Source organism: Rhinoraja longicauda, chromosome 17, assembly GCF_053455715.1.
Source record: "Rhinoraja longicauda isolate Sanriku21f chromosome 17, sRhiLon1.1, whole genome shotgun sequence".
Taxonomy (NCBI): Eukaryota; Metazoa; Chordata; class Chondrichthyes; order Rajiformes; family Arhynchobatidae; genus Rhinoraja; species Rhinoraja longicauda.
In genome coordinates this window covers 20,363,671-20,434,823 of record NC_135969.1, presented here as the reverse complement: position 1 = coordinate 20,434,823, position 71,153 = coordinate 20,363,671, and the positions used below count along the sequence as shown (strand labels likewise).

The window sequence follows — 71,153 nt, the reverse complement described above, 5'->3', positions numbered from 1 at the left end:
TGCCTGGAACATGTTGCACGGGGTGGTGGGTGCCTGGAACATGTTGCACGGGGTGGTGGGTGCCTGGAACATGTTGCACGGGGTGGTGGGTGCCTGGAACATGTTGCACGGGGTGGTGGGTGCCTGGAACATGTTGCACGGGGTGGTGGGTGCCTGGAACATGTGGCACGGGGTGGTGGGTGCCTGGAACATGTCGCACGGGGTGGTGGGTGCCTGGAACATGTCGCACGGGGTGGTGGGTGCCTGGAACATGTCGCACGGGGTGGTGGGTGCCTGGAACATGTCGCACGGGGTGGTGGGTGCCTGGAACATGTCGCACGGGGTGGTGGGTGCCTGGAACATGTCGCACGGGGTGGTGGGTGCCTGGAACATGTCGCACGGGGTGGTGGGTGCCTGGAACATGTTGCACGGGGTGGTGGGTGCCTGGAACATGTTGCACGGGGTGGTGGGTGCCTGGAACATGTTGCACGGGGTGGTGGGTGCCTGGAACATGTTGCACGGGGTGGTGGGTGCCTGGAACATGTTGCACGGGGTGGTGGGTGCCTGGAACATGTTGCACGGGGTGGTGGGTGCCTGGAACATGTTGCACGGGGTGGTGGGTGCCTGGAACATGTTGCACGGGGTGGTGGGGGCCTGGAACATGTTGCACGGGGTGGTGGGTGCCTGGAACATGTTGCACGGGGTGGTGGGTGCCTGGAACATGTTGCACGGGGTGGTGGGTGCCTGGAACATGTTGCACGGGGTGGTGGGTGCCTGGAACATGTTGCACGGGGTGGTGGGGGAGGCAGATAAAATGGTGCCGTTTAAAAGGCCTTTAAATACACACATGGATATGCTAGGAATGGATGGAGATTATGTGCAGCCAGATAAGAGTTGGTCTTGGTATCATGTTGAGCACAGACTATGTGCCGCAGTGCCTGTTCCTGTGCTGTAGTTTAGTATAGTTTGGTTTATTGTCGCGTGTACTAAGGTACAGTGAAAAGCTTTTGTTGCGTGCTAACCAATCAGCAGAAAGACAATATATGATTACAATGGAGCCATCCACAGTGTACAGATACATGATGAACAGAATAACGTTTAGTGCAAGATAAAGTCCAGTAAAGTCCGATTAAAGGTAGTCCAAGGGTATCCAATGAGGTAGATGGTAGCTTAGGACTGCTCTCTGGTTGGTGAGAGGATGGTTCAGTTGCCTGATAAGGGCTGGGAAGAGACTGCCCCTGAATCTGGAGGTGTGCGTTTTATGTTCTATGGCTCTACCAGCTGCGCCACTGTGCCACCCTTTCACTGAGCTCCAGAGTGGATGGGATTGGTGCCAAAGGAATGCAAGTCTTTCCGTCTTTGGCTCTTGCAAAGAATATAGTGGAGGTAGCTGGCAGAGCAGGGAGCGGGGCTGAGCTGCTGGACTAGGCCCGCTGGGGGTCAGCAGCGGGCGCCATGTTTCAACTGGAGCCAAGGCCAGCTACAAGCAGATTAATGAGCTTTGACTTGTTACAAGTCGACTAATTGCTTCCAACAGGTCAGAGTGTATTAAGAAAACCTTCAGCGATTTCCCCCCAGGCGGAAACCAAAACACATTAACAGACTTCCCGCTCCGTGTCGGTCAGTGCTGGATGCTTGCAATGCTCACCACTCCTGCAAACTCTTCTAGAGTTGCACAGGCCCTTCGGCCCAACTGGTCCAGGCCCACAGTGATGCCTGTCTATGCTAAGCCCATCTGCCTGCATCTTGCCCCTATCGCTCCAAACCTTTCCCTTCCAATACCCATCGAAATTCCTTTTAAACATTGGAATCGTACCTGTCTACAACACCTCCCCTTCTGGGAGAGTTTTCCACTAGATGTGGGCATTTGTTCCCCATCCCTAGTTGCTCTCGAGGAGAAAGAATGAAGTTGTCTTAATGAACCACAGCAGTAGGAACACAATAATAAGGGCAGAGTAGTCAGCCCGATCTCTCAAGCCCTTACCATTTATTTAATCTATTCATCTAATCTATTCAGCGCCAGCTTCCTGAGCTCCAAGGAATAAAGTCCTAGCCTTCCCAACCTCTCCTTATAGCTCAGGCCCTCAAGTCCTGGCAACATCTTCATAAATCTTTTCTGCAGTCTTTCCAGCCTAACGATATCCTTCCAACAGCAGGATGACCAAAACTGAACACAGTCCTCCAAGTGTGGCTTCATCAACGTCTTGTACAACTGTAACATAATGTCCCAACTTCTATACTCAATTCCTTGACTGAAGAAGGCCAGCTTGCCAAAAGCCTTCTTCACCACCCTCTCTACTTGTGATGTCACTTTCAGTAAAGTCTAGAGGGATACGGAACTAATGCAGGCAAGTTGGATTAGTATAGGTAGGCATGATGAATGGCATAGATGTGGTGGGCCAAAGGGCCTGTTTTTAAGGAGAAGAGAAGGCACATCAGATGAACTTTGGAACAAGCTGCCAGAAGAAACTGGATACAATTGTGACTTTTAAAAGACATTTGGACAGATACATGGATAGGAAGGGTTGAGAGGGATATGGGCCAAATGCAGGCAAGAGGGACCGGCCCGGAAGATCAACTTGGGCGGCATGGACGAGGTGGGCCGTACGACCTGTTCTTATGCCCTTGTACTTTATGACAGTTCAACCACGATTCAAGGCGTGATGCCACTGTGGTAGGCTGATAGAAGTAGATAGGGTAGAAAGTCAGAACAGTATTTCCAGATGATCAAATACTGACAATAGTCAAGTCAAGTCAAGTCAAATTTATTTGTCACATACACATACACGATGTGCAGTGAAATGAAAGTGGCAATGCCTGCGGATTGTGCACAAAAAAGAATTACAGTTACAGCATATAAATAAAGTTAATAAGTTACTATAGTGTAGACAAAAGTTTAGTCTCTGGGGTTATAAAAGTTGACAGTCCTGATGGCCTGTGGGAAGAAACTCCGTCTCATCCTCTCCGTTTTCACAGCGTGACAGCGGAGGCGTTTGCCTGACCGTAGCATCTGGAACAGTCCGTTACTGGGGTGGCAGGGGTCCCTCATAATCTTACTTGCTCTGGATCTGCACCTCCTGATGTATAGGTCCTGCAGGGGGACGAGTGTAGTTCCCATGGTGCGTTCTGCCGAACGCACTACTCTCTGCAGGGCCATCCTGTCCTGGGCAGAGCTGTTCCCAAACCAGACTGTAATGTTGCCGGACAGGATGCTCTCTACAGTCCCAGAGTAGAAGCAATGAAGGATCCTCAGAGACACTCTGAATTTCCTCAGTTGCCTAAGGTGGTAAAGGCTCTGCTTTGCCTTACCCACCAGTGCAGCGATGTGCGTTGCCCACGTCAGATCCTCTGTGATGCGGACTCCCGAGTATTTAAAACTGCTCACCCTATCCACAGTAGACCCATTTATCTCCAGTGGCGTGTACGTCCTTGGATGTTTAGCCCTTCTGAAGTCCACAATCAGCTCCTTCGTTTTAGTGACATTCAAGAGGAGGCTATTGTCCTGACACCAGAGTGCCAGATCAGCCACCTCCTCCCGGTAGGCCTTCTCATCGTTGTTGGAGATCCGGCCCACCACCACAGTGTCATCAGCAAACTTGATGATGGAGTTTGAGCTGAACCTGGCCCCACAGTCATGTGTGTACAGGGAGTACAGTAGGGGGCTAAGGACGCAACCCTGGGGGGATCCTATGTTCAGGGTGAGGGAGCTAGATGTGTGTTCCCCCATCCTGACCACTTGGGGCCTGGCGGTGAGAAAGTCCAGGACCCAGGCACACAGAGGGGTGCTAAGCCCCAGTTCCAGCAGCTTCTCAACCAGTCTGCTGGGGACTATTGTGTTGAATGCTGAACTAAAGTCAATGAACAGCATCCTCACATAGCCCCCCTGGTTGTCCAGATGAGAGAGAGCGGTGTGTAGAACCTGGGAGACCGCATCATCCGTGGATCTGTTCGGACGGTATGCGAACTGTAGTGGGTTCATGTTGCGAGGAAGGAGGGCGCAGATGTGCTTCTTGATTAGTCTCTCGAAGCATTTCATGATAACCGAGGTGAGGGCCACCGGTCGGTAGTCATTCAAACAAGCTGGAGAGGCATTCCTTGGCACTGGTATGATGATGGATCTTTTGAAGCATGCAGGGACCACGGACTTGGCCAAGGAGAGGTTGAATATTGTGGTGAGCACTGGAGCAAGCTGAGTAGCACAAGACTTTAGTACTCGCCCAGATATACCATCTGGGCCTCCAGCTTTCTTCGTGTTCACACGCGTCAGAGCCCACCTCACCTCATGCTCGGACACCGAGAATCTGTGCACATCCCCGGCGGTGGATCCCCCTCCAGCCTCGCTAGCCAGCGCCCCTTCGGTGCTGTTTTTAGACGGCGAGCTGGTGGTGTTACCCGTCTCAAACCGTGCATAAAAAGAGTTCAGGTCATCAGCTAAGGAGGAGCCGGCACTTCCGGTTGAGGGGGTGCTGGACCTGTAGCTAGTTATAGCCCGTAGCCCCTGCCAAAGGCGCCTGGTGTCCTGCTGCTCCATCTGTGACTCCATCTTGTCCCGGTACCTCCTTTTTGCATCCTTCACTGCCTTCCGCAGTCGGTAGGACTCTCCCTTGTAGTCGTCCATGTTGCCGGATGCCAGACCGGAGTTGTAAGCAGCGGTGCGAGCATTCAAGGCCACGCGAATAGACCTGTCCACCCAGGGTTTTTGGTTAGGGAAGATACTGACCCTTACCGTGGGGATGATGGTATCGGCTATTGTGGCAATGAAGTCCGTAACCGCTTCCGCAAACTCATTTACGTCTCTGGAACTTGCTTGGAACATGTTCCAGTCGACTTCGCTCAGTGCATCCTGCAGCATGGCCTCTGAATGGTCAGACCACCGCTTTACGTCCCTCGTCACTGTCGCTTTCCGTACTATCCGTTGTTTATACTCCGGCAGTAGGAAAATGGCAGCGTGGTCAGATTTTCCAAAAGGAGGGAGAGAAACAGCCTTGTAGCCTTTCCTGAACGGCGTGTAGCAGTGGTCCAAAGTTCTTTCCCCCCTGGTGACACACGTGATGTGTTGGTAGAAGTTGGGCATGACCTTTTTGAGATTTCCCCTATTGAAATCTCCAGCCACCAGCACAGCCGCATCAGGGTTCTTGTTTTAGTGTTGACACAACACATCGTGTAGGGCCGACAGTGCCACGTCGGTGTCCGCATGCGGTGGGATATAGACGGCTGTGATGATCACCGAGCTGAACTCCCGGGGTAGGTAGAATGGTCGGCATAAGATAGTTAGATGTTCCAGGTCCGGCGAGCAGGAACGAGAAAGCGTCTTAATATTTCCAGGATTGCACCAGTTATTATTGGTCAAGAAGCAGACTCCTCTGCCCTTGGATTTCCCGGATTCTTCCGTTCTGTCCGCCCGGAAAACAGTGAAGGACTCGGATGGGCAGATCACCTGGTCAGGCACCAGCGGGGTCAGCCATGTCTCAGTCAGACAAAGGATGTTGCAGATCCTTATGTTCCTTATGACAATAGACAATAGACAATAGGTGCAGGAGGAGGCCATTCGGCCCTTCGAGCCAGCACCGCCATTCAATGTGATCATGGCTGATCATTCTCAATCAGGACCCCGTTCCGGCCTTCTCCCCATACCCCCTGACTCCGCTATCCTTAAGAGCTCTATCCAGCTCTCTCTTGAATGCATTCAGAGAATTGGCCTCCACTGCCTTCTGAGGCAGAGAATTCCACAGATTCACAACTCTGACTGAAAAAGTTTTTCCTCATCTCAGTTCTAAATGGCCTACCCCTTATTCTTAAACTGTGGCCCCTTGTTCTGGACTCCCCCAACATTGGGAACATGTTTCCTGCCGCTGTGAGGCAGTGGACAGGTGAGGGTGAGATGACAAAGGGGTGGTGGGGTCTGGAATGCACTGCCAGGGCTGGTGGTGGAGACAGATATAATAGTGGCATTTTAGATTGGGCAGCACAGTGGTTCAGCGTTAGAGTTGCTGCCTCACAGCGCCAGAGACCCGGGTTCAATCCTGAACCCGGATATAGGTGCTGTCCGTACGGAGTTTGTACATTCTCCCTATGACTGCGTGGGTTTTCTCCGGTGCTCCGGTTTCCTCCAAAGACGCATAGGTTAATTGTAGGTTAATTGGCCCTCTGTAAACTGTCCCTAGTGCGTAGGATAGAACCAGTTTAGGGGTGGTTGTTGGTCGGTGCCGACTCGATGGGCCGAAAAGCTTGTTTCCACGCTGTATCTCTAAACTATACTAAACTAAACTAACTTAGACAGGCACATGGATAAACAAGGAATGGAGGGATATGGGTCACGTGCAGGTAGCGGAGATTAGTTTAGCTTGGCATCATGTTCAGCATGGACAATGTGGGCCGAAGGGCCTGTTGTTGTGTCATTGAGCTCTGTGCAACCACCATTGGAGGTGTGATTCCACTGTGGAATCCACCCTCGCCTCTACTCCTGGTCCGAGCTGCTGGACCCCATCCCCACCTCTCCGGAACAGGGATCCTGATGGGTTGGACGACGCTCCAATGGGTTGCCAATCAAGGGCAGGGACTGGAGCCTGCCTTGGTTGCGTCATCGGAGGCCTGCTTGAAAACGTGATCATTATTCCCACGAGTGGCCCGGACAATGTCATGCTTGCATCGAGCCACTGTCTCCAGCGGGATCACCGGGCGTGGTGCGAGCTGGTGAATCTCAGCGGGTCACTGATCATAGGGCGTGGTGTGAGGTGGTGAATCTCGGCGGGTCACTGATCACAGGGCGTGGTGTGAGGTGGTGAATCTCAGCGGGTCACTGATCACAGGGCGTGGTGTGAGGTGGTGAATGTCAGCAGGTGATGTGAGTGGTGAATCTTGGCGGGTCACTGATCACAGGGCGTGGTGTGAGCTGGTGAATGTCGGCGGGTGGTGTGAGCTGGTGAATGTCAGCGATCAGCGGCCACTTTGGCCACAGCTTCGTCACCCACTCTCAGTCAAAATGTCTCCATTGTGATGTCACAGAAGTGCAGCAATGAGGGGCTTGGGCTGCTGACGGGCTGTGACCAGCTCAGATCACCACATCCCGTCCCCTCCACCTGCCTCACCCCGCTGCCTTCTGCCCGACACCCACACTCTTCTCCGTGACCCCGTGGACCATGGCCCGCCCAGACCACTCGACGAGGGAAGGACGGAAGGAATTTGGGACAGGTGCAGAGGATGCAGCCAAGGGCGATCCCAGCCATGAGGGCCTTCCAGTCTGCCGAGTGAATGAAGTCAGGGTGGGTGTCTTTAGCATTGGAAAGTTAAGAGGAGATTGAATGATAAACACAAAGTGCTGGAGAGCTATGAGAAGTGTAGACTGGATAGACAATCAGAACCATTGTCACCAGGGTGGAGATGCCAAAGACGAGAGGCAGAGCTTTAAGGTGAGAGGTGCAAAATTTAAAGGAGATGTGCGGGACAAGTTTTTTTACATAAAGGGTGGTGGGTGCCTGGAACACACTGCCAGGGGATGTGGTGGAGGCAGATACATTAGGGGCATTTCAAAGACTTTTGGATAGGCACATGGATATGCAGGGATTGGAAGGATATTAGGTATATGCAGGCAGATAAGTGATGGTCTTGGCATCATGTTTGGCACAGACATTGTGGGCCGAAGGGCCTGATCTTGTGCTGTAGTTTTCTATTTCTATGTTCTAAAATCAGTGTCATAGGGTCTGATAAAGAGTTCTGACCCAAAAAGTCACCTATCCATAGCCCCTGACACCCTTACCAATCAAGGGAGGAGAGTTACTGGAATTTTTAGGAACAGCCAGCATGGTTTTGAGTGTGGCTAATCATGTCTACCGAATTTGATTGAGTTTTTCAAAGAGGTGACGAAGAAGATGGACAAGGGCAAGATATAGTCTATATTGTGGATTTTAGCAAAGCCTTTGCCAAGATTCCACATGGTAGGCTAGTTAGGCTAGTTAGCAAAGCCTTTGCCAAGATTCCACATGGTAGGCTAGTTAGGCTAGTTAGCAAAGCCTTTGCCAAGATTCCACATGGTAGGCTAGTTAGGCTAGTTAGCAAAGCCTTTGCCAAGATTCCACATGGTAGGCTAGTTAGGCTAGTTAGCAAAGCCTTTGCCAAGATTCCACATGGTAGGCTAGTTAGGCTAGTTAGCAAAGCCTTTGCCAAGATTCCACATGGTAGGCTAGTTAGGCTAGTTAGCAAAGCCTTTGCCAAGATTCCACATGGTAGGCTAGTTAGGCTAGTTAGCAAAGCCTTTGCCAAGATTCCACATGGTAGGCTAGTTAGGCTAGTTAGCAAAGCCTTTGCCAAGATTCCACATGGTAGGCTAGTTTGAAAGACTAGATCAAAAGTCAAGAATGCTTAATTGTCACAGAAAGAAGCAAAGTGCTGGCGTAACTCTACGGGTCAGGCAGCATCTCTGGAGAACATGGATAGGTGATGTTTCAGCTCAGGACCCTTCTTCAAAAGTCAAAACTCCAGCACTTTGTGTCTTTTTTATGTAAACCAGCATCTGTGTCTACTTCTGTGTTTAATTGTCATTTTTACCAACAATGTACAGTAGTTGTCTACACAGTTTAGAGCTTAGGATACAAAACTGGATGGGTGGATGGTGTGGTGGTGGAGCGCTGTGATTCAGGCTGGAGGGCCGGGACTGGTGGTTTACCTCAGGGATCGGTGCTCAGGCCACTGCTGGTTGTCTTTTGTATTAACAATTTGGATGAAAATGTAAGGGCCTGATTACCTGGAGGGGATATGGGAAGGAGAGGGCTGAGAATGGGTTCCAGTGGAAAATGAAAGGCGAGCATAGATAATGGCACATGAGTAGGCTGTTCTTTACACAGAGGGTGGTGGGGGCCTGGAGCACATTGCCAGGGGTGGTGGTGAAGGCAGGTACGATAGCGTTTAAGAGGCTTTTAGTTAGGCATGGATATGCATGGAATGGAGGGACGATGAATCACACGCAAGCGCAGAGGAGATTAATTTAGCTTGGCATCATGGTCAGCATGGACATTGTGGGGTGAAGGGCCTATCCCTGGGCTGTACTGTTCTATGTTCCATATACAATGTCTTATTTGAATTTGAGTTTAGTTTACTGTTACGTGTACAGTTTAAAAAAAATTGTTGCATGCTAACTGGTCAGCGGAAAGACAATGAATGATTACAATTGAGCCACATAGCACAGATACATGATAAAGGGAACAATGTGAATAGCATTTAGTGCAAGATAAAGCCAGCAAAGTCCAGGTTTAGAGGGATATGTACCTAATATGGGCAGGTAGGACTAGCGTAGAGGGGCGTCTTGGTCGGCACGGACAAGTTGGACCAATGGCTTTGGTTCCAACTGTGGGTGTACCCCTTAGAGGGAGTACAGAGAAGGTTCACCAGATTGATCCCTGGAATGGCAGGACTTTCATATGAAGAAAGACTGGATAGACTAGGCTTATACTCGCTGGAATTTAGATGACTGAGGGGGGATCTTATTGAAACATATAAAATTCTTAAGGGGTTGGAGAGGCTAGATGCGGGAAGATTGTTCCCCATGTTGGGGAAGTCCAGAACCAGGGGCCACAGCTTAAGGATAAGGGGGAAGTCTTTTAGGACCGAGATGAGAAAACATTTCTTCACACAGAGAGTGTTGAGTCTGTGGAATTCTCTGCCACAGAAGGTAGTTGAGGCCATTTCATTGGCTATATTTAAGAGGGAGATAGATGTGGCCCTTGTGGCTAAAGGGATCAGGGGGTATGGAGAGAAGGCAGGTACAGGATACTGAGTTGGATGATCAGCCATGATCATATTGAATGGCGGTGCAGGCTCGAAGGGCCGAATGGCCTACTCCTGCACCTATTTTCTATGTTTCTATGTTCCATGTTCTATGGTCCATGTCCTATTCAGCTCCGCACGCAGCTAAGACAGAGAGCCAGGTCATGGCTGATCTTTGACTCGGGCACCTCTTCCCTGCACTGGTCTGGACCCAGTAGAGGTGTACACAATACTCTAGGTGTGGTCTAATCCGGGCTCCATAAACATCTTTAACATCTCTCCCCTTGTATTCAAATTCTGCCACATTTAAGTCTAAGGTTTTGTTTGCCTTCCTCAAGATCTGTTCCAACTGGATGCAAATGTTCAGTAGTTTGTGTAGAAATGCACCCAAGTCCTTCTGAACATCTTTCAGTCTCTCAGCATTTTGGAAATAATCTGTATTCTTAAATTTTCCTGCAAAGTGCATGCCCTGGCAACTGCCCACACTATATTTTATCTGCTGTGTGTTCTCCCAAGGGCTCTCTGCATTCCACACTTGGATATATTGCACTTGATACCTTTGCCCGACTCACTAACAGGTAGCGTAAGAAAATAACTGCAGATGCTGGTACAAATCGAAGGTATTTATTCACAAAATGCTGGAGTAACTCAGCAGGTCAGGCAGCATCTCAGGAGAGAAGGAATGGGTGACGTTTCGGGTTGAGACCCTTCTTCAGACTGATATCAGGGGGGCGGGACAAAGGAAGGATATAGGTGGAGACAGGAAGACAGTGGGAGATCTGGGTAGGGGGAGGGAGAGAGAGGGACAGAGGAACTATCTAAAGTTGGAGGTCAATGTTCAAACCGCTGGGCTGCAAGCTGCCCAAGGCAAAATATGAGGTGCTGTTCCTCCAATTTCCGGTGGGCCTCAATATTTCCACCACTCCCTCCCAGCCCAATGTGACCACATTCTTCTCTCTGCTGAGGAATCCTCAGTTTGCACCAGTACATCTCCCCACCCCACACCGTCCCACCTACTGACGCTGGCCTTGGTTTATTATTGTCATGTGTTTCAAGGTGCAGTGAAAATGTTTGTTTTGCATGCTATCTAATCAAATCATACCATACATGCACAAAGGGAAAACAGAGCGCAGAATATAGTGTGAGTCTCCAAGAAATAGGAATACAGGTTAAAAAAAAGTGCAAGGTTTGCAATGAGGTGGGTTGGAAAATCAAGACTACATCCCAGCCTATGATAGTAGTTCAGTAGTCTGATAACAGCAGGGAAGCAGCTGTTCCTGAGACTGGTGGTACGCGCTTTCAAGCTGTTTGTACCTTCTGCCCGATGAGGGAGGGGAGGAGAGGGATTGACCGGGGTGTGAGTGGTCCTTGATTATGTTGGCTGCTTTCCCGAGGCAGCGTGAAGTGTAGATGGAGTCGATGGTGGGGAGTCTGGTCCGTGTGATGGACTGGGCTAGATCCACAACTCTCTGCAAATTCTTGCGGTCTTGGGCAGAGCTGTTCCCAAACCAAGCTGTGATGCATCTCGATAAGATGCTTTCAACAGTGCATGTGCAGACGTTGGTAAGACTTGTTGGAGACGTGGCGAACCTCCTTTGTCCTCTGAGGAAGAGTCCTCTATGGAAGACTCCAATTTTATTTCATCATTCCTTGTGTGACAATTTATCTGCTGGAAATCCTAATACCTTGCATCGCTCATCAATTCTCTTATTTACAACCCCACAAATTCCAATAGATCTCTAAATATATCCCTTCCAGTAATCAGTAATTCCACGTAGTATAAGAAAATAACTGCAGAAGCTGGTACAAATCGATTTATTCACAAAATGCTGGAGTAACTCAGCAGGTCAGGCAGCATCTCGGGAGAGAAGGAATGGGTGACGTTTCGGGTCGAGACCCTTCTTCAGACTGAAACGTCACCCATTCCTTCTCTCCCGAGATGCTGCCTGACCTGCTGAGTTACTCCAGCATTTTGTGAATAAATCAGTAATTCCACAAACCCTTGTACCACTCCAGTAATAATCAGCTCCCCCGATTTCTCTAACCTTTCCCGCACATCTCCTTTAAACTTTACCCCTCTCACCTTAAAGTTATATAACCTCTAGTCTTTGATTTTACAATCCTGGGAAAGCAGTTCTGACTGTCTGCCCTATCTCTGCCTCTCATCATTTTACATACTTCTATCAGATCTCCCTGCAGCCTCCGGCGTTCCAGAGAAAACAAACCAAGTCTGTCCAATCTCTTTCTGTAGCTGAAACGCTCTCATGCAGGCATGATTCTGGAATCCCCCCCACTCCCCTGCACCCTCTCCAAGGTTTCCACATCCTTCCTGTAATGGGCCAAGCAGAACTGCACGCAATACTCCGATTACCGTCTCATATCCCCTCCTCACTTTCCCTGCCATCCCCCATCCACCCTCCCCCCCCCATCCACCCTCCCCCCCCCAACCCCCTCCCCTCTCAGTCACCCTGCCCCTTTACTTTGAGGTATGACCCCCTTGGGTAGCTTACAACCCAACTGTACGTACATTGAATTCTCCAATTTCAGATAGCTAACCTACAAGGGACCCCCTCCCTTTCCACCCTTCCCTGCTCCCCACCTGGATGCACACCTATTTCTTCCTTCCCCCTCCCCCTCCATCTCCACTTTCACTTACATTCCACGCTCAGGCTTCACAATTTGCAAATCTTCAATCCTTATCTCACATCTTTTGTCTTTATATCTCTAGCCTTTGTCCAACCATCTGCCTCTCAGCACCTCCCCTCACCTGTATCCACCTATCACTCGCCAGGCTTAGTCCCGCCCCCACCTCTCTTCCAGCTTTCTCCTCCCCTCCTACAATCAGTCTGAAGAAGGCTCCAGACCCGAAACATTGTCAGTCCATTACGTCGACAGATGCTGCTTGTCATGGAGAGTTGCTCCAGGACTTGGTGCCTTTTTATACCTTTATTCAGAAACTTGGTGTTGAACTTCCCATCCGTGAGAAACGTCACCCTCTCTGCTATTCTGATAAGAATCTTGGCATCAGCTATCTACAGTGTGTGTTTGTATGTGTGATTGTGCACTGATGCGGAGGATAAACAGGACTGGTTTGACACCCGGGTTTCAAGCTCACCAATGCCAGACAACCAAGCCACCCCCCCCCCTCCCTCCTTCCCCACCCACCTGTATGTTCTGGCACGCACAGGGTAGACATCTCAACTGCTCCCACCGTATACCCGGTCCTGTCAGCAGCAACACTGGAGCGATCCTTCTGTAAGCTATGACTGTGATGTGAGGCAGCGGTTTGTGAAACTCATGCCATCTGCAGTCTCACAGCCAACCACATGGATGTGCTGGGAGCCAGGGAGAGGGCAACTCGGCAACAGCGGATAGCAAATGTCCCGGCCAAGGCAGAAGAACCAACAAGGTAGAAGCAAAGAACTGAGGTCCTGACCCAAAACGTCACCTATCCACGTTCTCCACCGATGCTGCCTGACCCGCTGAGTTACTCCAGCATTTTGTGTGTGGATTGGTCAGGATTGAACCTGGGTCTCTGGCGCTGTGGGGCAGCAGTTCTACCCGCTGCACCATTGTGCCGCCTAATGAAGGAGATTCGGAAGTCAATTCGAAGAGAGTAGGAATCAGATAAGGGGGGCATATAAAATGATAAATTACCAGATGGTCTGGATTTATTGGGAGGCCTCCAACATTTGAGTGAGATGTTGAGTGGGAGGAAAAGATGGGGTATCTTGGATGGCAGGGGCAAGTTGGGCTGAAGGGCCTGTTTCTGTGCTGTGTGACTCTAATGTCTGGACCACTGGACACATCAGGAGCACGAATCCCAGCAGCTGAACGATCGACTCCCACCTCAACCCATGCACAGACCACACCTCTGGCACACAGAGCCTACCACAGGTGTGGAGAAAGGGTGGGAGATGTCAGCTTGAGGAGCTAGCACCAAATCGATGGCCCGGAACCATTCCCGATGTAACCATTCTCTGCACCACAGCCCCCATATTACCCCTCCCACCTCCCTCTCAATCTAAACCAGTTTGCCCAGACTTATTCTGAACCCCTTACACCTCACATCCACCTGGTATTGGTTTATTATTGTCACGTGTGTCAGGATACAGTGATACATGTTATTTGCATGCTATCCAGTCAAATTATACCGTGCGTGGGAACAATAGGTAGTGCAAAAGAGAAAAGAGAGTGCAGAATATGGTGCTACAATGACAAAGAAAGTGCAAATAGAAAAGTGCAAAGTTCGCAATGAAGATCGGGACTACACCCTAGTTTATGGGAGGACCATTCAGTCGTCTGATAATAATAATAATAATAATATTCATTTATTGTCATTGCAACGAGTACAACGAAATTAAAAAACAGCCAATCCTGACGGTGCGTACAAACATATATGCAATAAATGCAAAAACAAATAAATACATAAATACAATTAAATTAAGTACAAGATTTTTTAACGGTGTTGCCTAGTGCACAGGTAGTGTTCAGTTCTCGTATGGCCCTGGGGTAAAAACTGTTCTTAAGTCTGTTTGTTCGGGATTTGATTGACCTGAAACGTCGACCAGAGGGCAGATGAACAAACAGACGGTGGCCGGGGTGGGATGGATCTTTTATTATTTTGCCTGCTCTACTGAGGCAGCGCAGGCTGAACAGGTGCTCCAGGGAGGGCAGTGAGCAGCCGATGATTTTCTGGGCCGTCGTGATGACCCTCTGAAGGGCCTTCCTGTCCTTTTCTGAGCGGCGGGGAAGAAGCTGTTCCTGAGTCTGGTGGTGCGCGCTTTCAAGCTTCTGTATCTTCTACCAAATGGAAGAGGGGAGTAGAGGGAATGCCCGGGGTATGAGTGGTCCTTGATGTTGGCTGCTTTCCCGAGGCAGCGTGAAGTGTAGATGGAGTGGATGGTGGGGAGTCTGGTCTGTGTGACGGACTGGGCTACATCCACAACTCTCTGTGCTGTCTTGTGGTCTTGGGCAGAGCTGTTCCCAAACCAGACTGTGATGGATCCCGATAGGATGCCTTCCACTGTGCGTCTGTAGACCTTGCTAAGAGGCGCTGGAGATGTGCCGAACCTCCTTGGTCTCCTGAGGAAATAGAGGCGTTGATGTGCTTTCATGGCCTTAACCTCAATGTGGTTGGTCCAGGACAGATTGTTGGTGATGTTTACACCTGGGAACCTGAAGCTCGCGACCATCTGCACTTCACCACCATTGATCAAAATCAGAATCAGAATCAGAATTACCTTTATTATCATCCAAAAAAAACCAAGTCTTTTGGACGAGATTTCGTCACCCAGTCCAACAATAAGAGCAATAAAATAAACAATTTCACACACAACCACAAACCAACACAAAACAAAAAAAGAAACATCCATCACAGTGAGTCTCCTCCAGTCACCTCCTCACTGTGATGGAAGGCCAGAATGTCTTTTCTCTTCCCCTGCCGTCTTCTCCCGCGGTCAGGCTGTTGAAGTTGCCACGTTCCAGGCCGCGCCGGACGGTGAAAGGTCCGCAGTGGGCCGACCCAAGCCCCACTGACTGGGACAAGTTCTCCACCATGCTTCCTGGTCAATAACTATCTCCACCCCTCGCTGACATTGAGCGAGAGGTTGTTGTCCTGACACCATGTTCATCTCCATCAACGTGTAGATGGAATTAGAGCCAAATTTGGCCGCAGCCATGGATGTATAGGGAATATACATTTACCTCCGAGGGAATTTACTGCCTTTGACTCTCCGAGGGAATTTACCTCTTTTATTCTCGCTGGAGTTTACATCTCCCCCAAGCCTGCGTACGTGAAGCGCAAACGCAACTCGCCGACCAGGTATTGAGGGTAGGGAGTGACTTCCTGGACTCCATGGTCGTTGTTTGGGGGACTTTAACAAGGCCAACCTCAGTCGTGAGCTCCCAAAGTACAGACTTCATGTTACCTGCCCCACCAGAGGGGAGAGGACACTTGATCACTGCTACTCTTCAATCAAGAACGCATATCGCTCTGTTCCTCGGGCGGCCCTGGGTCTCTCCGATCATTGTTTAGTTCACCTTATTCCGACCTACAGGCAGAAACTAAAATCTGCTAAACCTGTGGTCAGAACAATGAAAAGGTGGACAAGCAAGGGTCATTGAAAAACTACAGTCCTGCTTTGACTGCACTGATTGGAATGTGTTCAGGGAAGCAACCACCAGCCTCGATGAGTACACAGACACTGACATCCTGTCAGCTTTTGTAGGACAGTTGCATTCCCACAAAAACCCGGATCTGGTTCAACAACAACTGTACGTTTGTGTTGTCATTTGTGAGCGGAGCACCAAGCCACATTCCTTGTATATGCATACTTGGCCAATAAACTTATTCATTCATTCATTCATTCATTCATTCATTCATTCATTCATATGGCAGGGGATTGAGAACGCATCCTTACAGGTACCTGTATTGAGTTATTGTGGCGGAGGTGTTGACACCTATCCTCATTGATTGTGGTCTGTTGGTCACCACCCAGTTGTTGCCTCATGACTGCCTCTGGAACCCCCCCCCCTCCCCCACCCACCCTACCCCCCTCCCTCGACTCCCCCCCCCTCTCCAGTGCCCCAGAGGTCAACCCCACCATCAGTCTTGCCCTACTCCTCCTTCCCACCCTCACACCCCTCTCTCCCCCACCCAACTCCCACTCCCTTGCCCTTGGACCCGCTCCCCCCAAATGCCCCAGACTATCCCCACCATCAGCCTTGCCCCTACCCCTCACCCCACCCTGGGCCCACCCCCTACCCCCTACCCCTCACCCTGGGCCCACCCCCTCACCCCACCCTGGGTCCACCCCCTACCCCCCACCCCCCGGACAATCTGCGGTGCTGGCCGGGGTGGCGGTCGGGGAGGGGAGGGTCGGGGTTAGGCAGGTGTCGGCCGCTGCAGAGGGAACAAGGCATAAAATGGGAGGCAGCTCTTCACAAAATGGGTGAAGGCAGAGGCTGTGAACCCAGAGGGCCCACGCTCCCAGTAATACCGGCTTTGCAGAAACCTGTTAGCGGTCGCATTGGACGCGGCGCCGACCAGCGCGTTTATTTAACCCCGTCAACGCCGACGGGCAACAGAGGATTCAGTGGAAGACACAACCTCCCCCGGCAACTCCCACCCCTCACTCACTCACTCCCACTACCCCTCACCCTACCCCCCTTCCTCACTCCCACTACCCCTCTCCCTACCCCCCCTTCCTCACCCCCACTACCCCCACTACCCCTCTCCCTACCCCCCTTCCTCACCCCCACTACCCCTCTCCCTACCCCCCCCTTCCTCACCCCCACTACCCCTCTCCCTACCCCCCCTTCCTCACCCCCACTACCCCTCTCCTCCACCCCACTACCCCCTCACCCTCACTACCCATCCTCCCCCCCCACTACCCCTTCCCACCCAGGGTAGAGCAGTGTGTTGACCCCAGGGTGGGGAGCTGTGTAGACCCCAGGGTAGGGCAGTGTGTTGACCCCATGGTGGGGAGCTGTGTAGACCCCAGGGTAGAGCAGTGTGTTGACCCCAGGGTAGAGCAGTGTGTTGACCCCAGGGTAGGGCAGTATGTTGACCCCATGGTGGGGAGCTGTGTAGACCCCAGGGTAGGGCAGTATGTTGACCCCATGGTGGGGAGCTGTGTAGACCCCAGGGTAGAGCAGTGTGTTGACCCCATGGTGGGGAGCCGTGTACGAGCAGCAAGCGCTGGCAAAGTCAAATGGAAATGGAAAAAAGAGAAAGCGAGGACACTATGTAGGGGGGGGGGGGGAGAGAGGGAGGGGGGATGGAAGGGGGAGAGATGTACAGTGAGTGTGTGAGAGAGACACACAGAGAGGTGTCCGCCTCCCTCTTCTGTCTGCACTCCAGTGTCTCGCTTTCTCTTCTCTTTTTCTCTCTCTCTCTCTCCCCTCCCCCTCCCTCCCTCCCCTCCCCCTCCCCCCCTCCCTCCCCTCTCCCTCCCTCTCTCTCTCTCTCCCTCCTCTCTCCTCCCCCCCCTCCCCACTGTCTCTCTCTCTCACACACCCCCACCCCTCTCTCTCGATTTGCCAATCTGCGTCCTTACGCAGAGAGGAAGCTGTCTTTGGGTTTTTTCCACTCATAAGCATGAGGTTGGTGAGCGAGCGAGCGACGAGGAGGGACAGTTAGCGAGCCTTATAAATGAAAATTACGCTCCAAAGCGGGATTCATTTTGTGAGCGGAGTAACGGAGGGACCTGTGCACGACTGAACGAGGAGGCTCAAACACCACCCCACCCCCCCCCAAGCTACAGGTAATCCACGATATCTCTCTCACACACACAACCTTTGGGCAAGGGCTCTTTTCCAATTTTCAACCCCCCCAAAAAAAAAAGGAAACGACTTTTAATTATCTGAAATAAAGGGGATTGCGGCGGGCGGGAGGGAGAAACTGTACAGGGGGGGGGGTTTAAGTGAATGTTAAAAAGCACGCAAATCCTCTCTGTTCCAACGCCAGGATGGTTTTACACTAAAAAAATGTAATCTATATATTCAAATGTTAGCCAATTGAGCAGAGGATCCGCGCCGAGCCTGTGAACAAAGACGCAGGAGTCAAGGCAGGCAGGCAGACCAGGCGGGCTGGCTGGCTGGTGGCTCTGTACATGAGCTCAACGCTCTCTCTCTCGCAGTCTTTATTGTTTTTTAAAGGGGTTTTAATTCTCCCCCTTCCGTCTCCAAAAACATACAATTTTTTTAAAAAAAGGATCGTTCTATTTTTGGGAGATTATTTGCGGGTGCCTGCTCGCTCTCTCTTTCTTTCTCTCCCCCCCCCCCCCCCCTCTCTCTCTCTCTCCCTCTCCTTCTTTCTCTCTCTCTCTCTTTTTTTTGTTCCTTGTCTATTTTTGTTGTTCTCCCAAACAGAAGCTGCACAAGTGTATTGGAGCGTGTAAAAGGGGCGTTTTTCCCGGAGTCCTGAACCCCACTCTGTATGTATCATTGTCCCCGGAGCGAATATTGTGGCTGTTAAATTTTAATTTATTTATTTTTGTAAATTAAAACAAATTAAATTTAAAGAACAAAGGGCGAGAAAAATCAATAAACTGTGTTTTAAAGGTTGGATTGAATGGATGGCTTCAGGGGGAGGGATGGGGAGAGGGTGGGGAAGGGTTTGCCGGAGGGAGGGAGGGAGGGAGGGAGGGAACACAGAGAGACGGGGCGGGGGGGGGGGTGGTTGGGGTGTCGAGACGTTGCACAGAAGGGGGTGGGAGGGTGTGTGGGGGGGGGGGGGGGTCGTAGCCCGGTACCCGGCGAGGAAACATACCCACCCCCAGGGGTGTGGTCCCCGGGCAGGGGGTGGGGAGAATGCAGGGGAGGTGAGATGGTTGAAGAGAGAGAGGGAGAGGAGGGGGGAGGGGGAGGGAGGGGGGGAAGGGGGAGGGAGAGGGAGGGGGGGAGGGGGGAGGGAGGGGGGGAGGGGGAAGGGAGAGAGAGTATTGATCCGGTGCTCGTGTGTGATCAGCGTTTGGCGGGGCAGCGATCACTACGGGAGCTGTGTGTATGGCCGATGCCATTAACAAGACTGATTGAGACCTTTATTTTTATTCTCCTCTGTCTGTGTGTGTGATTCTGTGTGTGTGTCATTGTGATTCTGCGTGCCTGTGTACGATTCTGTGTGTGATTCCGTGTGTGTGATTGTGATTCCGTGTGTGTGATTGTGATTCCGTGTGTGTGATTGTGATTCCGTGTGTGTGATTGTGATTCCGTGTGTGTGATTGTGATTCCGTGTGTGTGATTGTGATTCTGTGTGTGTGATTGTGATTCTGTGTGTGTGATTGTGATTCCGTGTGTGTGATTGTGATTCTGTGTGCCTGTGTGTGATTCTGTGCGTGTGATTGTGATTCTGTGTGTGTGATTGTGATTCTGTGTGCCTGTGTGTGATTCTGTGTGTGTGATTGTGATTCTGTGTGATTGTGTGTGTGTGTGTGTGATTGTGATGGTGCGTGTGATTGTGTCTGTGTGCCTCTGTGTCTGGGCTGCATCATGTGTGTCCGTGCTCAGGAATGGCCCGGGGTGAAAAGATGCATTGCTTAAAAGATTTTCACAAAGACACCCTGAAGCCCTCCCCTGGGAAGAGCCCTGGGACCAGACCCGAGGATGAAGCTGACGGCAAGATGCAGCGTGAGAAGTGGGCCAACAAGCTTGATTTTATTCTATCAGTAGCTGGAGGCTTCATCGGACTGGGCAATGTGTGGAGATTCCCCTATCTCTGCTACAAGAATGGTGGAGGTAAGTAAGTATTGTCCTCATCGAGGAGATCCCAGGCCTTGGTCAGGGAAGAGTCTGGCCACCAGGGAGCGGGAGAGAGTACGGGAGAGAGTGGACGGCCTTTGTTCTACCTTTATATGGATGTGGTGATTATATCACAAGCAGCCTCCAATTCTTGTTGACATTTAATTTGTTCAGTTAAATTTCCTTGGATATCTACCAAGAATGACGAGACTCTAGTTTAATAAGTGGACACAAGGAACAGCAGCCGCTGGTTTACAGAAAGAGGCACATAGTGCTGGAGTCAGGCAGCATCTCTAGAGAACAGGGATAGACAACATTTTGGGTTGAGACCCTCTTCAAAAGAAGGGTCCAGGTTAGAGGAATCAAAGCCCAGAGGACATGGGTTTAAGGTGAGAGGAAAAAGATTTAATAGGAACCTGAGAGGCAACCTTTTCACACAGATGGCGATGGTTATATGGAACGAGCTGCCAGAGGAGGTGTACAACATTTAAGATACATTTGGGCAATGCATGGATGGAAAAGGTTTAGAGGTTTGTAGGCCAAACGCAGGCAAATGAGAATGTAATAAAAGGGAACTGCAGGTGCTAGTTCACACCAAAGGTAGGCACAAAGTGCTGGAGTAACTCCAGGTCAGGCAGCATCACTGGAAAACATGGATAGGTGACGTTTTGGGTCGGGAGGGACCCTTCTTCAGACTTTTTCTGCAGTAAATGAGACTAGCTTCGATGGGGCAACTTGGTTGGCGTGGATGAGTTGGGCCAAAGGGCCTGTTGCTCTGCTGAATGACTCTACCAGTGTCCTCCAGAGATGCTGCCTGGCCTGTTGCGTTACTCCAGCATTCTGTGTCTTTCTCTGGGTTAATCGCCCAGTTCCGGGCCCCGTTTGATCTCTTGCTGGTAAAGTGAGGCAGAACCCAACCCTCTCTGTCTGCAGCTCTTCGCTCCAACACCCAGCCTGACACAGTTGGGGAGCTGTTGCCTTATTACTAAAGCGGATTAGTAACTGTCTTTGGCTTGTCGCTGTGACCTTGTGGCCGTGGTTATATAACTGTGGAGTGTGTCCCATCGCTGATCCTTACGACAGCAGTTTTGAGTACGGCAGTTTTGACGGGAGTCGAAGGCGATTACACAACACGACGACTTACATTGGCCATGTTGGGAAACAGGGCATTACAGATGTGCATGTCTCACTCTCACTCACCTGGCAGCGGGACAGAAGCTTCCTGGATCTCTGTTACCTGATAAAAGCAGCCTCTTGCACATCTCCCACTTTGCAATGGGTCTGTTCTCACCTGGTTAGTGTGGGAACCTAGACATAGAACAGTACAGCGCTGGGACCGGCCCTTCGACCCACAATGTCTGTCCAAAGGGCCTATTTCCATGCTATATCACGAAACTGTTCCACTTAGTTTAGTTTAGAGATGCAGCACAGAAACAGGCCCTTCAGCCCACCGGGTCCACGCCGACTGATGATCTCCGCACGTAATACGATCCTGCACATTAGGGACCATTTACAATTTTTACCGAAGCCAATTAACCTGCGGACCTATAGGTATTTGGAGTGTGGGAGGAAATGAGAGCAACCACTTGGTCACACGGAGAACGTACAAGCTGCGCCCGTAGTCACCACACTGGTGTCTGGTGCTGAGGGAGTAACTCTACTGCTGCACCACTGTGCTTCCCCACCTGTGGCTGACAACCTAACAGTATGAGCAGTAAATTCTCCACTTTCAAGTAATAGAACAGAGAACCGTGCAGCACAGGAACAGGCCCTTCGGCCCACATTGTGCCAAACATGATGGCAAGACCATCTCCCATCTGCCTGTACATGATCCATATCCCTCCATTCCCTGCATATCCATGTGCCTATCCAAAAGTCTCTAAAAGGCCACTATCGTATCTACCTCCACCACCACCCCTAGCAGCTCATTCCAAGCATTCTCCACCCTCTTGTGTGTAAAAATAAAATTGCCATGCACATCTCCTTTAAACCTTTCCCCTCTCACCTTAAAGCTATGCCCACCGGTATTTGATTTTTCCACCCAGGGGGAAAAAGATTCTGACTGTCTACCCTATTTCTACCCCTCATAATTTTAGATTCTTCTATCAGGTCTCCCCACAACTTCCGGCATTCCAGAGAAAACAATCCAAGTCTGTCTGATCTCTCCCTGTAGCTAATACTCCCTAATCCAGTCATTGTTCTGGTAAACACAAAATGCTCGAGTAACTCAGCAGAACAGGCAGCATCTCTGGAGAGAAGGAATGGGTCTCGACCCGAAACGTCACCCATTCCTTCTCTCTAGAGATGCTGCCTGCCCCGCTGAGTTATAGACAATGGGTGCAGGAGTAGGCCATTTGGCCCTTCAAGCCACCACCACCATTCAATGTGATCATGGCTGATCATCCACAATCAGTACCCCATTCCTGCCCCCTCCCCATACCCCCTGATTCTGCTATCATTAAGAGCTCTATCTAACTCTCTTGAAAGCATCCAGAGAATTGGCCTCCACTGCCTTCTGAGGCACAGAATTCCACAGATTCACAACTGAGTGAAAAGGTTTTTCCTCATCTCCGTTCTAAATGGCCTACCCCTTATTCTTAAACTGTGGCCCCTGGTTCTGGACTCCCCCAACATTGGGAACATGTTTCCTGCCTCTAGCGTGTCCAATCCCTTAATAATCTTATGTTTTTAATAAGATCCCTTCTCATCCTAAATTCCAGCGTATTCAGTCGCTCCAGTCTTTCAACATACGACAGTCCCGCCATTCCGAGATTAACCTAGTGAACCTACGCTGCACTCCCTCAAGAGCAAGAATGTCCTGCCTCAAGTTACTCCAGCATTGTGCATTACCACTGATTTAAACCAGCAACTGCAGTTCTTTCCTACACATTTTGCCCGCTCCACTGTGAAATCTCCTCATTGTGCTGGGAAACCTCTGCACCTTTTCCAAAAGGTCCTTCCTGTAATGGGAGCGAACAGAACTACACAAAATACTCCAAATGTAGCCATGAAGCAGCAGCTCTACCAGCTGCACCACTGTACCGCCCCAATATGTCCCACCCGCCAATCACCCTGCTCCTTTCGCCTCTGCACACTCATCTCCCATCCCCGAGTCTGCCATTTCCCTTGTATCCCCTCTTTCCCCCCCCATTCTCTTCCACCCAGACCCCTCCCTCCTGCTTTACATGTCACTCCTCCTCTCCTTATCTGACGCCCTTTTGTGTCCTTCTCACCTCCAGCCTTTGCCACTTCCTCGTCCCATCTACCAATCACCCCCTCACCTGTATCCACCTATCACTCGCCAGGCTTTTTCCTGCCTCCACCTCTCTTTCCCTGGGGTGGCATCCATCTGGGTCCTTCCATGTCCATCTAGTCATGGTCAGGGAGCCATAGAGCTGTACAGCATGGAAACAGGCCCTTCAACCCACTTGACCATTCTGACCAAGAGGCATTCTGGGCTAGTCCCATTTGCCTGCATTTATAGTGCAAATAGACACAAAAATCTGGAGTATCTCAGCGGGACAGGCGGCATCTCTGGAGAGACGGAATGGGTGACGTTTCAGGGTGAGACCCTTCATAATGCAAATGCTGCCTGACCCACCGAGTTCCTCCAGCACTCTATCCTTTGCTGACTGCATCCACACTATCAGTCTGCTGCACATTAACCTTCCTGGAGGAAAAGATGTGGGAAATCCATCCAAATCCTGTTTGCACTTTCTCCTCTTGTTTGATATCATTGAGCGATACACGGGGCATTGTGTGGTCTAATCACCGACCCACAGAAATGTAAACAGTGCCTACCAAGAGTCCAGTGTTTGATTGTCATATGTACTGGCAACACATCAATGAAACTCTTACTAGTTACAGCTTAACAGGCCTGTAATCACAGTAACAGACAGATAAATATATAATAATCAATAATACAATGAATTAATAACCAGTAGGTTTATTATTGTCACTGGTATCGAGGTACATTGAAAAGCTTTGCATGCTATCCAATCTGATCAGATTATACTATACATAAATACAATCAAGCCAAACTCAAGTACAATATGTGGAGCAAAGGGGAAGAGGATGGAGAGTGCAGAAAATAGTTCTCGGCACTTTAGCGCGCCAGTCCCAGACAGTCCAATGTCCGCAATGGGGTAGGTTGGAGTATTGGACAGCACCCGAGTAAAACGAGGTGTTCATAATAGTCCAAGACCAAAGTCCGTAGTGGCAACCAAAAGACACAAAAAACTGGAGTACCTCAGTGGGTCAGGCAGCATCAAAGGAATCGGTGATGTATCAGGTCGAGACCCTTCAGACTGAGACACACTCCGTAGAAAATCGTCTGAAGAAGGGACCCGACCAGAAACATCGCTGTGTTCTCCAGAGATACTGCCTGGCCTGCTGAGTTCCTCCAGCACTTTGTATCTTTTTTGTTTTGTAAAAGCTGCATCTGCAGTTCCTGGTGCCTCCATTGAAGATGGTATTGGCTGAGGTTAGTGTTGTGTAGTGTTCAAGAGACTGCTGGTTGCTCCGTGCTGTGTCCCCACCACTCCCGTTTGCTTGGACTTTGTTATTCACAGAGTGGGTGCTCTGCGAAACGTCCCACCACTCCCTACGTCACTCTCAAGCTGAGCTTGCTGCTCTCTTCCTTCCTCTGGTAACGCACGCGGTCGACGCCATCTCCCCACCTCTTCCCCCAACCCCCACGCCACCACTGTTCACAACACCACAGGCTCTCCCACTTCTGCCTCATGAAGGCACAGAGCCATACAGCACAGAAGCAGGCCCTTCAGCCCACCTTGCCCATGCCGACCAGGTTGGCATTCTGAGCTGGTCCCATGTACCTGTATTAACAGGCTAAACCTTTTTTATCCATATATCTGTCCAAATGTCCTTTAAAAGCCACAACTGTATCCGCTTCTGAAGCTTCCTCTGGCAGCTCGTTCCAGATACGGACTACCCTCTGAGTGAAAAAGCTGCCCCTGAGGTCCCTCTTGAACCTCCCCTCTCACCCCTTAATCCTGTGCCCTCTAATTTTAGAATCCTCTACCCTGGGGAAAAGACTGTGATCGTGCCCCTCATGATCTTGTGCACTTCAATAAGGTCACCCCTCAGTCTCCTACGCTCCAGAGAACAAAGTCCCAGCCCATCCAAGTTAGTCCCATTTGGCCCATACCCCTCTAAACCTTTCCTCTCCATGTATTTGTTCGTGTCTTTTAATTGTTATAGTACCTGCCTCAACTACCTCCTCCGGCAGCTCATATCCGTATAGCCACCACTTCCTTTGACAGCTTGTTCCAGATACAGACTGCACTCGGAGAAAATTGCCACTCAGGTTCCTATTAAATCTCTCCCCTCCTACCTTAAGCCTGTACTTGTCTAGTTGCAGAATCCTCTATCCTGTGAGCATTCACTTTAGCCCTGCCCCTCAAGTTCTTAGACTCTGAATCACCACGCTCTACACCTCTGGCACAGTCAGAGTTTCCTCTAAGCACGCGCCTCTGGTTTTGGTGCAAAGCTGAACTTTAAGCTTGTTTTTTCCTACTCTGTTGGCTGCTTTCAAGTTTCAGAGCCTGTGCCTTCAGATACAGTGCGAGTTGTGTGTCAGATGTGCTGCATTTCAACCTGCTAACAGCTGAAACATCAGTGGTTACTTATCAGGGCAGGGCCATCTTGTGTCGAGCAGAGATACTGAGAAATTCTCCCCTGGCCCCTGACACTTGACTCACCCGAGCCAGGGGCTGGGGCAGGGGCAGGAACGAGGCAGATTGGAAACTAGTCCCATAGTAACAGGGGCACAGCGGGTAGAGCCGCTGCCTCACAGCACCAGAGACCTGGATTCGATCCTGACCTCGGGTGCTGTCTGTACGGAGTTTGTACGTTCTCCCTGTGACCGAGTGGGTTTTCTCCAGGTGCTCCAGTTTCTTCCCTCACGTGTAAGACGTGCAGGTTTGTAGGTTGATTGGCTTCTGTAAATTGTCCCCAGTGTGTAGGATGGTGCTAGTGTGCGGGTGATTGTTGGTCGGTGCGGACTTTGTGCGGACTTGGTTGGCTAAAGGGCCCATTTCCGTGCTGTATCTCTGAACTAAACTGAACTAAATGGCAAAGTAATTAGCAGAGTATGGGGCAGCCGAGCTGAGGGTTCCCACTTGCTGGATCTGATCTCCGCCCTGCTGTCCACATGGGGCCTCCTCTCCTCCCCTCTCACCATCACATATACCAGCCACCACAACTTCCTCAATCCCTTTGTTCAGCCTCGTGGTGACAACTTCAACATTTACACGACCAAATTTCTTTTAAGTCGGACCCAAAGGTCTTAAGTTGAAGTGTGACTTGGGGGACAGTCTCCAGGGTGACATCCCAGGGCACTGCTGACACAGGGGTTGTCTATTACCCCCAACACCCCTGGGAGAGCCGGCAGCTCTGTTATGAGGCAGGACATGTGGGGTGGTGGGCAGAGAGAGAGAGAGAAAGGGAGGGAGACCGAGAGACAGATCTCCCAGTGCCGGTGTCTGGTTCAGTTTCACTGACTAATCGTGTAGATCTCACTGTGTACAGAAACCCCTATCTGTCTGTTCCCAAATTCAGACATGTAGTTATACCTGCCTCTCTGGCAGCTTGTTCCACACACCCACCACCCTCTGTGGGGAAAACGTTGCCCCTCAGGTTCCTATTAAATCTCTTTCCTCTCACTTTAAGCCTGTGCCCTCTAGTTGTAGAATCCTGTACTGTGGGTAAAAGACCGTTCACTTTATCCATGCCCCCTCATTATCCTGTGCACCTCAATAAGGTCACCCCTCAGCCTACACTCCAAAGATAAAAGGTCCCAACCTATCCAACCTCTCCCTGCAACTCAAGCCTGCAGGTCCAATCTGAAGAAGGGTTCCGACCCAAAACGTCGCCTATCCATGTCCTGAGATGCTGCCTGGCCCGCTGAGTTACTCCAGCACTTTTTGTCCTTTTGTGTAAAATAGCATCTGCAGTTCCTTGTTTCAAGCCCAGGTAACATCCTGGTGAATCTCTTCTGCACCCTTTCCAACTTAAGGACATCCTTCCTCTAGCTGGGTGACCAGAACTTCACACAGTGCTCTAAGTGTGGCCTCACCAACTTGTGCAGCCATATCACAATGTCCCAACTTTTACACTCAACACAGGATACTTTAGTTCAGTTTAGAGATACAGTGTGGAAGCAGACCCTTTGGCCACCGATCACCCATTCACACACATCCTGTTATCCCACTTTCTCATCCACTCCACACACTTTAGGGGCTATTTACAGTGCTAATTAACCTACAAGCTCGCACGCCTTTCGGATGTGAGAGTAAACCGGAGCACCCGGAGGAAACCCACGCGGTCACAGGGAGAACGTGCAATATCCGCACGGGCTGCAACCGAGGTCAGGATCGAACTCTGGTCTCTGGCGCAGTGAGGCAGCGGCTCTACCCGCTGCACCACTTAGCCATCTCTGGTCGTAGCACAGTCATACAAGAGAGAAACAGCTTCGTCCCCACCTTTATCAGACTTCTGAACGGTCCTCCCATAAGCTAGGGTGTAGTCCCGATCTCCCAACCTACCGCATTGTGGACTTGCACTTTTTACCCTGTCACTATAACACTATGTTCCACACTGGTATTTTTTTCTTTGCACTGCCTGTTGTACTTGTGTACGGTTTGATTGTACTCGTGTACGGGATGATTTGACTGTTTGGCACAAAGACAAAGTTTGTCGCTGTATCTTAGTACACGTGACAATGATATACCAATAGGCCCTTCGGCCCATCGTGTCAATGCTGACTTTTGAGCATTCCCTTACACTAATCCTATTTCCTAGCACTTGGTCCACAGACTGAAATGTTTTGAAGAATCCAATATTCATCGAGACTTTAAAACGATGCCCTCGAGATCTTGATTCCCCTACCCTGTCCTGTGTATTCCCACTTTCTATTCCTCTCATGATTCTATGCATATCTAAAAATCCGGCACTCCAAGGTGTAACATCCTACCCTGCCCAACCTCTCCCTATAGCTTCGGCCCGTGAGTCCTGGCAACATCCTCATATTTTTTTTCTGCACTCTATCCAGCTTAATGGCAGCTATCCCATAGCTGGGAGATCAAACTGAACACAATATTACAGCGACAGACCCGTCCCCACCAGTACTGTACCCCAGTGTTATACAGACCCGTCCCCACCAGTACTGTACCCCAGTGTTATACAGACCCATCCCCACCGGTACTGTACACCAGTGTTATACAGACAGACCCATCCCCACCGGTACTGTACCCCAGTGTTATACAGACAGACCCATCCCCACCGGTACTGTACCCCAGTGTTACACAGTGATGGACCCGTCCCCACCGGTACTGTACCCCAGTGTTATACAGACCCGTCCCCACCAGTACTGTACCCCAGTGTTACACAGACAGACCCGTCCCCACCAGTACTGTACCCCAGTGTTACACAGTGACAGACCCATCCCCACCAGTACTGTACCCCAGTGTTATACAGACCCATCCCCACCAATACTGTACCCCAGTGTTGTACAGACCCGTCCCCACCAATACTGTACCCCAGTGTTATACAGACAGACCCATCCCCACCAGTACTGTACCCCAGTGTTACACAGTGACAGACCCTTCCCCACCGCTAGCCCATCCCTTGAGCTCGGTCTGACTGGACTGGATTCCGGGTTTATTGATCAGCAGTTTCCATCAGTTCATGTGGATGATTAGGGATTGATTTCTAAGTCTGAGCTGGTGACCAGTGGCACCTGTGGCTGCGGCAGTGGATGAGACCCCCTCCGGCCACACGGTTCCCCACCGGCCACCCCCACCCCCTCCGGCCAAACAGACCCTCTCCGGCTGCCCCAACCCCCTCCATGTCCACTCATGATTTTTTCCACCTCTATAAGGTCACCTTGTCCTCTGGTTCTCGGTTCCCCTACACAGGACAATTATTCCTCTCATACTTTTGCACATAAATTTCTACAAGATCACCCTTCATCCTCCTGCGCTCCAAGGAATAAGAATCCAAGCCCACCCAACCTCTCCCTGCGGCTAAGACACTCCAGTCCTAACAACAACCTCTGTACTATTTCCAGCTTGACAACATTCCTCCAACAGGTGGAATATGAAGCGAGACCAGTCTCTCGTGCTTCCATTTTACTGTGGCTTGGAGCTCTTAATCACGTCATCCTGATTCTGTACACCAGGACTTGGATCCTGCCGTCTATTAATCTCCTCTGGGCAGCAACCACTTCATGCCTGCTCCTTCCCAGCACAGCCTGTCACTAAACAAAGGAGTGGTCATCTGTGATACACCTCCCCCACTCTGGCCCAGACCAGGGAACTGGACGCATAACACAGCACAGCAACATGCCCTTCGGTCCATTATGTCTGCCAAACATAATGCCAAGTTAAATAATCTCTGCCTGCACGTGATCCATTCCCTGCATAACCCTGTGCCTATCTAAAAGCTACATCTGCCTCCACCACCACCCCTGGCAGCGCGTTCCAGGCACAACTTGCCCCGCACATCCCCGTTAAACTGTGCCCCTCTCACCTCCATGCTATGCCCTTTAGTCTTTGACAATTCCACCCTGGTAAGTTGGGCTTTTCTTTAAAGGTTAAAGATACAGCGTGGAAACAGGCCCTTTGACCCACCGAGTCCACACCGCCCAGCGATCGCCCCTCACACTAGCACTATCCTACACACTAGAGACAGTTTACAATTCTATCGAAGCCAACGGAGGACCTATAAACCTGCACGTCTTTGGGACGTGGGTGAAAACCGGACGGAGCACCTGGCGAAAACCCACGTGGTCACAGGGAGAACGTACAAACTCCATACAGGCAGCACCCGTAGTCGGGGTTGAACCTGGGTCTCGGCGCTGTAAGGCAGCAACTCTGCTGCTGCTCCACCGTGCCACTGGACCACTGTCCATTCCTTCCATGTTGTATCGCCAAGCTGAATCTTCCTTGCACTTGCGCCTCCATGAGATCAGCCCTCGGCCTCCTGCGCTATGAGGAGTGAGGAGTGTTGATTAAAGTGGAGTAAACTCCATGCACCTGCCTTGAAGCCTGACACGGTGCTGGCACATTGTGCTGCCCTGGGCTCGGGTTACAGCCCAGAGGCACAATAGGGGCCTGCGCACGCACACACACACACACACACACACACAGTCTTCCTGCACCACTACCTGTCACTGCCTACAGAAGTATCAACCTGTGGACAAGTTTCCTCTTCGCCCTCTCCCCTCCCCACCCCCTCCACTCTCTGCCCTCCCCCACTCGCCTCTCCCCTCCCCCACTCGCCTCTCCCCCACCCCCCTCCTCTCTCCCCTCCCCCTCCTCTCTCCCCTCCCCCACCCCCTCCTCTCTCCGCCCCCCCCCCCCCCCACTGCCCTCCCCTTTCATTCTGCGGTGATTTATCACACTGAGGGTGGTTGGCCACATTCCCACGTTTCTGACAGCGCCACCACTCGCAGTCACCACCGCGGTATCCATGCTGCCATGAGGGCCTGATGTGGGAGCCAGTCTGTGCCCGCGCGGGGAGACACACACTGATTTGTCTGCAGGACGCAGACTTCCCTCAGACTCCTACTACCTACTTCACTTCTGCGCATTGGTGTAGTTTAGATTACTATTGCCACCTGTACCTCAGTACACATGAAATTATTTTTGTTGCGTGCTAGCCAGTCAGCGGAAAGACTGTACATGATTAAAATCATGCCCTCCATAGTGCAGAGGTACAGGATGAAGGGTATAATGTTTAATGCAAGATAAAGTCTGATTAAAGATAGTCCAAGGGTCTCCAATGAGGTACATTACTGGGGTTTTTTTGCATTATTGATTATTATATTCAGCAGGCTGAAGGGCAAATAAAGAGGTTTAGATTACCTATTGTCACGTGTGCCAAGGTACAGTGAAAGGCTTTGTTTTGCATGCTGTCCAAACAGATCAGATAAACCATACATAAATACAATCGTCAAACTCAAGGGGGGAAGATATAGAGTGAGGAATATAGTTCTCAGCATTAGTTCCAGAGACAAAATCCAATGTCCTCAGTGGGGTAGAGGTGAATCGGACAGTACCCTAGCTAATGGAAGGACAGTTCAGAAGGCTGATAACAGCGGGGAAGAAGTTTTTCCTGAGTCTGGTGGTGCGCGCTTTCAAGCTTCTGTACCTTCTGCCGGACGGGAGCGGGGAGAAGGAATGACCAGGGTGGGATGTCTTTGATTATGTTCACAGCGTGAAGTGTAGATAGTGTCAATGGTGGGGAGTCTGGTCTGTGTGCAGATAAAGTGAATGCACAGAATCTTTTACCCAGGGTAGGGGAATCAAGATCCAGAGGGCATAAATTTAAGGTGAGAGGGCGAATGATTTAATAGAAATCTGAGGGGCAACTTTTTTACACAGAGGGTGGTGGGTTTAGGAAAGGAGCTGCCAGAGGAGGTAGTTGAGGCAGAGACTATCACAATATTTAAACGTCATTTGGACAGATACATGGATAGGAAAGGTTGAGAGAGGTATGGACCAAACACAAGCAGGTGTAGATGGAGTTCCTTGGTAGGCATGGGCAAGTTGGGCCAAAGGGCCTGTTTCCATGCTGTGTGACTCTCTTAATATCCAGCCTGTTCATTGTATTTGAGCTTGGGTCTTGGTTAGACCAATCATATAGCAGTCTGACTGCTGTCCCCATCTCAGCGCAGCGGGTAGAGCTGCTGCCTCACAGCGCCAGAGACCCGAGTTCCATCCTGACTACGAACGCTGTCTGTACGGAGTTTGCACGTTCTACCGGTTTTCTTTGGGTGCTCCGGTTTTCACCCACACTCCAAAGACGAGCAGGTTTGTCAGCTAATGCTAGTGGGATAGTGCTAGTGTACAGGGTGATTGCTGGTGAGTGTGGTCTCGGTGGGCTGAAGGGCCTGTTTCCACACAGTATCTCTAAATTGAATTATGGCAGAATGAGCCGTCCTGGGGCAGGGATGAGTCATTTAGGTTGTTGACTGCGACCCAGATTGCATGACTGTACAGTCCGTCTCCACATCCTCCGCATTTTTACGAGGCTGGCCCACACTCTGTTCCCTTTCCCAGCAGCCCTTGCATGGGGGCATGTGATGGGGGGGAGTTTGCAGTGTGGCGTGCATGTGAGCTGCCGGCTCTCGTCACAGTGACGACGCAGCTGGCATTGTGTCCTTGACAGCGCTGCAGCAAGGGAGCCGGCTAAATATAGGAGCACGGCCTCCCCCCCCGCCTGGCTGCAGGGGGCTGCTGCTGCTGCTGTCACCGTCCCTCAGGCCCCGCGCATCGGCCTCCTGCCCCAGGTGCAGAGATAGCCCCAGGGTGGGGAAAACTGGTCCCCCAGGAAGGGGTTTACAGTATAGTGACAGAGAGAGACACAGAGAGACACACACACACACACACACACACATACACACACACACACACACACGTGCACACATACAGCCACAACACAGACGTGCACACAGGCACACGCATTCAGAGACGCGCACGCACAGGCATGCATGTACACACGCGCACACACGGAAATACAGACACGCGCGCACACACGCAAAGACACGCATGCACAGAAATAGAGACACGGAGATACACACAGAAACAAACACACGCAGAGACAGGTACACACTTGCGCAGACACACACACACACACATACAGTCTGTGTCAGGCCCCACTCCTGCATGCCCCACTGCCAGGGGGAGCTCCCTCGGCTGCATGTGAAGCTTTGGAAAAGCAATGTAGGCGCTATATAAATACAGGTTGTTTTAATTGAATTTACATTAAAGTGGGTGACATTTAAGAATATAGGACCTAATTAGGATTAGTTTATAGATACGGCATGGAAACAGGCTCTTCAGAGATTGTTACCAACTTGTACCTTTAAATACACAAACCCTCCAACACACAGGCTTATATTCTCATCTCTCCCTCTCCTCCACTCCCTCCCTCTCCTCCACTCCCTCCCTCTCCTCCACTCCCTCCCTCTCCTCCACTCCCTCTCTCTCCTTCTCTCTCTCTCTCTCTCTCTCTCTCTCTCTCTCTCTCTCTCTCTCTCTCTCTCTCTCTCTCTCTCTCTCTCTCTCTCTCACACACACACGCACACATGGCCAAACTTGGTGTTAGATTCCATCAACAAAACATTTCCTTTCGCTCTGAAATTCTTGTTTTCAGGAATGGGAGAGAAAGTCTTTTTTTTGTTGTTGTAATTTAAAACAAAAAAAGTGATAGAGTTCGCAGAAAGACTGCGCGGTACGGAATCAGTGAAAAGTTATAAAAAGAAGTTAATAATTGTGGGCCGAGCGAGGCTCCTCCTCGGACTACAGTGACCCTGAGTTTGTTTGCCGTTAAGATTATGCGCTCCGCGGATGAAAGTGAGTCACTTGGATTTCTGTAAAGCATTTCCTGAGCCCCGATTTGAATGAACTCAAGGTTAAGTTTATGGGGAAACAAATTAAATATATATTTTTTGTATACCTTGGGAGAGCTGTTAATGTTTTGTGTATGTGTCTAGCCTGCGTGTCACATCGTGCTGTTTAACGGTGCAGAGGCTGCAGACAAAACAGAGAAGTTTAACTCTCGGTCGGTCAGGGTCAGGCGGTGGTGTGTGTGTGTGCGTGTGTGTGCACGCGTGGCCTTCCTGCGGCTCTGCCTGGCTTGCGCCGTGATAACGCCGATGTGGCTGGCGGCCACTCAGTGGCGCCGCTGAGGCGAGGCCTCCGCCAGCCCCAGGCGTCCCTGCGCTGATTCTGTTCCCAAACAAAGCCAGATAAAGCCGTTATCTCGGGCAGGATGAGGTGAACGGTCGGCGGTTGCAGAAGCCACCCGCTCTCGGGGACATGGAGCATAGCAGCGAGCAGCAACAGGCCCTTTGGCCCACAGTGTCCGGGGCCCATCATGATGCCAGGTTAAACTGATCTCTGCCTGCTGAGTCACAGAGTCACACAGAACAGAAACAGCCCAACCTGCCCATTCCGATGAAAAATGATCGAAAACAAGGTGAAGACAATACACTTCTCTGTAGACCCAAACCTGGCCCCACCTGTCCATATTTGGCCCATGTCCCTCTAAACCTTTTTACGAAAGACTTCATAAGCCGGAAAGAATGCAGAGGAGATTCATGACGATGTTGCCAGGACTCGAGGGCCGAGCTACAGGGAGAGATTGCGCTGGCTAGGACTTTATTCTCAGGAAGCTGCAGGTGATCTCGTTAGAGGTGTTTAAAATCATGGGGGGAATAGATAGGGTGAATGCACACTTTTACCCAGAGTAGGAGAATCAAAAACCAGAGGGCATTGGTTTAAGGTGAGAGGGAAACGATTTAATAGGAATCTGAGGACATTTTTTTGCCAGAGGAGGTAGTTAATGTAGGTACTATAACATCATTTAAAAGACTTTTGGGCAGGTACATGGATCGGAAAGGTTTAGAGGGATATGGGCCAAACATGGGCAGATGCAACCATCTTAGATGGAGCATGTTGGTCAGTATGGACGTTGGACAGTAGGCAGAGCAAAGGGGAAGATAGAGAGTGCAGAATATGGTTCTCAACATTGTAGCGCATCAGTTCCAGAGACAATGTCCGTCCGCAATGGGGTGAATCAGACAGTAAGCGGACTCCTGGAAGGAACGTTCAGAAACCTGATTACAGCAGGGAAGAAACTGTTCCTGAGTCTGGCGGTGCGTGCTTTCAAGTTTCTGTACCTTCTGCCGGACGGGAGCGGGGAGAAGAAGGAAAGGGACAGGGACAGGTCTTTGATTTTGTTCACAGTTGATGGAGTGGATGGTGGGGTGTGGTCTGTGTGCAGAGTACAGATAGAGTGAATGTACACTTCTACCCAGGGTAGGGGAATCAATACCAATGGACATAGGTTTAAGGTGAGAGGGGGAAGGTTTAATAGGAACCTGCGGGACAACTTTTTCACACAGAGGGTGGTGGGTGAATGGAAGGAGGTGCTGGAGCACTATGCCCTGTGTCCTGTTTCCATGCTTCATTTCGCTGTGACCCTGGCCCCCACACTCACTCCAGTGTTCGGACATTAATTCGGGGTTTGTGTATAAAGCCCCGAGGCCAGTGTTAGGGCAGCACTAGGGTGGCCGCTGCCTCACAGCACTACGGATGCTGTCTGAACGGAGTTTATATGTTCAACCCCGTGACTGGGTTTTCTCCGGGTGCTCCGGTTTCCTCCCACACTCCAAAGACGTGCAGGTTTGTAGGTTAATTTGGCTTTGGTAAAAAAATTGTAAATTGTCCCTGGTGTGTAGGATTGTGGTAGTGTACAGGGTGACCACTGTAGTGTACAGGGTGACTGACCACTGGTGAACCATCTGTTCCCATACTCTACCTACAAACTCACTAACTCTAAATCCCTGTAATTAAACATGTTTCATTGATGAACCAACCGTCTCTCTTCCCTCTCCAGGTGCTTTCCTTATCCCATATTTTATCTTTTTGATCGGTGGAGGGCTGCCGGTGTTTTTCCTGGAGGTTGCTGTGGGTCAGTACACTTCGCAGGGGGGCATCACCTGCTGGGAGAAGCTCTGCCCCATCTTCTCTGGTGAGTGGGAGGGCCCGTCACAGGCCACAGCTTCAGCGGGAGGGGGGGGGGGGTTACTCGGAGATGGGGGGGTACAAAGCATTGCTGGGGTTCAGGTTAACGGGCAGCGTTGGCGTTATGGGGCAGTATTGGGGTTCAGGAGCCAGTGTTGGGGTTCAGGGCCGTGGCTGAGATTCAGGAGCCAGTGTTGGGGTTCGGGGCTGGTGTTGGGGTTCGGGGCGGGTGCTGGGGTTCGGGGCGGGTGCTGGGGTTTCGGGGCGGGTGCTGGGGTTCGGGGCGGTTGTTGGGGTTCGGGGTGGGTGCTGGGGTTCAGAGTTGGGGTTCGGGGATGGTGCTGGGGTTCGGGGTGGGTGCTGGGGTTCGGTGCTGGGGTTCGGGGCGGTTGTTGGGGTTTGGGGCGGGTGCTGGGGTTCGGGGTGGGTGCTGGGGTTCAGTGTTGGGGTTTGGGGCTGGTGTTGGGGTTCGGGGCGGGTGCTGGGGTTCGGGGCCAATGCTGGGGTTTGGGACGGGTGCTGGGGTTCAGTGTTGGGGCTGGGGTTCGGGGCGGTTGTTGGGGTTCGGGGCTGGTGTTGGGGTTCGGGGCTGGTGCTGGGGTTCAGTGTTGGGGCTGGGGTTCGGGGCTGGTGCTGGGGTTTGGGGCCGATGCTGGGGCAGCACGTTGTGGTTTGTGGGCTGTCCCCCGTTGATGATGGGTTTGCTGTGTGTGCCGCAGGGATCGGCTGTGCCTCGGTGGTGATCGTATCACTGTTGAACGTCTACTACATTGTGATCCTCGCCTGGGGGATCTACTACCTCTTCCAGACCTTCCAGAGCGACCTGCCCTGGGCTCGCTGCGGCCACTCCTGGAACACTGAATACTGCATCGAGGACCGGCTGCGCAAGAACCTCTCGCTGTGTGTCGGCTGTAACTCCACCAACTTCACCTCTCCCGTGACTGAATTCTGGGAGTAAGGAAGCCACGTCGCGTTGCCCCCGGCGTTACCCTCACCGTGTGTGGTGGACATCCCAGAGCTGCCTCCGAGGCTCTGCTCCCTGGGTCAATGAGACTGCCCCTTGACCTCACCGCCCCTTGACCTCTTGGCCCTTAAATGTCACCGCCCTTGAACCTTGCCGTCCCTTGACCTGGTTGCCCGTTGGCCAAGTTGCCCCTTGACCATGTCCCCATTTGACCTCAGCCCTCCTTGACCGTGTCCCTCCTTGACCTCGTCCCCTTTGACCTCGTCCGTCCTTGACCTCGTACCCCTTTGAACTTTTCTCGACCTCGCCGCACATTGACTGTGGCCTGCTCCTCAACCATGCCGCCCCTTGACCTATTCACCCATTGACTACATTGCTCCTTGACCTCATTGCCTCTTGACCTCTGCCCCAATCTCATTGCCCTTTGACCTTCACCCCTCGACCTTGCCATTCCTTGTCTATGTTGAGCCTCGACCCCCTGGCCCCGACTGAGCAATGAACCAGAGCCTCCCACATTCTCACTCTTCCCCCCCCCCCCCGATGTTCTGGAACATTCCCAGCTCATCGGCTGCTCTGTTGACCAGGCAGGTGGTTAAACACTACCTGCCATCCCTCGGCCTACCTCCCCAACTGGCCAAACTCGTAAACTCAGACATCTTCCTCACCGTCCACAGCACCACCAACATTGGTGTCATCTGCAAATTTACTAACGATGTTATCTCCATTGCTGTGCAAATCGTTAGTGTGGAGAACAAACCAGACTGGACCCAGTTCCCCTCTGCTCTCAGGCCTCCAATCAGGACATCTCCACATGGAGTCCTTACTCCAAGCCAGTTTTAAATCCATTCGGCTAGTTTACCCTGGATTCCATGCGCCAAAATCTTCCAGGGCGGTGCAGCGGGTAGAGCTGCTGCCTCATAGTGCCACAGACCCGGGTTTGATCCTGACCTTGGGCGCTGTCTGAGAGGAGTTTGCACGTTCTCCCTGTGACCGCGTGGGTTTCCTCCCACATGCCAAAGACGTGCGGGTTTGTAGATTAATTGGCTTCTGTAAATTGCCCCCTAGTGTGTAGGGAGTGGATGAGAAAGTGGGACAACGTTGGAACTGGGGTGAATAGGTGATTGATGATCGGCATGGACTTGATGGGCCGAATGGCCTGTTTCCACACTGCATCTCTAAACAAAAATCAAAACTAAAACTAAAGACTAGCTAACAATGTGAGAGTTTGTCAAAGGCCGTGGTAAAGTCCACATAAACAACGTCTACTGCCCTGCCCTTGTCATTCTTCTTGGGGACCTCTTCACAAAATCTCCACCAGATTTGTGTGACCCAGTTTCCCACGCACTGTTCTGATGAAGCGTCCACTGTTTTCTTACTCTGTGGATGCTGCCTGGCCTGCTGTGCCTCTGGTTTTACAGTATATCAGATCTTCAACATCTGTAGTGCTTACTGAAAATTCTCAACCTCTCCGTCCCGCTTGACATCCCACTCGATCCCCGACCTTCTCCGGTTCCTGCCCCCACTGATCTCCACAAATCTTCATTCAGCTTTCTGGAAGCCACCGGCCCTCTCTGGGACTTCTGAATTCTCGTAAACCCTGCACCTTCTCCAAGGACGTTGCATGTCCCGTTGGAGGCCGTGACGGCCCTCTGGTGAAGAAACCTGTGATGTCTCACCGTCAACATCTGACGTCTTGCTGTGTTAAAGTTCTCTTTCGAAAAGGGCGTACCGTCCAAAATGTTCCTGCCTCCCTGCCCGTCGTAACCCTCCCTCCTCCCGTGACAACCCGACCCAACTTCACAGCCTCTGTGTCCGGTCCGCCCTTCCTGCAAGGATCCCAGTGTTTTCCATCCTCTCCCTATGACCGACCTATGTGCTCGCGTGGCCTCCGGTCTAGACTGCGTGAGCTTCGAGCTCCCCAGCCTCCAGCAAAGTTAGCCCAGTGGTTAACTTACCGGGCCAGTGTTCAGAGTCCGAAGCTGTGATCCAGAGACAAGAGTTCAAATCCCACCAAGGGTGGCACAGTGGCGCAGCGGTAGAGTTGCAGCCTTACAGTGCCAGAGACCCGGCTCCATCCTGACTATGGGTGCTGTCTGTACGTTCTCTCTGTGACCACGAGGGTTTTCTCCAGGTGCTCCACTTTCCTCCCACATTCTAAATTGTAAATTGCCCCTAATGTAGGATAGTACTCGTGTACGGGGTGATCGCTGGTTGATCATATCATCATCATATATCATATATATACAGCCGGAAACAGGCCTTTTCGGGCCTCCAAGTCCGTGCCGCCCAGCGATCCCCGTACATTAACACTATCCTACACCCACTAGGGACAATTTTTACATTTACCCAGCCAATTAACCTACATACCTGTACGTCTTTGGAGTGTCGGCATTGATACATTTTGCCGAGGGGCCTGATTCCACACTGTACCTCTAAGGTCTCTGAAAGTTCTGCCCCTCTCCAGCAAACATCCATTGTATGCAGTTGTCCCCTGTGGGGATCCAGCCCTTGTTCTTCCTTCCACCATCCCATTGCCATATGAGCCACAGAAACTCCAGCTCAATCTCCATTACAGAGCAAAGTAGTCATCAATCCAGTTACAATGAATGTTCCTCACCCCAACCCAACAAGTGATTGTTCACCAGGCAACTGCCTCTCTGTGTCTCTCACACTCACTCACACACTCAGACTCACTCACACACTCAGACTCACTCACTCTCACACACACACTTTCTCTCTCTGTCTCTCACACTCTCTGTCTCTCCCCCACTACCCCCTCCCTATCAATGTCTCATTCTGCTTCATTTGTTTCCTTTCTCCCTTCTCTTTTTCGACTCCCTCTTTCTTTCTCTTTCCCTCATCATCATCCTTCCTCTCTCACTTCTCTCATTCTCTTCCACTCTCCTCTCTCTCCCATTCTCAAATTCTCTCCTTCATTTATCTTTCTCCTGCCCTCTTTCTCTTTCTCCGCTCTATCTTTCTAACACATTCTCCCTCTCACTCTCTCTTTTTAATCTTTCTCTCATTGGCTCCGTCTCTCCATCTTTCTGTCTCTCTCCATTTATTTCTCTCTCTCCTGCTCCCTCTTTCTCTCCATCTCTCTATCCTTCCCACTCACCCACTCACGTCGGTCACCTGGTGGGCCGGAGTGAGTCAGGTGAGGGTCGGGATTGTTGATTCCCCGTGTACCAGGGATGGATCTGCTGTACTCTCTCGGCCAGTTTCCGGAACAGTCCAGGGATGAGGGCGGCCAGATCACGCCGGGCTCTGAGGGATTGTTACCATTGATATCCCAGCGCACTGCGGGCAGTGACACGGGCCTGCCCGGCTGAGTCACTGATGTCTAAACATCCCGCCCTGACACACTCTGCCCAAATCTCTCTTTCCCCTTTCTCTTTACAGATGTGACTGAACCAATCCAGCTGTTCTTCTTTTATGTCAGGCTTTACATGTCTTGCGGGATGTGGGGTTGTGCTTCTGTTGGAGTGGGGAGTGACGGGGAGAGCAAGGAATAGAGAGACCATGTCTCCATCTAAAGCCCACCGCCCCTGCCCCAGGATTATGTGATGGGATGGTGTAGAGGAAGTTTCACTCTGTGCCTGACCTGGGCTGTCCATACCCTGCGAGTGTACTGTCCACAAAATTTATCACCTATTCCGTGGCAGTTTTAAAAATAAGATGCACATTTTTAGGTAAGTCTGTTATGTCAATGTTGGAGAGGATGCAAGAGAGATTCACCAGGATGTTACCTGGGCGTGTCGGCTTGAGTTACAGGGAGAGGTTGGATGGGCTGGGACTTTGTTCTCTGGAGCGTAGGAGGCTGAGGGGTGACCTTATTGAGGGGCACGGATAAAGTGACACTCACAGTCTGCATCCCCAGGGTAGAGGGTTCTAAAACTAGAGGGCACAGGATTAAGGTGAGAGGGGAGAGATTTAAGAGGGACCTCGGGGGAAACTTTTCCACTCAGAGGGTAGTCCGTATCTGGAACGAGCTGCCAGAGGATGCTGTGGAAGCGGGTACCATTACAGCTTTTGAAAGACAAAGGACAGGAAGGGTTTAGTGGGATATCAATGGTGCTTTATTTATGGGTCAAATAGAGAGGATATGGGCCAAATGCAGGCAAATGGGACTAGCCCAGAATACCAACTGGGTCGGCACGGACAAGGTAGGCCGAAGGGCCTGTTTCCGTGCTGTACGGCTCTGTGACTCTGCATCAACTTGTGTTCTGCCTGTTATTTTGCAGAGCTGTGCCCGTGGGGCCCCTGTATTACACGGGCCCTCGCCCCATACTATGGGAGGGTGCCCAAGGCAACAGTGCGGGACCACCAAGCCCTGCAGGACAGCAGCTAAACGCACCCCCTGTCCCGGCCAGCCTTGTTGCTCCGCTCCCCGGCTGTGCGGAGCAGGGCGGGCTCCCTGTCCAGGGACCCGGAACTCCCACTCGGAGCTTGTTTGACCCAAAGGTAGCCCTTGGTTATTTTGCTGTTTGCCGTTTGCCGAACGTTCTTGCATGCCAGCCCCTGTTCCCGGCCAGAGCCGGCCTCTGCTTCAGTCACCGCCTGGCACAGCGGGCAGTGGTTCCAGCCAACACCCGCAGTGCCCAGCGCCACCCCCACACCACTAACGCACACCCTCTCTCTCCCCCTCCACCCTCTCCTCCCCTCCCCCTCCATCTACCCCTTCACCACCCTCTCCCCAACCCCTCCCCTTCACCCTCTCCCCCTCCTCCCCTTCACCCTCTCTCCCCCAACTCTCTCCACTCCCTTACTCCATCTCTTCCCCTCCCTTTCCCACTCTGCCCCCTCCCATCCCCCTCCACCTCTTTCTACAATCCCCCCTCTCCTACAGGCGGAAGGTTCTGGGCTTGTCGCCGGGGATCGAAGACATGGGGGAGCTGAAGTGGGAGCTGGCACTGTGCCTGCTCGCCGCCTGGGTCATCTGCTTCTTCTGCATCTGGAAGGGCGTGCGGTCCACCGGGAAGGTGCGTGGTGTCGGGGGCGGCAAAGATCCTCGCGTGGGGGTGGGGGTGAGGGGAGCAGGAGAGATTCACCAGGACCTTACCTGGGCTCGAGTTACAGGGAGAGGTGGATAGGCTGGGACTTTGTTCTTTGGAGTGTAGGAGGCTGAGGAGTGACCGTGTTGAGGTTTATTATTGTGACGTGTACCAAGGTACAGTGAAAATCATTTTGTTGCGTGCTCTCCAGCAAGCGGAAAGACTTTACTTGATTACAATCGAGCCATCCACAGTATACCGATGCAGGAGAAAGGGAACAACGTTTAGTACAAGGTAAAGTCCGATTAAAGGGAGGCACGGTGGCGCAGCGGTAGAGTTGCTGCCTTACAGTGAATGCAGCGCCGGAGACTCAGGTTCGATCCTGACTATGGGCGCCGTCTGTACGGAGTTTGTACGTTCTCCCCGTGACCTGCGTGGGTTTTCTCTGAGATCTTCGGTTTCCTCCCACACACCAAAGACGTACAGGTATGTAGGTTAATTGACTGGGTAATATGTAAAAATTGTCCCTAGTGTGTGTAGGATAGTGTTAATGTACGGGGATCGCTGGGCGGCACGGACTCGGTGGGCCGAAGGGCCTGTTTCCGCGCTGTATCTCTAAATCTTAAAAAAAAAATTCTAAAGAGAGTCATACAAGGCGATAGGGATGGAGTTCCAGGACTTGGAGCCCATGGCGGTTGGGGCAAAGAGAGATGGGCGGTGTGGAGGGGGAGGAGGGGCTTCAGGTGGAGGGGCAGGTCAAGGGTCAAGAGTGTTTAATTGTCATTTGTACGGCAATTAAATTCTTTTGAACACAAAGGACAGCAGATTCAGGTTTTCAGAAGAAGACACCTAGTGCTGGAGTAACTCAGTGGGTTAGGCAGCATCTCTGGAGAACATGGATAGGCGACGTTTCAGATCGGGACCCTTCAGATCCATGTTCTTTCTGTCCATGTTTTTTTTCAGAAATGCTGCCTGACCCGCTATGTTTGTGTCTTTTTTGTCCCTGGGGTTCAACCTTGCCTGGCAGTCCCCGCTGCCCTTGTCCTTGGGGGGGGGGGGAGGGGGTCCAGGAGGGGGTTGTCCTTGGGGGGGGGTTGGGAGGGGCGGGCTGGGGGGGGTGTCTGTGATGGCGGTGGGTGGGGAGGGTCGAGGAGGGGGGTCTGTGATGGGGGGTGTGGGAGGGGCATGTTCTGAGAGGGGAGGGTCTAGAAGGGGGGGTCTGTGATGGGGTGGCGGGGGTCTGGGAGGGTCTAGAAGGGGGGGTCTGTGAGAGCGGAGGTCTAGGAGGGGGAGGGTTCTGTGAGGGGGGTGCGGTCGGGGGAACCGGTCGGTGAGTGACGTGGTAGACGATGCTGGAGGGAGGGAGTGTGTCGGGTGGGGGGAGTGCAGATTGAGTGGCCGCTTTGTCCTGGGCGGCAGTGAGGAGGTTCTCAATGACTGATGATGCCTCTTTCCCTCCCACTCTTCCCCCCCACCCCCCATCTCCAACCAGGTTGTCTATTTCACCGCCACCTTCCCCTTCCTGATGCTGCTGGTGTTGCTCATTCGCGGAGTCACGCTGCCAGGTGCAGCACAGGGAATCAAGTTTTACCTGTACCCTGATATGACACGCCTGGGTGACCCGCAGGTGAGTGACTATGTCCATGGCCGCCCTGCCCACACCCATCATGGCCGCCCTGCCCATGCCCGTCGAGGCCGCTCTGCCCACACCCATCATGGACGCCCTGCCCATGCCCGTCGTGGCCGCCCTGCCCACGCCCGTCGTGGCCTCCCTGCCCACACCCGTCATGGCCGCTCTGCCCACGCCCGTCATGGCCGCTCTGACCACGCCCGTCATGGCCGCTCTGCCCACGCCCGTCATGGCCGCCCTGCCCACACCCGTCATGGCCGCCCTGCCCACACCCGTCATGGCCGCCCTGCCCACACCCGTCATGGCCGCCCTGCCCACACCCGTCATGGCCGCCCTGCCCACACCCGTCATGGCCGCCCTGCCCACACCCGTCATGGCCGCCCTGCCCACACCTAACCTGTGTCCTACACTCTGCCCCCTCTCCCATCCTGACCTACCCACTCTCACCCCATCTATCTTTCTCCCTGTACCTTTCTCCCCCAGGTCTGGATCGATGCAGGAACACAGATCTTCTTCTCCTATGCAATCTGCCTGGGCGCCATGACATCCCTGGGGAGTTACAACAAGTACAAGTACAACTGCTACCGGTGAGGCCACAGGCAGGGGGAGGGGAGGGGAGATGGGTGGTAGGGAAGGGGTAGGGGGTCAATGGAGGGCAAATAGGGGTGGTGGAAGGGAAAGGGTGGGGGACAGGAGAGCGAGGGTGTGGGTGTGGTGGAGTTGGGGGGTAGTGGGTAGGAGGAGGAGATACACTGTGGACAGTGGTGGGGGAGGGAACGATGGGGAATTTAGTGGAGGGGAGAGGAGGGTATAGAGTGGGGAGGACATGGGGTGAGAGTTTGGGGGCGAGATGACCAGTTGGGATATTCAGAATGGGGCACTAACACCAGGCTACCCTCTCCCCCCTTGCCCTCTCCCCCCTTGCCCTCTCCCCCCTTGCCCTCTCCCCCCTTGCCCTCTTCCCCCTTGCCCTCTTCCCCCTTGCCCTCTTCCCCCTTGCCCTCTTCCCCCTTGCCCTCTTCCCCCTTGCCCTCTTCCCCTTGCCCTCTTCCCCTTGCCCTCTTCCCCCTTGCCCTCTTCCCCTTGCCCTCTTCCCCTTGCCCTCTTCCCCCTTGCCCTCTTCCCCCTTGCCCTCTTCCCCCTTGCCCTCTTCCCCCTTGCCCTCTTCCCCCTTGCCCTCTTCCCCCTTGCCCTCTTCCCCCTTGCCCTCTTCCCCCTTGCCCTCTTCCCCCTTGCCCTCTTCCCCCTTGCCCTCTTCCCCCTTGCCCTCTTCCCCCTTGCCCTCTTCCCCCTTGCCCTCTTCCCCCTTGCCCTCTTCCCCCTTGCCCTCTTCCCCCTTGCCCTCTTCCCCCTTGCCCTCTTCCCCCTTGCCCTCTCCCCCCTTGCCCTCTCCCCCCTTGCCCTCTCCCCCCTTGCCCTCTCCCCCCTTGCCCTCTTCCCCCTTGCCCTCTTGCCACCTGCCCTCTGCCCCCAGGGACTGCATGCTCTTGGGATGTCTGAACAGCGGCACCAGCTTTGTGTCGGGCTTTGCCATCTTCTCCATCCTCGGTTTCATGGCCCAAGAACAAGGGGTGAACATTGAGGATGTCGCCGAGTCAGGTAACGGGGAGACAGGGCCTGGGGGGGGGGGGGGAGACCGGACATTGTACCCAGGGTGGGGGGAGGGGCGACCTGATCCTCCCCCCCCCCCCCCCCCGCTCCTCGATACACGGCATGAAACAGGCCCTTCCGCCCAATCCCTCCATGCCACCCCAGTCCCAGGAGAATTGGGACGGAGGCAAAGATTGGCAGAGGGTTTCTACTCAGTTTACAGATCACACTCTGCTACCCACACACACACACTCAAGCACACACTCACGCACACACTCGCGCACACACACTAACGCGCACACACACTCACGCACAAACACTCACGCACACACACTCACGCACAAACACACTCACTCTTACACACACACGCGCGCACACCCTCTCACACACTCACATACAAACACACAGTCCCTCACACTCGCACACACTCGAGCATATGCTCACACACACACTCACGTACAAACACATACTCACACACACACTCACACACACTCGCACACAAACACACTCTCCCATACACACACTCGCGCAAACACACACTTGCGCACACTCACACTTACGCGCACACTCATGCGCGCACACACACACACACACACTCCCACACAGAGATTGCGCGGTAATTTGGATGTATTTTTCGTACTGGAACTAATATTTATCAATGAATGCCTCTTATTTCCCCTCTTTCCCCCCCCCCCATCTTTGTGCCTTGCTTTGCTGCAGGTCCTGGCCTGGCCTTCATTGCCTACCCCAAGGCAGTGAGCATGATGCCCTGGCCCACGTTCTGGGCTGTGTTATTTTTCGTTATGCTCCTACTTCTTGGATTGGACAGCCAGGTCAGTTTTTGCCAAATCTCTTCCCTGTGGTTTTTTACGGGGGAGTGGAGAAGTGGTGAGGGGAGCGCTCTCTCTCCCCCTCTCCCTCTCCCCCTCTCTCTCTCCCCCTCTCTCTCTCTCTCTCTCCCTCTTGCCTCTCGGTCTCTCTCTCTCTCATAGAAACATAGAAAATAGGTGAAGGAGGAGGCCATTTGGCCCTTCGAGCCATTCATTGTGATCATGGCTGATCATCCCAATCCCCATATCCCTTGATTCTACTAGCCCCAAGAGCTCTATCTAACTCTCTTTTAAATTCATCCAGTGAATTGGTCTCTGCTGCCTTCTGTGGCAGAGAACTCCACAAATTCACAACTCTGGGTGAAAAAGTTTTTTCTCATCTCGGTTTTAAATGGCCTCCCATTTATTCTTCGACAGTGGCCCCTGGTTCTGGACACCCCCAACATTGGTAACATTTTTCCTGCATCGAGCTAGTCCAGTCCTTTTATAATTTTATATGTTTCTCTAAGATCCCATCTCATCCTTCTAAACTCCAGTGAATACAAGCCCAGTCTTTCCAATCTTTCCTCATATGACAGTCCCGCCATCCCGGGGATTAACCTTGTGAACCTACGCTGCACTGCCTCAATAGCAAGGACGTCCTTCCTCAAGTTAGGAGACCAAAACTGCACATAATACTCCAGATGTGGTCTCACCAGGGTCCTGTACAGCTGCAGAAGGGCCTCTTTACTCCTGTACTCAACTCCCTCTATTGTTTTTCTCTCACTGGGAGAATTGACCCCTTCCCTCAGGAGTTCCCTACCACTCACTACTGCTTGGTACTGTCGTGGGATTCATCGGCACAGACAGCTGAGGCCAAGTCAAAGGGTATTTTAAAAGTGGAGACTGACAAATTCTTGATCAGTGAGGGTGTCGGCGTTATGGGGAGAAGGCAGGAGAATGGGGTTGAGAGGGAAAGATAGATCAGCCATGATTGAATGGCGGAGTTGACTTAATAGGCTGAATGGCCTTATTCGGCTCCTGTGTGTCTTATGGTTGTTGTCTCCAGAGCAAACAGACTGTGGTGGTGGTGGTGAGTCCCATCCCCTCACTCCCCTCCAACATGCAACCCCTCCCCCTACACACAGCGTCCGTCCGGGGGTGGGGGGGATATCCTGTGCGGGAAGGGGAAGGGCAGAGGTGACAGGGGAGGGGGTAGTCAGGCGGGGAAAAGCCAAGAGCACTCGTTGGCCTGTTGGCCTTCATTGCGAGAGGATTTGAGTTTAGGAGCAAAGAGGTCCAACTGCAGTTGTACAGGGCCCTGGTGAGACTGCACCTGGAGTATTGTGTGCAATTTTGGTTTCCTAATTTGAGGAAGGAAATTATTGCTATTGAGGGAGTGCAGCGTAGGTTCACCAGGTTAATTCCCGGGATGGCGGGACTGACGTATGATGAAAAAATGTGTCCAGTGGGCTTGTATTTGCTGGAATTTAGAATGATGAGAGGGGATCTTATAGAAACATAAAATTCTGAAGGGATTGGACAGACTAGATGCAGGGAAAATGTTCCCGATGTTGGGGGAGTCCAGAACCAGGGGTCACAGTTTATGAATAAGGGGTAGGCCATTTAGGACTGAGATGAGAAAAAAAAATTTCACCCAGAGAGTTGTGAATCTGTGGAATTCTCTGCCACAGAAGGCAGTAGTGGCCAATTCACTGGATGTTTTCAAGAGAGATTTAGCTTTTAGGGCTAACGAAATCAAGGGATATGGGGAGAAAGCAGGAACGGGGTACTGAGTTTGGATGATCAGCCGTGATCATATTGAATGGTGTTGCTGGCTGGAAGGGCCAAATGGCCTCCTCCTGCACCTATTTTCTATGTATTTATGGCCTGATCCCACCCCACCCTGAGCAAACGTGTGGGCTGGCGGAAGGTTCCAAATACTCTGGTTGGGTGTTTGCACAGAGTCAGATGTTGGCTGTGGTCAGAGTCTAAGGCACATCTGTCGGGGAATGAAAGGCTTTGATGTGGACATGGCTGCGTGCAATATTGATGTACAGGAGTGCCGTTGACAAAAGGCCGCTTCGCACAGGGAGGGCTCGGCCTTGCCACAACAAAGAGAGGTCATGATCCCCGACACTTAACCCTGATGCTTCCTAGCAACGGGCAAATGCTGGGATCATCCCAAACACCTAATCCACTCTCAAAAAGCAGATATATCGCCCGCAACAAATCAGGAATCCCTGGTGATGGGACAGTGTAGAGGGAGCTTCACTCTGTGTCTGACCCCAGGGGGAGGGAATGTGGACAGGGGAGGGGGAGGGTATGTGAACAGGGGAGGGGGAGGGTATGCGGATAGGGGAGGGGCAGGGTGTGCAGACACGGGGAGGGGGTGGGACGGGGGGAGGGGAGGGGGGAGGGGGAAGGGGTGTGGACAGGGGAGGGGGAGGGTATGCGGATAGGGGAGGGGCAGGGTGTGCAGACACGGGGAGGGGGTGGGACGGGGGGAGGGGAGGGGGAAGGGGTGTGGACAGGACAGGGGGAGGGGTGTGGACAGGGGGAGGGGAGCGGTGGGGGAGGGGTCTGGACAAGGGCGGGGGAGGGGCATGGATAGGGGGTGTGGACGGGGGCAGGGGAGGGGGTTCTCGGGTTGAACAGTCACTGATCCCGGTGTGCTTTCTCCAGTTTGTCGAAGTGGAAGGGCAGATCACGTCACTGGTCGACCTCTACCCGTCCTTCCTAAGGAAGGGTTACAGAAGGGAAAGCTTCATCGCCATCACCTGCAGCATCAGCTACCTGGTGGGCCTGGCCATGGTGACCCAGGTCAGTGTTCCCACATTCACTCCGTCCCCCGTCCCCCCCACCATCCGCCATGCTCACCGCCCTGTACCCTGCACCCCTGCCCCGTCCCTGTCTTCCCGTCAGCTACCTGCTGGGCCTGGCCATGGTGACCCAGGTCAGCACTAAAACAGGCTGTCCTGCCCAACTTGCTCACACCGACCAACTTGCCCCATCAACACTAGTCCCACCTGCCTGTGTTTGACCAATATCCCTCCAAAACTGTCCTCTCCATGTACCTGTCTAAATGGTTCTTAAACGTTGTGATTGTACCTGCCTCAACTACCTCCGTTCTGTACACCCACCACCCTTTGTGTGAAACAGTTATCCCTCAGGCTCCTATTAAATCTTTCCTCCCTCACCTGTCCTCTTGTTCTCAATTCCCCTACTCTGGGCAAAGGTGAGCATCTGCCTGATCTATTCCTCCCATGATTTTATACACTTCTATAAGATCACCCCTCATCTCCAGGGAATAGGGTCTTAGCCGTCTCAACCTCTCCCTACAGCTCAGACCCTGTAGCCCTGGCAAGACCCTTGTCAATCTTCTCTGCACTTTCCAGCTTGACAACATATTTCCTCTAACATGGTGCCAAAAAATGAACACAATACTCAGCTCACTAATGTGTTGTACAACTGCAACATGACCTCCCAATTTCTATACTCAATACTCTGGCTGATGAAGCCCAATGTGCCGAAGGCCTTCTTGACCACACGATCTGCCTGTGCTGCCACTTTCAATGAACTATGTACCAGCAGTTCTAGATCCCTCTCCTCTTCAGCACTCCCCAGGGCTGTACCGTTCACAGTGTGTGGTGTTGTTTGGGAGTGTGGGCTTGTTTTGCCTCTGACCGTTGCTGCCTCTTGTACCCACAGGGCGGCCTGTATGTGTTCCAGTTGTTTGATTACTATGCAGCCAGTGGTATGTGCCTTCTCTGGGTGGCATTCTTTGAATGTATCGCAATAGCGTGGGTGTATGGTGAGTGGACTACTGTACCCCAGTGTTACACAGACAGACCCGTCCCCACCAGAATGTACCCCAGTGTTACACAGACAGACCCGTCCCCACCGGTACTGTGCCCCAGTGTTATACAGTGAGGTGACCCGTCCCCACCAGTACTGTACCCCAGTGTTACACAGACAGACCCGTCCCCACCAGTACTGTACCCCAGTGTTACACAGACAGACCCGTCCCCACCAGTACTGTACCCCAGTGTTACACAGACAGACCCATCCCCACCAGTACTGTACCCCAGTGTTACACAGACAGACCCGTCCCCACCAGTACTGTACCCCAGTGTTACACAGACAGACCCGTCCCCACCAGTACTGTACCCCAGTGTTACACAGACAGACCCATCCCCACCAGTACTGTACCCCAGTGTTACACAGACAGACCCGTCCCCACCGGTACTGTGCCCCAGTGTTATACAGTGAGGTGACCCGTCCCCACCAGTACTGTACCCCAGTGTTATACAGTAAGGTGACCCTTTCACAGGCAGCCTCTCCCTTTGGTCGTCACTGTATTGGCTTTTCTGCTTCTAATTCTAAAACTTTTTTTTAACCGAGGACCGCGGTGAATTTTGCTGAGTAGCTGGAGTTCCTACAGCTCTTCGTGCTGCCCCTTATATAGTCTGGCCAACTATCTCTTGGCTTAACGCTGCCTGTTATACATAACCAATGGTCTCCATCCGGCTTGCTGCCTGGACTGGAACTAATTCTTTTATAGATAGTTTGGTTTATTTTGGTGGTGTTTTTCCATCAGTGAGCCGCCTCAACTTCACATCACAACTGGGCTGCCCTCTCGTCCAGCGACAAGCAGACAGATCAGGCCTCTGATGCCGGGGAGAGGGGATCAGGGAGTTGGAGCGAGCAATACAGTCCTAGCCTGCTCAACCTCTCCCTGTAGCTCAGGCCCTCCAGTCCCCACTGCATCCTTGTGAATCTTCTCAGTTTGCCCACTCCCTTCCTGCAGCAGGGCGGCCACCAGTGAGCACAGCTCTCCCTGGAGCCCAGGCCTGAGAGACAATGCGGGGTGAGACACAGCCCTCCCCAAATCCCAGCACTCTCCCAATGCATGGGGCTGCCCTTCCCATCCGTTACCGAGAGCAGGGCCATGTCTCAAACCACCATCCCCTGCACTCTGTCCCTCCCAACTCTCCCCCGCACTCTCCCTCCCCCACTCACACTAGCATGCGTGTACCCCCACTCACACTAGCATGCGTGTACCCCCACTCACACTAGCATGCGTGTACCTCACTCACACTAGCATGCGTGTACCCCCACTCACACTAGCATGCGTGTACTCCTCTCCCCTGCACTGACTCTCCCAACTCTCCCCCGCACTCTCTCCCTCCCCACACTAGGATGCGTGTACCCCCACTCACACTAGGATGCGTGTACCCCCACTCACACTAGGATGCGTGTACCCCCACTCACACTAGGATGCGTGTACCCCCACTCACACTAGCATGCGTGTACCTCACTCACACTAGCATGCGTGTACCCCCACTCACACTAGGATGCGTGTACCCCCACTCTCACTAGGATGCGTGTACCCCCACTCTCACTAGGATGCGTGTACCCCCACTCTCACTAGGATGCGTGTACCCCCACTCACACTAGGATGCGTGTACCCCCACTCACACTAGCATGCGTGTACCCCCACCCACACTAGGATGCGTGTACCCCCACTCACTAGGATGCCTGTACCCCCACTCACACTAGGATGCGTGTACCCTCACTCACACTAGGATGCGTGTACCCCCACTCACACTAGGATGCGTGTACCCCCACTCACACTAGGATGCGTGTACCCCCACTCACACTAGGATGCGTGTACCCCCACTCACACTAGGATGCGTGTACCCCCACTCACACTAGGATGCGTGTACCCCCACTCACACTAGGATGCGTGTACCCCCACTCACACTAGGATGCGTGTACCCCCACTCACACTAGGATGCGTGTACCCCCACTCACACTAGGATGCGTGTACCCCTCCCCCGCACTGACTCTCTCTCCCCCCTCAGGAGCCGATAACTTCTACGACGCTGTGGAGGACATGATTGGCTACCGGCCGGGTTGCTGGATGAAGTGGAGCTGGACCGTCATCACTCCCTGCCTCTGCATGGTGAGGGGGGATGGGGCAGTGGGGGAGGGGGGGGGGGGGCAGTGGGGTGGAGGATGGAGGGGGGGCTGGGGCAGTGGGGGGGAGGATGGAGGGGGGGCTGGGGCAGTGGGGGGGAGGATGGAGGGGGGGCTGTGGCAGTGGGGGGGAGGATGGAGGGGGGGCTGGGGCAGTGGGGGGGAGGATGGAGGGGGGGCTGGGGCAGTGGGGTGGAGGATGGAGGGGGGGCTGGGGCAGTGGGGGGGAGGATGGAGGGGGGGGCTGGGGCAGTGGGGGGGAGGATGGAGGGGGGGCTGGGGCAGTGGGGGGGGAGGATGGAGGGGGGGCTGGGGCAGTGGGGGTGATGGGGGACAGACTCCACACAGACAGTGCCCGTAGTCAGGATCAAACTCTACCGCTGCATCACCGTGCCGCCCAGAAGATACAAACGTATTGGTCTCTTTCCCCCCCCCCCACCCTCCACAGGCTTGCTTTGTGTTCTCTCTGGCCAAGTACACCCCCTTGACCTACAACAAGATCTACAAGTACCCAGACTGGGCAGAGGGCGTGGGCTGGCTGCTCGCCCTCTCCTCCATGATTTGCATCCCGCTGGTGATGGTGGTGAAGATCATTCACTCCGACGGACCCATTATCGAGGTGAGCCCGGATGCAGGGGGGTGGGGGCAAAACCACAAGGGGGAACATATTTATTCCCCCGCTGGATATATTTATGGCAGAGATAGATAGATTCTTGATCAGTACGGGTGTCACAGGTTATGGAGAGAAGGCAGGAGAATGGGGTTGAGGGAGAAAGATAGATCAGCCATGATTGAATGGCGGAGTAGACTTGATGGACTGAATGGCCTAATTCTGCTCCTATCTCTAATGATCTTGTGACGGTGGTGGCCGTGAGGGCATGAGGTGAAAGGCGAGATGAAAGGAGTGAGAGGGTTGGGCTGCGGGGTGAATCCACCGTCAAGATGTTGGTGAGGCCACGCTTGGGTGTACTACGTTCAGTTTTGGTCACCCTGTGTGGGAGGGACAGGAGGATGAGGGGTGAAACTAAAGAGGTGGATTAAATCATGAGGGGAACAGTTAGGGTGAATTGATAAGTACAGGTGCCGGGGGTTGTGGAGAGAAGGCAGGAGAATGGGGTTGAGAGGGAAAGATAGATCGGCCATGACTGAATGGTGGAGCAGACTCGATGGGCTGAATGGCCTAATTCTGCTCCTATAACATGAATGTACGGTCTTTTACCCAGAGTAGAGGAATCATGAATCAAACTAAGGTGAGGTGAATGATTTAACAAGAACCTGAGGGGCAAAGTTTTCACACAGAGGGTGGTGGGTGGATGGAACGAGCTGCCAGAGGAGGTAGTTGAGCATACAAGTTGGGACATGATGTTGCAGTTGTATTGTGTTTAGTTTTGGTCACTGTGCTGGAGTCAGGATGTCATTGAGCTGGAAAGAGTGCAGAGAAGATTTGGGCAGGACTCGAGGGTCTGAGCTACAGGGAGAGGTTGGGCTGGCTAGGACTTTATTCCTTGGAGCAATAGAATAAAGCTAGAATAAAGCCTAATAGGTTTGGCAGGAGGATGAGGGGTGATCTTATGGAGGTGGATAAAATCGCGAGAGGAATGTTGGGTGAGTCTCTTGCCCGGGCTAAGGGAATCAAGAACGGGGCTACAGGGAGAGGTGGGGCACAAACTCAGGCAAGGTATGGCCTGTTTTTCACCCCCACCCCCTGCACCTTCCAGCTCTGACTCTTCCCCCTCTCTCTCCCCCCCCCCCAGCGGATAAAGATGCTCACCGCACCCAGGGGAGAAGGGAGGAACCCGAAAGACCTGGCCCTTGATGCGGAAGCTGTCATCCCTCTCAGTCCCAATGGGACTGCTGCAAACGATGTAGAAAAAACGCCTCAAATAATTATAGAGACTGCAATGTAACCTCTCTGTGAGAGTCTAAAGTTGTGCTTTTTTTTTTGGACAAACTCTAATCTTTTTAGGACCATTTTCCCCTTCCCACCCCTTCCCTCCCTCCCAACTTGTCCATTCACAACACAACATCTGAAATCCTGGGCTTCAGACATTCAACGAGACCTTGTACTGAGTACACGCATCGTCTCGCTCTCCCAAAGCATCAGCCAGACCCATGGATCTGCCCATGCCCCAGGGAACCCGTCCCCTCTCCTCCCCTCCCTTGTGAAGGGGTCCACCGGGAAACAAGGGCTGTGATCTCTTGCCCGCCCCCTCCTCTCATTCTCCACCCTCCCCATTCCCTCCCTCCCACTCTCCCAGCCCCTCCCCTCCCACCTCCAGCCCATCTCTCCCACTGCCCAAACCCTCTGCTGCCATGCCCCAGTCCCCCTCCCATATTCCCGTCCCACTCCCCCTCCCACCCCCACATTCCTACTCTCCCACTCCTCCATTCCACTCTCTGACCCTCCCCTCCCACACTCCCTCACCCCCCCCCCCCGAGGCAAATGATTCAAAGAGCAGCGGTCCGGTCAGAATCCCTCCCCATCCCCGCTCCACATCCTCACTCGCACTCCCCCTCCCCACCCCCTCATCCCCACCCGCTCCCCACCCCCATCCCTTCTGCCCGATGCCCCTCCCCTGTGGTGATGGGGAGTTGCCAGGCGGGCCCCACGCACACTGGACCAAATCCCTGCCGGGGTCATGCCGACTCTGGGAGCTGGGCTGGGTCTGCCTTGTGGGTGGCGGGCAGGACGGCTGGCGGTAGATTTCCAAAACGCTTCAAACAATATGTTGCACAATGTTTTAAGACTTTGTGTGTGAATGCCTGTGTGGATGTGTGTGTGTGTGTGTGTGTGTGTGTGTGTGTGTGGGTAATGGAATAATTTTACATTATACCGGTGGGTGTTCTAACCACAATCAGTGTGTAGATGATCCCAGCATCAATATTGTAGACATTGAGGAAGAATTTTAAACCCTTGTCATTTATTTTTTTGTATGGAGCATATTTTTCAACTTGTAACACTGTTGTGTTAACCTGTAGTAGGTTTCTATTTTACTGAGATGCATTGAAAATGTTGCAGCTTCACAGTGCTACTAGTCTGTCACTGGATTACACGTGTGTGTCAGGAGTGTGTAAGCATAGTCTCTCTCTCCCTCCCTCCCTCTCTCTGCCTCCTCACCTCTCCCCGTCCCCCTCTCCCTGCCCCGTCCCCCTCTCCCCCCCCCACGGTTCCAACACGCCTCCTCAATACCTGACCGTTTGGTGGTCCCGTTCCCCAGGTGACTGATGGGTGAGGGCAGCTTGTGCGTGTGTACGGACATAGCTCTGACCCCCCCTCTCCCAAAGCGAAAGTGAACGTGTCCCCCTTTAAATGAGACCAATTATCCAGCATCACAGCCCAGACCCCCTCACAGGGTGGTGGGGGAGGCGGGGCTGCGTGTACGTGTGTGTGTGTACGTGTTCATGTGTGTGTGTGTGTGTACGTGTTCATGTGTGTGTGTGTACGTGTGTGCGCCTCGGTAAACGTTTAAACTGAAGGTTTGGGCTATGGGCCAGAGCGGGGTGGAGGGGGGGGGGGGTGGGGTGGCGAAGCCTAATGGCACTGTGTGGGGGGGGGTGGTGGTCAGACGGAGCAGGCGGGGGGCAACACAACAAGGGGCACGGTCTGAGCTCACACCCCTCCTGGGGCAGAGTGACGGGGCAACACCAGCCTGGAGCCCCTCTCACCCTGTACCCACCCCCCTGCTGAGGGGCAAGTCTGAGAGAGCGTTGGTGCACGCACACACACACACACACACACACACACACACACACACACACACACACACACACACACATACACAGGACACACATGCACACAGACAGTCACATATACATACACAAAGGCAGAGTCACACACACATGCACACAGGCAGTCTCACACACACACATGGAGGCATACACAGAAACGCACATACACACGTGCAAACACATGCTCACCCACACACATGTGCTCACCCAAACAGACACACATTCACAAACACGCACACTCAGACAGTAGGGGTGGACATTGAGGCAGGGAGATTTGCACAGGGAGGGAGGGAGGGATGGAGGGAGGGGGGGTGACCCATCCACCATGTGTCAGGGTAAACGTGCTGGTCGGTCGGTGGCCCTGGGTGGGGGATCGCTGGCAGTGGGAGCTCTACATCAGGACGTACAGTGTTACAACAGACTTGCTGCCGGGTGGCGGTGAGGTTAACGTGGTGAGGATCGCACAGATTGTCAAAGCGCAGTGCAATGTAAAGTCATCCTCACCTGCGGCGAATTCAACAGCTCACCCCCACCCCCGCCCCCCCCACTGTAAATACTCGCACCCAGCTTCACTGCATTTTAACTCGTTATTATTTGTGTCGACTACGGATTGCAATCTTAGATACCAAACAATTTCATTGTGAATAAGCTTTGAAAGACAATGTGCGTTTTTTTTTAAAAATTGAAACATTTAGTTCTCGGAGTTGATCGCTGGTAATTCTGTAGAATTAGTTGAATTCATGGCAGGAACTCTCCCCCTGAGACTCATCCCCTTTCTCTCTCCCTCATCCCCTCTTTCTCTCTTCCTCTCTCTCCCCTCTCCCTCATCCCCTCTCGCCCATTTCTTTGCCTCCGTCCTCTCTCTCTCTCGCTGTCTTGCTCATCCCCCTAATCCTCTCTATCACTCCAACTCTCTGTCAGGCTCTCCCCAGTTCCCAGCTACTCTCTGCTCCTCTCCACCTTTCCTTTCTCCCTTCCCTCTTTCCCCCTTTCTCTTTCCCTCTCACCCTTTCCCCTCTGCCCCCCCCCCTTCCCTTCGTCTTCACACCTTCCCTCCCTTTCGCCCTCTCCTCCTCTTTCCCCTCCCCGCCCCTCCCCCCTTTGCCTCCCCCCACCCTCACACTCTCCCCCACCTCTGGATTTCACAATGGTGGGGTGGGTTATGGAGTGGGTCTCTTGTCCCAGAGTAATGGGTCAGGGGGATAGTTCATGTCCGTGCTGATCTGATCCTGACCGTTTTGCTGTTTTCATCCATGATCCGGTTTAACTTTTAGCAGTTTGCAGGTTTTTTTAGAAAGAAAAACAATATAAAAGATATGTATTTATGATACGGTATATTCATGTGTCATGTGCTTTCTTAGGTGACAGTCGAATTGTATTAGAACTTTGATCTTGTACTGTGTGAGTAAATTAAAAAATAAATAAATTAATAAATGTTTACAGTTTTCACTGAAACCCTTAGACTTCAGTAATCTCTTGCTTTACCTCATTCACAGGCAGTGATTTTACACCCTCAATGGGGCAGTACTGAGGGAGGGTCACACTGGGAGGGGCAGTACTGAGGGAGGGTCACACTGTGGGAGGGGGGTACTGAGGGAGGGTCACACTGTGGGAGAGGGGGTACTGAGGGAGCATCGCACTGTGGGAGGGGGGTACTGAGGGAGGGTCACACTGTGGGAGGGGGGTACTGAGGGAGGGTCACACTGGGAGGGGGGTACTGAGGGAGAGTCACACTGGGAGGGGGGTACTGAGGGAGGGTCACACTGTGGGAGGGGGGGTACTGAGGGAGAGTCACACTGTGGGAGGGGGGCTACTGAGGGAGAGTCACACTGGGAGGGGGGTACTGAGGGAGAGTCACACTGTGGGAGGGGGGGTACTGAGGGAGAGTCACGCTGGGAGGGGGGTACTGAGGGAGCATCGCACTGTGGGAGGGGGGTACTGAGGGAGGGTCACACTGTGGGAGGGGGGGTACTGAGGGAGAGTCACACTGTGGGAGGGAGGGTCACACTGAGGGAGGGGGGGTCACACTGTGGGAGGGGGGTACTGAGGGAGAGTCACACTGGGAGGGGGGTACTGAGGGAGAGTCACACTGTGGGAGGGGGGGTACTGAGGGAGAGTCACACTGTGGGAGGGGGGGTACTGAGGGAGAGTCACACTGTGGGAGGGAGGGTCACACTGAGGGAGGGGGGGGATACTGAGGGAGGGTCACACTTTTTTTAATTACAAATGCTTTATTCCAAAAAACAAGACAAGCATACAAAGTGATAATGTGATCAGATCAGAAGCTGCCTGTGTCAGCAGTGTACAAAACACAACAAATATCAAATTAAAATCCCGCCAACTTTGTCAAGGATACATTCGACCTCCCGTGGCGACCAGCGTTCACGGAAGGCCTCCAGCGTCCCCGTGGACACCGCGTGTTCCCTCTCCAGGGACGCGCGGGCACGGACGTAAGCCCGGAACAGGGGCAGGCAGCCGACCTCTGCGGCCGCCGACTACCCGCTGCCTGGACCCGCGGATGGCCATCTTGGCCAGGCCCAGGAGCAGACTGACAGGGAGACCCCCTCCTCCCTCCCTACCCTCCCCCCTCTGTACCGGGTGCTCAAACATCAGCAGCATAGGGCTAAAATGGAGCCAGAACTTGAGGAGCAGCCCCTTCAGATACTCGAACAGGGGCTGCAACCTCTGGCACTCTATATACAAATGGTAGACGGTCTCCTCCTCACCGCAGAAGTGAAAGGCGGCAGACGAGTCCGTGAACCGGCTCAAGTGTCTGTTACAGGCCACAGCCTTATGCAACACTCTCCACCCCAGGTCCCCGATGTAAAGGGGGAGGACAAACTTATAGAGAGGAGTGCTGCACTGTGGGAGGGGCAGTACTGAGGGGGGGGCAGTACTGGGGGAGGGGCAGCAGTGAAGGAGGGGCGGTACTGGGGGAGGGGTGCAGTGAGGGAGGGGCGGTACTGGGGGAGGGGTGCAGTGAGGGAAGGGCGGTACTGGGGGAGGGGCGGCAGTGAGGGAGGGGTGGCACTTCCGTGGAGTCTTGCTGTGCCTGGAACTTACAGCTGCCTTTGCCCTTCCTCCAGAGCCTGAATTATCTTCATTGTGCCTCAACTCATGACTTTTGCTCTTCATTCTCTTATCTTTAGGCTATTTATACTCCCGGCGGACCCCTCCCACCACGTAATTGGTCCAATCTCCATGTCAGTGGCCCGTTGACCTCCCTGCCGGTCATTGGCCTGTTCCCTGGTCACACTACGGCCACCTCCAGCTGGATCGCTCTCCCGGCCAACACCAGAGGTCAGAAGACCAGCACGGCTCTATCAACGGCCCTCCCCATCCCAGCGCCCCCTTAACAACTCACAGCCTTAGAAACCACCCACTATACAGCACAAAAACAGACCCTTCAACGCACAATGTACGTGCCGAACATGATGCTGAGTTCAACTAACTTCCTCTGCCTGCACGTGACCCCTATCCCTCTATTCTCTACATATCCAAAAGCCTCTTAAACGCCACTCCTATCATGTCTGCCTCCACCACGTACCAGGCAGTGCATTCTAGGCACTCGCCAAAAAAAACATGCCTTGCACCTCTCCTTTAAATGTTGCCCCTCTCACCTTAAACCTATGCCCTCCAGTCTTTGCCATTTCCACCCTGGTGATAAATGTTCTGACTGTCTGCCCTATCTACACCTCTCATCATTTTATACACTTCTATCAGGTTTCTCCTAAACCTCTGGCACCAGAAAACAGTCCAAGTTTGTCCAACCTCTCCCTATAGCTGTTGCCCTCTAATCCAGGCATCTTTCTGGTAAACCTCCTCTGTGCCCCCTCCAAAGCCTCCACACCCTTCCTGAAGTGTTGTGACCAAAACTGAGCGCAATACTCCAAATGAAGTCTAACCTATAAAGTCCTATAAAGCTGCATTGTGATTTCCTGACTCTTATACTCAATGCCCCAACCGACCAAGCGTTGACCGCCTTATTTACCACTCGATCTACTTGCATTGTCACTTTCAGGGAGTGATGGACTTGGACACCAGGACCCATCTTCAGACCCTCCCGACCCAAAACATTGTCAATCCATGTTCTCCAGAGATGAGAAGAGCCGCCGAGTTACTCCGGCACTTTGTGTCCTTTTTTGGTCTGAAGAAGGGTCCTGACCCGAAACATCATCCATCCATGTTCTCCAGAGATGCTACCTGACCCACTGAGTTACTCCAGCACTTTGTACCTTTTTTTGGTAAACCAGCGTCTGAGGTTCCTTGTGTCTTTCTCTTGAAAATGATTTAGTTCAATCAGAAACCAGGGTCTCGTCTCTGAACAAAACAAGGGGTTATGAGGTGAAAGCTGGTTGCAAGAGAATGGGAAACCACATTAATAGCAGCTTCCATGATAAAGGAAAAGACGAATGATTCATGGTTTACAGCAAGTTCATGGCCCTCTGAGTAGCTACATCCCAATGGGAAAAGTGGCCCAAGAGTGGCCAACAGCTATAGATAGCTTTAGGTCACAGCACTAGTGTGCATTGTTGCCAAAAAAGCCAGTACACCCGGGGATTGGGAAAGAGAGTTAGCTCATGGAAACGTCCACAGTGAGTCTGGGAAAGTCAACATGACATCATGAGAAAGTCAGTGTCAAAGAAACATGGTGAAGAATCTTCCGCAGATACCTCCAAAAAGAACAGCAGGAAAGTGTACGTGCGCTCTCGACTGACTGAGTACATCAGCGAAGAAGCAAATGGCAGGGGAATTAAACACATAGTTTACATTTTAAACAGAAGAATGTACAGAAAACATCTCAGAACAAGTTTAGGGTGGGTGGTGAACTGAGAGAAATGGACACGGATATGGAAATCATCATATATCATCATATATATACAGCCGGAAACAGGCCTTTTCGGCCCACCAAGTCCGTGCCGCCCAGTGATCCCCGCACACTAACACTATCCTACACCCACTAGGGACAATTTTTTTTTTACATTTACCCAGCCAATTAACCTACATACCTGTACGTCTTTGGAAATATTATAGGAAAAGTTGCAAAAGACTCTTGAATTAATGGGAAGGAAAGTTCGAGAAGGGATAAGAGAGGAAGGTCAGGGCCAATAGTGACCGGTGTGAGGGGGGAGGTGAATACTGAAGTTAAAGTGTTGTATTTGAATGCGCAAGGTTTAAAAAGTAAAGTGGATGAGCTTGAGGCTCAGTTAGATATTGAGAAGTATGATGTTGTGGGAATCACAGAGACATGGCTACAAGAGGACCAGGGCTGGGAGCTGAATATTCAGGGGTTTATGTCCTATCACAAAGACAGACAGGTGGGCAGAGGGGGTGGGGTAGCTCTGTTGGTAAGGAATGGAATTCAGTCCCTTGTGAGGGGTGACATTGAATCCGGAGATGTAGAGTCAGTATGGATAGAACTGAGGAATTGTAAGGGTAAAAAGACCATAATGGGAGTTATCTACAGGCCCCTAAACAGTAGCCTGGATGTAGGTGCTGGTTGAATCAAGAGGTAAAATTGGCCTGTCGCAAAGGGAATGCTACAGTGGTTATGGGAGATTTCAACATGCAGGTAGACTGGGAAAATCAGCTTGGTAATGGACCCCAAGAAAGGGAGTTTGTGGAGTGCCTCTGAGATGGATTCTTAGAGCAGCTTGTACTGGAGCCTACCAGAGAGCAGGCAATTCTGGATTTAGTGTTGTGTAATGAACCGGATTTGATAAGGGAACTCAAGGTAAAAGAGCCATTAGGAGGTAGTGACCATAATATGATGTTTTAATCTACAATTTGAGATGGAGAAGGGAAAATCGCAAGTGTCAGTATTACAGTTGATCAAAGGGGACTGTGGAGGCATGAGGGAGGAGCTGGCCAAAGTTGAATGGAAAGGGACCCTAGTAGGAATGACGGTGGATGCAGGTATTTCTGGGAATAATACAGAAGGTGCAGGATCAGTTCATTCCAAAGAGGAAGAAAGATTCTAAGGGGAGTAAGAGGCGACCATGGCTGACAAGAAAAGTCAAGGGCAGTATAAAAATAAAAGAGAAGTATAACATAGCAAAGATGAGCGGGAAGCCGGAGGATTGGGAAACTTTTAAAGAGCAACAGAAGATAACTAAAATGGCCATACGGGGAGAAAACATGAAATACGAAGGTAAGCTAGCCAAGAATGTAAAGGAGGATAGTAAAAGCTTCTTTAGGTATGTGAAGAGGAAAAAAATAGTTAAGACAAATGTGGGTCCCTTGAAGACAGAAACAGGTGAATTTATTATGGGGAACAAGGAAATGGCAGACGAGTTGAACAGGTACTTTGGATCTGTTTTCACTAAGGAAGACACAAATAATTTCCCAGATGTACCAGTGGACAGAGGTCCTAGGGTGACAGAGGAACTGAAGGGAATTCACATTAGGCAGGAAATGGTGTTGGGTAGACATGGGACTGAAGGCTGATAAATCCCCAGGGCCTGATGGTCCGCATCCCAGGTTACTTAAGGAAGTGGCTCTAGAAATCGTGGACGCATTGGTGATCAACACTGATCATTTTACAAAGTTCTATAGATTCAGGATCAGTTCCTGTGGATTGGAGGGGAGCTAATATTATCCCACTTTTTAAGAAAGGAGGGAGAGAGAAAACAGGAAATTATTGACCAGTTAGCCTGACATCGGTGGTTGGGAAGATGCTGGAGTCGATTATAAAAGATGTAATAGCGGCACATTTGGATAGCAGTAACAGGATCGTTCTGAGTTAGCATGGATTTACCAAGGGGAGATCATGCTTGACTAATCTTCTGGAATTTTTTGAGGATGCAACTCGGAAAATGAACACGGGAGAGCCAATGGATGTAGTATATCTGGACTTTCAGAAAGCCTTTGATAACGTCCCACACAGGAGATTAGTGAGCAAAATTAGAGCACATGGTATTGGGGGTAGGGTACTGACATGGATATAAAATTGGTTGGCAAACAGGAAACAAAGAGCAGGGATTAACGGGTCCCTTTCAGAATGGCAGGCTGTGGCTAGTGGGGTACCGCAAGGCTCGTTGCTGGGACACGCAGCTAATTACAATATACATTAATGACTTAGATGAAGGGATTAAAAGTAACATTAGCAAATTTGCTGGGTGGCAGTGTGAACTGTGAGGAGGATGCTATAGGATGCAGGGTGTCTTGAACAGGTTGTGTGAGTGGGCAGATGCATGGCAGATGCAGTTTATAAATGTGAGGTTATCCACTTTGGTGACAAGATGGCAGATTATTATCTGAATGGTGTCAAATTAAGAAAAGGGGAAGTACAACGAGATCTGGGTGTTCATCAGTCACTGAAAGAAAGCATGCAGGTACAGCAGGCAGTGAAGAAAGCTAATGGCATGTTGGCCTTCATAACAAGAGGAGTTGAGTATAGGAGCAAAGAGGTCCTTCTGCAGTTGTACGGGGCCCTAATGAGTATTGTGAGTTATGGTCTCCAAATTTGAGGAAGGACATTCTTGCTATTGAGGGAGTGCAGCGTAGGTTCACGAGGTTATTTCCCAGGATGGCGGGACCATCATATGTTGAAAGAATGGAGCAACTAGGCTTGTATGCATTGGGATTTAGAAGGAAGAGAGGGATCTTATCGAAACGTATAAGATTATTAATGGATTGGACACGCTAGAGGCAGGAAACGTTCCTAATGTGGGGGGGGGGGGGGGGGGGGAGTCCAGAACCAAGGGCCACAGTTTAAGAATAAGGGGTAGGCCATTTAGAACAGAGATGAGGAAGAACTTTTTCACCCAGAGAGTTATGAATCTGTGGAATTCTCTGCCTCAAAGGCAGTGGAGGCCAATTCTCTGGATGCTTTCAAGAGAGAGTTAGATAGAGCTCTTAAAGATAGCAGAGTCAAGTGATATGGGGAAAAGGCAGGAACGGGGTACTGATTGTGGATGATCAGCCATGATCACAGTGAATGGCGGTGCTGGCGCGAAGGGCCGAATGGCCTACTCCTGCACCTATTGTCTATTGTCTAAAATGGTACAAAGACAGGATAGATTTAGAGGGATATGGACCAAACGCTGGCAGGTGGGCAAGTGGGGCTGAAGGCCCTGTTTCCATGCTGTGTGACTAAATGAGCACTGGTAAAATAATCACCATAGAGATACTTTTTCTTTTATCTGCATTTTTTTCTGTAGCTCTATCATTACACACAAATGTAAATATATATATCACTTACACACACCCCCAGCTGGGTCCAATTAGCTGGCATTGATTTGGCCACCTGAACCCTGTCAGCCTTGTCCCAATAAACCCAGGCATTGCAGTGAGGGGAGAGGATGAGGGAAGCAGGAAAGAAAGAAAGAAAGAAAGAAAGAGAGAGAGAGAGAGAGAGAGAGAGAGAGAGAGAGAGAGAGAGAGAGAGAGAGAGAGAGAGAGAGAGAGAGAAAGAAAGAAAGAAAGAGAGAGAGAGAGAGAGAGAGAGAGAGAGAGAGAGAGAGAGAGAGAGAGAGAGAGAGAGAGAGAGAGAGAGAGAGAGAGAGAGAGAGAGAGAGAGAGAGAGAGAGAGAGAGAGAGAGAGAGAGAGAGAGAGAGAGAGAGAGAGAGAGAGAGAGAGAGAGAAAAAGAGAGAAAAAGAGAGAAAAAGAGAGAAAAAGAGAGAAAAAGAGAAGGAAGAAAAGAGAGAGAAGGGAGACACAGTCGCAGGTTTGAGGAAGACTGAACCACTGGGACAAACTCGAGACCAACAGCACCATGGTGTGGTCTAGACTGGACTGCTGGGAAGATGCATTGGATACTGAGGCTGAGTAACTGAGGCAAGCCTGAGATGCCAGTGTCCCTTCCTGCTCACGGACAACGAGGGACTGCGCCCACAGAGGCAAAGCTGAACTGCCGGGATAAACCTGAGACCACCAGTGCCTGCTTTTGAGGCGCGTGTGTGTGTGTGTATTTATTTCCCCCCAGCAACCATCAGGCTCTTGAACACTGCACAACACTAACCTCAGCAATTGTGATCATCTATGGACTGTGTCTTTGGTTGCACCTCGGAGCAGGTATTTTTGCACTTGTATACGGGTGATTAATATATATTGTTTTTTTGTTTGTTTTATGTTGTCTCTGAGCATTGTATTTACAGCCTGTAAAGCTGCAGCAAGTAAGAATTTCATTGTTCCGTTGTCGGTACATATGACAACTAAACACAAAAAGGACACAAAGTGCTGGAGTAACTCCGCGGGTCAGGCAGCATCTCAGGAATATGGACAGGTGACGTTTCAGGTCCCAGGCCGCAACCACCTGAGTTACTCCAGCACTTTGATTCTATGGTATAAACCAGCATCTGCAGGTCTTTGTTTCCACACTCGACTCTTGGTGTTTCGGCGAAGACCTTTGGCTCCCCCTGCTGTTCAAGGTGTTTAAGTGTCAGTTTATTCCTCATATTCTGCTTCGGCAGCTTACAGCCCAATAGTATGCACATTAAATTCTCCAATTTTAGGTAACTAACCTGCAAACAACCCAGAATTTTCCGCCTCTCTTGCTTTTGCCACACCCAAGCCCACACCCATTTCTCACCCAGCTACATCCATCCCCTGGCTTCACATTGCTCAACTCCTCTATCCTTATCTCAATACTTTTTTTTGCCTTTTCATCCCTGGCCTTTGTCCACCCATCTGCCAATCATCCTCCTCAGCTGCATCCACATATCACTTGCCAGGCTTTCTCCTGCCCCTTAAACTCTGCCAGCTCTCCCCTTCTCCATTCCAATGAACCTGAAGAAGGGTCCCAACCCAAAATGTCCATGTTCTCCAGAGATGCTGCCTGACCCGCTGATTCAGTCTGAAGAAGGGTCTCGACCCAAAACGTCACACATTCCTTCTCTCCAGAGATGCTTCCTGACCTGCTGAGTTACTCCAGCATTTTGTGATACCACTGATTTACTCCACTTCTTTGTGTCTTTTTTTGGTAAACTAGACTCTGCAGTTTCTTGTGCCTACAAAACAAAATGGTGGCGCAGCAGTGTAGAGCTGCTGCCTCACAGCGCCAGAGACCCCGGTTCACTCCTGCCCTCTGGTGCTGTCTGTGTGGACTTTGCACGTTCTCCCTGGGACTGTGTGGGTTTCATCCTGGTGCTCCGGTTTCCACCCACGTCCCAAAGACACGCAGGTTTGTAGGCCTTCTGTAAATTGTCCCCTAGTGCATTGGGAATGGATGAAAAGTGGGATAATATAGAACTAGTGTGAATGGGTGATCGATGGTCAGCATGGAGTCTGTGGACCGGAGGTGATGATAGGGAAAGACAAAATGGTGCAGTCGGTGCAATCTAAGAAGGAAAATATTGTACAGAATGGAAACACGTCCTTTGGCCCAACTTGTCCACACCGACCAACATGCTTCATCTACACTAGTCCCACCTGCCTGCATTTGGCCCATGTCCCTCTAAACTTGTCTTAATCATGTACCTGTCTAAATGTTTCTGAAATGTTGTGATAGTCCCTGCCTCAACTACCTCCTCCGGCAGCTTGTTCCATATACCCACCACCCTTTGTGTATATTTTAAAAAAGCTACCCCTCAGGTTCCTATTAAATCTTTTCTCCCTCACCGTAAGCCTATGTCATCTTGTTCTCGATTCCCCAACCCTGTGCAATAGACTGTGTGTGTCTACCCGATCTATTCCCCTCATGATTTTGGGGAATGAATGCGGAACCAGAGGGAGGGCAGTTTTGGACAGAGCATGCACATTCATTTTTGGACAGAGTATTCACATTCACTTTTGAATCTATGATAATGACAGTAATTATCACTTCCCCAAATTAACATCCACTGACCCATGCATTTGTTTAGTCCCAGCAATTTCCTCCTCCCCCTCCCCCCTGGCCAAACAGTGCCTCTTACTACAATGCCAATGGGAAGTGGACACGAGCTGTGTGATTAGTTTGAACTTTGTATGGAGTCCAACTCAATGTGGAACTTCCTCTGAGCACAGAAAGGGTGCAGGGAAGGAACAAAGTTCTCCCAGTGACAGAATCGCACATTCTTTCAACATTTAACTTTAGACCAATTCCTTTCTCTGGCTTCACAACTTGCACATTTACTTTAGACTTTACAGACACAGTGGGAAAGGCCTTTCGGCCCATCGAGTCCATGCCGACCATCGATCACCCCATACACTAGCACTATCCTGCACACTAGAGACAATTTTACTGAAGCCAATTAACCAACAAACCTGCATGTCTTTGGAGTGTAGGTTTGGAGGAATAAACAGCTCCACAAGACCTCAAATTCAGGGGACAGATAGGGTGGAAAGGTTTAGGTTTATTATTGTCACATGTACAGAGGTATGGCAAAAGCTTTATTTTGCATGCTATCCAATCAGATCAGATAATACCATACATAAATACAGTCAACCTCAAGTACAATAGGTAGAGCAAAGGGGAAGATACAGAGTGCAGAATATAGTTCTCAGCATTGTAGCGCATCAGTTCCAGAGACAAAGTCCAATGTCCTGTGAAAGTGGGGGTGTTTAGAGCAGAGGACATAATTATGAGTCGCAGAGTCACACAACACAGAAACGGCCCCTTGCCCTTGTCTACCAAATGCGCCATCTACACTTGTCCCACCTGCCCAGGTTTGGCCCTTAAGGCAGTGGAGGCCGATTCTCTGGATGCTTTCAAGAGAGAGCTAGATAGAGCTCTTAAAGATAGTGGAGTCAAGGGATATGGGGAGAAGGCAGGAATGGGGTACTGGCTCAAAGGGCCAAATGGATTACTCCTGCACCTATTGTCTGTTGTCATATCCCTCTAAACCTTAGATAGACACAAAGTGTGGAGTAACTCAGCGGGTCAGGCAGCATCTCTGGAGAACATGGAAGTTGACACTTCCTCAGGCTGTTTTTATTTGGGGGGGGGGGGGGGGGGGGGCTGGGAAACTGGAGGCAAGAAAAAATATGTTTTAATTTTGGGTCTTTTGCTTCCAGTTCCTCCCCCCACCCACTTTAACCAGTCTGAAGAAGGTTCTCGACCCATGTTCTCGACAGACGCTGCCTGACCCACTGTTACTCCAGCATTTTGTCTTTTTCTGGACAAACCAGCATCTGCTGTTCCTTTGCATTCCACTTCTTCTAAACCTTTCCTAGTGAGGCGCTCCCTCAGTGAGACAGCGCACTCCCTCAGTGAGGTGGGACGCTCCCTCCGTGAGGCTCTCCCTGGGTGAGGTGGAGCGCTCTCTCAGTGCAGCGCTCCCTCAGTGAGGAGCTCCCTCAGTGAGGTGCTCCCTCCGTGAGGTGGAGTGCTCCCTCAGTGAGGTGCTCCCTCCGTGAGGTGGAGTGCTCCCTCAGTGAGGTGCTCCCTCCGTGAGGTGGAGTGCTCCCTCAGTGCGGCACTCCCTCAGTGCGGCGCTCCCTCAGTGAGTCTGGCTCTATGCAAATATTATCCCAATCTTTAAGAAAGGGGACAGGTCTTCACCATCTAACTACCGTCCAGTGTCACTTACCTGTATTGCGAGCAAGCAATTGGAACATATTATGCATAGTGTGGTGGTACCCGGGGATTAGGCCACTCCCTGGATCATCCCCCTCGGCACAGGTTGGACAGGGCTGGAGAAGGGACTAGTGCTACGGGGTTTGCCTGAAGGGGCTAGAGAGATAACTCGTGCTTGGGACTGAAGAGAGTGTGGATGTCCTGTTGCTGCTCCTCGACGTCCTTCGTGGCGGGACCCGGCCGCAACGGCACACCCGACCGGCAGCGCGTCTTTCCCGCGCAGCCTGCCGTCGGTTCCTCTGCACGCCACCAGAGGTCGCTTGTGGTCGGATCAGCCCACATAGCCGCCCGTTTCGACAGACGCCAGCAGAGGAGGTGCTACTTTCACCGCCGCTGGGGACTTTCAGCCCGTCAATGCCGGCAGCCGTGCTCGTTCCCGGGAAACGCAGGGGCCCGCCATCAGTGAGTGCTTCGGCGGCCGGCCAAATTCATCACCTTTTTGCGTGGGATCGCCACACCGGGGCCCGTTTCTTTGTGGACACGGGGGCTGAAGTGAGCGTTCTTCCCCCTTTGAATGATGACATCCGCTATGGTAAACATGGCCCCCTCCTCGCCACGGCAAACGGGACACCAATCTGCTCATACGGGGTGCGCACGCTCTACCTCAACTTCGGAGAGGGCCGCTTCTCCTGGCCATTCGTCATTGCGGATGTGTCCCAGCCGTTGCTGGGCGCGGTCTATCTACGGGCACATTCCCTGCTCGTGGATATCAAGCGGCAGCGTTTGGTGCACTCCGTCACCTTGCAGCCTGTTTCCCTCCGCGTGGGCGACCCGGTCGTGCTGCCTGATGGGCCAATCATCCGTGGACGCTACGTTCTCGCGCATTCTGGCCGAGTTCCCCGAAATCCTCGACCCCCAGTTCCACTCCTCCGCCCCGAAGCATGGGGTGGAGCATCACATTCCCACCACTGGCCTGCCCCTGCACGCCCGGGCGCAGTACCTTCCACCGGACAAGCTCCGTCTCGCTCGGGAGGAGTTCCGCCTTATGGAGTTGTTGGGTATTGTGCGCCGCTCAGACAGCCCGTGGGCGTCCCCACTCCATATGGTCCCCAAGGCAGACAGTGGCTGGCGCCCTTGCGGTGACTACCGTCGGCTTAACGATGCCACCATTGCCGACAGGTATCCGGTCCCCCACATTCAAGACTTTAACGCGCACCTGGCTGGGGCCATGGTGTTTTCCAAGGTCGATCTGGTACGTGTCTACAATCAAATTCCCGTCCACCCAGACGGCGTCCCCAAGACGGCCATCGTGACGCCATTTGGCCTGTTCGAATTCCTCCGTATGCCGTTCGGACTTAAGAACGCGGCCCAAGCCTTTCAGCGGCTTATGGACTGCGTGTGCCGTGGCCTGGACTTTGTTTACGTGTACCTCAATGACATTTTGGTGGCAAGCCGCTCGAGACAGGAGCATGCTACCCATCTCCGCCAGCTTTGCCAGCGCCTCAGCGATCATGGGCTGGCCATCAACATCGCCAAATGCTGTTTCGGGGTGATGTCCATCAAATTCCTGGGCCACCATGTGACCCCGCACGGGGCGCTGCCGTTCCCGGACATGGTGGACGCGGTGAGCCAGTTTCCACGCCTGACCACCGTGAGGGGCCTCCAGGAGTTCGTTGGGATGGTGGCCTTTTACCACCGATTTGTGCCGTCTGCGGCCCGGATCATGCGCCTCATGGCAGACAAGCGCAAAGAGGTATTGAATGGACTGACGATGTGGTGGCGGCGTTCCAACACGCCAAGGAAGCCCTGGCTACGGCCACGATGCTCGTGCACCCATGGGCGGATGCGCCAACCAGCCTGACGGTCAACGCTTCAGATGTGGCGGTTGGGGCGGTGCTCGAACAGCATATTGATGGGTGTTGGAAGCCTCTCACCTTCTTCAGCAGGCACCTCAGCGGCGCATAGCGGAACTACAGTGCCTTTGACCGCGAGCTCCTCGCCCTTTACCTCGCAGTCCGCCACTTCCTCGAGGGGCAAACCTGCACCGCGTACACTGACCACAAGCCCCTCACCTTTGCGTTCGCCATGGTGTCCGACCCGTGGTCAGCTCGCCAGCAGCGGCATTTAGCTTTCGTCTCGGAGTACACTACCTCCATCCGTTTCATCGAGGGCAAAGACAACAGAGTGGCCGATGCCTTGTCTTGACCCGCGGTCCACGCCGTCCTGCAAGTGGCCGATGGCATCGACTACTCGACTACTCAGCCCTGGCGGCGGCCCAGCTGATGGACAATGAGATGTCCGCCTATAGTACCGCCGTTTCGGGCCTGCGGTTGGAGGACGTTCCCTGTGGCACTAGGGGGCGCAACGCTGCTGTGCAATGTATCCACCGGGCAGCTGCGCCCCTTCGTTCCCGTTGCCAGGTGGTGCAGAGTGTTCGAGGTGCTCCACGGGCTGGCCCATCCTTCCATTCGGGCGACGACGGCCCTCATGGCTTCCCGTTTCGTGTGGCACGGGTTACGTAAACAGGTTGGGCATTGGGCACGCATCTGCATCCCGTGCCAAACTGCCGCTCCAGGAGTTCATCGTCCCTCGCCAGCGGTTCGACCACATCCACGTGGACATCGTGGGGCTTCTCAGGGCTTCTCTGGGCTTCACCCACCTCCTGACCGTGGTCGACCGTTTCACGTGGTGGCCGGAAGCAGTTCCACTGCCATACACTTCTGCCGCTGCTTGTGCCCGTGCCTTGGCGGCACACTGGATTGCCAGATTTGGAGTGTCGCTCGACATCACGTCCGACCGGAGGCCGCAATTCACCTCCGAACTGTGGTTGGCCATGGCTTACCTACTTGGAGTTAACCTGCACTGCACCACGGCGTACCATCCGCAGGCGAACGGCCTGGTGGAGCGCTTCCACCGCCAGCTCAAGGCTGCCCTGAAGGCCCGGCTCATTGACCCGGACTTGGTCGACGCGTCGCCTTAGGTTTTACTCGTCGTCCACACTGCGCCCAAAGAGGACTTGGCCACCTGAAGGGTCTAGAGAGATAACTCGTGCTTGAGACTGAAGAGAGTGTGGATGTTCTATTGCTGCATTAAAATTACTGTTAATACCTATCTGGCGTCTTCCCTGATTCCTACTGCGTCCAGACCCACTACAATAGCAACATTATGGGTCATCTGGAGAGATTCTCACTTCTCTGTGACAGACAGCACGGATTTAGGAGAGGACGATCTTGTGAAACTCAGCTAGCTGGACTGGTTAATGACCCAGCCCAAGTTTTGGATGCAAAGGGTCAAGTCGACCTTTGCATTATGGATTTTAGTAAAGCTTTTGATGTGGTGCCCCACCAACGCCTGTTGGCAAAACTTGACCATCTTGGCATCCGAGGTCCTATCAAGAAATGGAACGAAAACTTTCTAACCAAACGATACCAGAAGATATTATTCGACGGTCAATCTTCATCCAGATGTCCAGTGTCTTCCGGA

The 71,153-nt window shown here is 52.2% G+C and overlaps 1 protein-coding gene across 3 annotated transcripts; it reads left to right on the top strand.

The window, feature by feature from the left end:
• Positions 1–17,746: 17,746 nt before the first annotated feature.
• Positions 17,747–55,001, top strand: LOC144601820 (sodium- and chloride-dependent taurine transporter-like). 3 transcript variants are annotated; one of them, XM_078414270.1, is made up of 15 exons: positions 17,772–18,005; positions 18,613–18,677; positions 19,750–19,977; positions 35,407–35,541; positions 36,254–36,488; positions 41,348–41,480; positions 42,985–43,119; positions 43,606–43,709; positions 44,597–44,721; positions 45,433–45,545; positions 48,207–48,344; positions 49,233–49,335; positions 51,389–51,489; positions 51,952–52,122; positions 53,258–55,001. In XM_078414270.1, exons 3-15 carry the CDS (start codon positions 19,752–19,754, stop codon positions 53,408–53,410), a joined length of 1,872 nt encoding a protein of 623 aa, XP_078270396.1. In that variant the 5' UTR covers positions 17,772–18,005; positions 18,613–18,677; positions 19,750–19,751; the 3' UTR covers positions 53,411–55,001. The 3 variants fall into 3 exon arrangements, with proteins under 3 accessions (XP_078270398.1, XP_078270397.1, XP_078270396.1); XM_078414271.1 differs by lacking the exon at positions 18,613–18,677 and having other exon boundaries at positions 17,771–18,005; XM_078414272.1 differs by lacking the exons at positions 41,348–41,480; positions 42,985–43,119; positions 43,606–43,709; ... (5 more) ...; positions 51,952–52,122; positions 53,258–55,001 and having other exon boundaries at positions 17,747–18,005; positions 36,254–36,492.
• The last annotated feature ends 16,152 nt before the right edge of the window (positions 55,002–71,153 follow it).

Excerpts from the sequence above, each read along its gene's own strand:
- LOC144601820 (XM_078414271.1), top strand. The coding sequence starts at position 19,752 with ATGGCCCGGGGTGAAAAGATGCATTGCTTAAAAGATTTTCACAAAGAC. Across the intron at positions 45,546-48,206 it reads TTCTTGGATTGGACAGCCAG|TTTGTCGAAGTGGAAGGGCA; the intron begins GTCAGTTTTTGC and ends TGCTTTCTCCAG. Across the intron at positions 48,345-49,232 it reads GCCTGGCCATGGTGACCCAG|GGCGGCCTGTATGTGTTCCA; the intron begins GTCAGTGTTCCC and ends TTGTACCCACAG.